The sequence below is a fragment of the Aplysia californica genome, unplaced genomic scaffold, assembly GCF_000002075.1.
Source record: "Aplysia californica isolate F4 #8 unplaced genomic scaffold, AplCal3.0 scaffold00024, whole genome shotgun sequence".
Lineage (NCBI taxonomy): Eukaryota > Metazoa > Mollusca > Gastropoda > Aplysiida > Aplysiidae > Aplysia > Aplysia californica.
In genome coordinates, this window is record NW_004797294.1 from 83,682 (window position 1) to 143,349 (window position 59,668).

A 59,668-nucleotide genomic window follows, 5' to 3' on the forward strand; every position below is an offset into this window, starting at 1 on the left:
TGCTTCAACTACCAAGGCACCCCGAAAATAGCCGGTCACAAGAGTGTGACAAACATACAAAAGAAGCAGAGGAAAAATGACGATAGTAAGGATGAGGAAAGAAAAAGCAGCAGTTCCCCTTATGTTGTTTAGTTTTAGTTTTAGTAGAGGTTTTACAGCGCTCGCAACCGCATAAGGTCATATGAGCGCCAGAAGATTAGAGGTGTTACAAGAGAGTAACAAACAAAAAAAAGAAGAAGGGGAGATAAGGACGATAGATGTTTGATAGGAAAGAAGAAGCAAACCACACCAGAGCACCCGCCAACCACCCACCCCCCTAGGTTGTTCCGGCGTTGTATGAGCATGACATTGATAAATCAGCCCATTTACAACACATAGGTAAAACAAGAAGGCATCTCATTCTATAGACTCAGAGAATGAAAAATTTCCCACAGTGAGAGAGTCAAGAGGAAGGAGGAGCACCAGGCAACACACTACTGTCAACATAATTCGTCCTGACTCAATTCTAATCTATACGTTAACACCAGCATGGCTGGGGGTTGTTTTTTTTTGGTTATTTTTTTCAAACACTCGCGGGACAGGAATCGAACCTGTACACTGATCACGCACCATAGAAAGTGCCCCTTCGGTCTATGAAACTATCTTTCCATCTTAAAATCATACATTTCAAAAACTGACATATTGCTTAAAGCCAACTAAATATGCCCCTACAAAATTTCAAAAGCAATTTTTAAGTTCCCTGAGTCTTTATAAAGAGGAACCTGAAACATCCTAATATCCAGTAACATGATCAGATGACAGCGCAGATGCAGACAACATTCAACATACATATTTTAACTTCCAGGTGTAATGATGCAACGCTCACCATAAAAGCTGTTCATGAAAAGGAAGCCACTCATTAAAGAGACACTACACAACCAGTATGTAGGCCTATGGCAACACATAAAAGTACACCGTCAGTGCCAGTGTAACTGTATCCGCCAAATTAGGTAAGTAAAACACAGATGTGAGCGGAGGAGAGGATGTGTGAGAGAGTATGTGTATGGGAGTGGGTGTGTGCACGCTCGTGCGTTTGCATGTGTGTGTGTGTGTGTGTGTGTAAGTGTATGTATGTATCTGTGTCTGAATGTGCAAGTGGTGAAATGCCAAACCAATGTGCCAGGATCTGGACAATAAAGATTTATCTTATCTTATCTTGTCTGAAATGAACATTTTTTTTCGGAACCATAACTACAGTTGATGAGACTAAAATGAGTAAAACCATCACTTAACACAAAACTTTTGATCAGTTCTGGAAGAAGATAAAGAAAGAAAGGAGGCCTACCCCCCAATCAAAGTGTATAACATAATTTGGCAAATATACCGTTAGAGTCGGACAATGGACACTGACGGTAATGACACGTTTGAAGCTCAATCAACTTGTTGCAAGCAACAACACTGGAAAACATAACTAATGGCACAATCAAATGAAAAAAAAAATTTAAAAAAAAATATATATATATGAATAAAAATCATGTTTTTTTAAATGAAGACAGCCATATTCAGATCATCATTACTACAGCTATCACATGAAGAAAATGACTTGTAGCAAATCTATGAAGTTTAGTGCGGCTGACCCTGGAGTAAATCTCTGAGTCTCGTCAGAAGAAAATCCCCAGCCAGTTACAGAGCAACAATGGAACACTTGGCCTTGTTTTTGTTTTAAATAGCAACATTTTTATGAAAAAGGGCTTTCGCTTAAAATTTTCCAACTTCACATATCAAATCACGAAGTGAAAATATCGCCTCAGAAAAGTCATACGGTACTTATACAGTCAGAATTTCTATTGAGACAGTGGTAGGAAAAACTGACCATTTAAAAACCATTTTACATAAAAATTCTCAGAAAAGTGACAGGACTCTGAACTTTCAATAAGCCCTGAAGTACTACTGGCACTGGCAAAGAAAACAAAACTCAGCAAACAACAACAAACATCACCATTTCTTCGTACCGTATTTCAGCATCTCCTCCATAATAAAAAAGTAACAACACAACAAGAAAATGCAAAAATTAGAAATCTTCATAAAAAATCCCACCCCCCAATGAAACAAAGGAAGACGTGCATGTATATAGTGACCAGGCCTCATCACCAGGGTATGTTCAACAAAAACAGAGAATGAACACTTGCAGCGAAAAACACAGGGAATAATGACTCCTACCACAAAACCTGCCCCTAACAATTTGTATTGTGACTCAAAAACCACTCACAGTCCTGTTAGAAATAAGAAAAAATTCTTTTTTAATAAAAAAAAAAACCCCCAACAAAACCCCACCCCTCCCAGCTTTAAAAAGAAAACAAGGCGCGTTATTAGCTCGGTTGGTATCATGCTGGACTGTGGAGTTACTGGCCCTGGTTCGAATCTGTAACACAGTGTACTGAATTTAGGTGGGTTAGGGGGAGTTTTTAAGGCTATCAGCATCCCTCCATTTGTTTCAGTCCTATCAGAGAGAGGAGATAGGTCCCGCTTCTTACAGTGTTGAAAGGGGAAGTTGAATCTGTACAATTTTGTAAAAAAAGAAAAAAACAAAGTTGTAAGAGAAAGTATGAGATCAAGAACAAATGAACACAATGATGATACTCGTCCATAACCATTGTAAAATGAAAGAAATCGTCAATGTCACAAGAAACGCAGTCCAGCATGCACATAGCAAAATCGGTGGGACGAGGAAACCTTTTTGATTTGTACACATTTCGCAGGGTTAGTGTTTAAAATTCAAAGAATATACGGGTACAAGCATAGCAAAAAAGTCTAAGTGCATGCTAGACTGTAGTAACTCTATTTTCTTGTGACAGTGGCAAAATATTTTCTATGCCCTAGTCAAAACAATTTACATATTATAATTCATGGGGTGAGCTGCTTTTGTTTGCAGGGCAAACCTAAGAGTGGATTGGATACCTTTCAGTAAAAAGATAGGGAGACTTGATACAACTTCCAAAACGGCAAGTAAACTTACGATTTCAGCAAATGGCAGCGAAGGGCTTTAACATTGCCCCAGACATGATCGATAGACGGTAAAAATTTTACATTCTTATTATAGAAACAAAGTAGATCATCTAGGGGGTGAGAGGCCTCCATCCAGCCTGTCAGGGCCACTGGGGCTAAGTGGGGAAACAGCATACAGAGAAAGAAACTCGATAAATAAAGCAAACTTTCCCGCACCAGAATTTAGCTCCAACTTCTGCATGCAACAGCGAAGAGCGTAACTATTATACCACAGACAGCAGTTCCCCACAGACATCTACGGTACTCATTCTGTGCCGAGGAAAAAGTTATAAATACTGGTGTTCTACTTCTCCTCCTCTGACACAATTTAGATAATTTACGAGGTGGGCTTTGTTGACCCAACCTGGACTGAGAGGGATACAACAGCCTAGCAGAAAGACCCCCCCAAAGATACTCAATAAAAAAATTCTCCCCAGTTGGGAAGGAATCCAAGTTGGGTCTCCCGCTTGCGACAGCAAAGTGTCTAACCTCTACACCACAGACACCAACCAGTCTAGGTAAAGTGACATAAAACTCTGACATATCAAATCCATAACGAGGAGCGATGTACATACAGCCCTATTCATCATTCAGCTTGTTTCTCAACAGGATACAACGCTATATAAAAGCTACTTATCATTTATCATTATGCACAAACTTTATATTTAACCAAAAACAGAAATGTCTTATCTCTAAACCAGGTACATATAAATATGACACAAAAGGGCCTCATTACCTCTTTGCTAAAAAGATCACAGGCATTACAAAATGATATAAAAATGCAAAATGTAAAGACAATTTTGGCTACAGACATTACTAATACACCACTATCACGGCTGGAGAAATGAAGAACCATAAACATGGACCCAAACGCTTCTCCCACCCTCCCATCTGACAAAAAACTTGACAGGAACCAAAGGTCGGGCAAGTCAGAGAATAAGCTGTTCGACCGCTTACTTTGGCTCTTTTCAACTGGCTTCCGGTGGTATCACAAGTCGATATCTATCAACAAAGGGATGTCACGAGTCACTCACGTAAACCCTGGCAACACCCAGGGGTTAATGTACACTGGGAACACACACACACACAAAAACTTACATATATATATCACTACCTCAAAATTAAAAAGTTTTTCTAACGGAAATTTTTGACCATTTCGAATTACAAAGACCATGAGATAAAAAAAATCAAATGCTCTATCCGCTCTATCAAAATGGTCATATTTTTCGGAGTCGTTATCAAGATATTCAAAAAATTGCATTAGAAAAAGCTTGACATGTTGAGAAACTCAAACTCTTTGACTGACTCCAAATTTCTCACTGAGCAGATGGAACTTTGTAATTCTAGGGTAGCGATATGCCGCCAATTTTAACGTCGTCAAAAGTGAAACAAACTAAAAGAGCAAAAGCAAAGGCCAAACAGGTGTTTGGGACTAAGCAACAACTGCATAGAAATATAGAACAGTCAATCATACAAAAGAATGTTTAGGAAAAACAACAACAATGTAGTCTTACAGGTATATTTACATCAACCTTCCACAACAATCATTTAAAAAAACAGTAAAAAATATGCGGTGAATAAATGTCAATAAAAGGAAGGCTAATCGGCAGATATATTTGCTCAGTTTATAAAGTAAGACACTGGAATCAGAGTGAGCAATGAGCGTTCAAATCAACCTCTGGAATTTGGTAACAGGTAGTTTTTTTTTATTGGATGCTAAGCATAAGGTCATCCCTTTAAAAAACTACATTATTTTTGAAGCATTCAGAAACTGAAATATAAACAGAGCTGAATCAATAGAGCAAACACTATATAGTATATATAGTATATAAAGGTTATATCAAAATTCGAAAACATGTAATGCTTTCAAAAAATTCATAAGCCTATCTGAAACAGCCAAGTTTCACACCATCTCAAGACAGACAAAACTGCCCATGTATGAATATGTAGGAAGTAGGCCTGCCCATTAGAATAACTTACCCTTTCATCTTTGGTATAGCATGGCAAGCATTTTATTTTATGCCACTTTAAACACAGTAATGGTCATGAAAGTGCCAGAAAAACTCTTTATCTTCTTAGCTTCTTAAAAACTCACTGAGAGTCCTAACACTTGCCAAAGACAAAGACTCATCTGTAAGGCCTCACAAAAGACACAAACTCAAAGCTACATTCCCATACCCAGTGGGTCATCACTACACTTCATACTTACACGAAATAATCTGACTTGAGAAAAGCATTTTCTCTGACTTCACTGGTAAATAGGGAGCACGTTTAAATCAACAACCACAAGACTATGCTGCAAAAAGATAAACAGTCATACATACAGTCGGAATTGTCCAAGACAGCCACTCATAGTTGGGAAGAAAAGTGGTTGACTTAGATATGTGCACATGCTGGACAGTTTCATTCTAATGAGAGAAAAAAGAAACAACCCTGCAAGTGGGGAAGAGGGAAGTGGTTATTTGTTGTACAGGTAGTTGTCTTGGACAGGCGGCTGTTTGGGCAGGTTCCACTGTATTTCAATTCAATTTTATGCAGCAGAGCGTCAAAGTATTAGACAACACAGTTACGATTTAATTTTAGTCCTAATGTAAGCTTATCATTTAACTCAATTTTATCATAACCTTTGTTTTAAGAGATCTACTTCACAGCTGGTAAAAAATACAGTCCTTTCTCTAATAGAACTTCCACAGTGGCGAAGAGGGAGTATACTCACATGATTAACATTGAAAAAATTGTATCATTTAAAAAAACAAAACAAAAAAAAACTTTCAAAGCCAACAGAGTCCAGCAAATATTGTTCTCATTACGAAAAAAAAATGTTGCCAGTTTCAAGCAAAACATACAAAAAGAACTCATAAATATATATTTTAAAAACATAGCCTACATAAAATGTGAAAAAAGACTTTTAAGGTGAATCAATTAAATAGTAGAAATCAATTTATTTTCAAAGACCCATAGCCCTGAGCAGCTGTAGTGTGGTTAAATGTTCAATTCTAGCAATAAGGGTGCACAGTGCTTCAGATAAAAAATGATATAAACTATACAATTAATAAATACCAAGATCCTCAATCAATGAAACGCTCTTTCAATCAATACCTATGATAAACTGGTGGATTTCTACAAATAATACCAATGGAGACATTCCCTGATGTATTAAGAATTTTAAACAAAATAGCAACCTCTAGAAAAAACACTCTTTGATACATTGATGAGAAACAAAGTCTTAGGATTTAATGGAATGGGTGGGTGGGGTTGGGGGTTAGGGGGGGGGGGGACGCTAATACTGAGTTTCCCTTAAAACAATTAAAAATATACAAATAAATGCAATTTACCAGGTCTCTCAACAAATAGCTGTCTGAAAAGAGAGTTCATTTAACACTTCTAGCAAAAAGAAAATGCTCATAACAGCAACTCGAACATAGAAGAAAAAAAAGAGGTAGCCTACAACGCATTTTCAGGTAAGAGCTGCTTTCGAGATCAATAATCTATCAAAAAAAAAAAAAGGACAAAAAAAAAAAAGGAAGACCCAAAACTTGTCCTCCTTCTTCTTCGTTCTCCAAACCAGTAAGACAGTCAATCTAGTAGCGTGCACAGACTGTGCAGTCAACTCCAGATCCTCGAGGCAACCCAAATCTAAAGAGAGGCAAAAAGACGCTTTGGAACTCATTGCTTCCTCGTGAAGATGACGTCTTTCACCAGCATGCTCTCGACGACTGGAACGGCCTTCTTCTCGTGCATGCTGGGTCTGCTTGGGTTCTGGGACTGAAAGTTGTGCGCCACCAGCCCGCACACCCGAGACAGGAGGTTCACCAGAGACATGCGATGAACCATGCCGCTGTTTAGAACCGTGCACAGAGACTGGACGAACCAAGCTCCGGTGCTTCTCCTCCAAGCGAAATATCCTGGAGGAAACGTCAATAAATGAATCGGTGAGTGAAACAGTTGAATAATAACAGGATAAAGAAAGGATGGAATGAAGGAAGGAACGAATGAAAGTAAGAAGGAAGGGAGGAAGAACGAATAAAGAAAAGAACAAACAACATTAAGAAGGATGGAAGTAAAGAAAAAAAGGAGGATCAAATGAAAGTAAGGAGGGAAAAAAAGAAGGTAAGGAGGATGGCAAGAAAGAAGCAAACAAGGAAGGAAAGAAAAAAAGGAAGGAAGGAAGGAAGGAAGGAAGGGTTGGAATATTCCTATTTTACTTAAAGCAATTCATCTAAATAATAAGAAAATGTGGCAAAACAACTAGATATGGTTATCATGTAGGTAGCGTAAACACAGCCTCGCGGGCACTCGCGGCCTTCCGACCGCGTGGAATCGGTGAAATCAGGGTGATTCCTATCGCTGTTTCTTTGCTCTTTCGCAATAAAACACCAAGTGCCGTACTTCTTGTAAAAGTTCAGCTTTTCTTCGTTACAATGGTGTAAGTTGTTTTTATGTCCAATTAGTAGGAGCTGGAGAATCACCGACGAAAGCGAAGCCCCTCGTGGTCGGAATGCGTAGTCGGCCGGTTGAAAAATTGACACGGGTGCATTCAAATGCTTCGCGGAACGAGGAATGATTAAATACTGTCTTTTCATTGGCGGAGAACTGTAGAGCTTTGAACGGGCTTTCCCATGGTATGTGTTTTGCCTTTAGCGTCTAAATAGAAAGCTTTTAAAAATACTGTCAAAATGTTTAAAGATCACTTTTTACCCATAATATGTAAAATACCGATTTAAAAAATATATCTAGTTAAAGATCAGTTTATTTCCTATTAGAATAAAGTAATTAATTTGGAATAATTTTTTATCAATCCTTCCGTGAGACTCAGAAAACATGTGACCCCGCACGCGGGGTACACTACAGTATAGAGCCGACTCGCTCGCCGCAGGGGCCGGTGCGGCGCCGGCCGGGTCAACGCTCGGTGTTTTTGTCGAAATAACGACAGATCATCATGTTTGAGGCGATAAAGTACTGATTTGTAATGATCTCACAGTCTTGAAAAAAATTAGGCTCCATATATTTGTTATAGTTATAGTACTCTGTTAATGTGAAGATGTTTAGTGCTCTTGGTACTCTTTTATTGTCTGTCAAACATGGGGTTGCAGCCAGTGACTGACTTTAACAAATTTGATCAAATTCTAAACAACTACCATTTTCTTAAAAATTGACTGAGAGGTTAAAGAATAGTACCAAAATGCTCAGTGGATATAGGCCTTTCAAATGGAACTGATAAATTTGGCATACAACTACTTTGAAAATTTAGTTTCTGGTACCTATATCATGGCAATACAATGAAGAGTCAAAATAGTCCAAGATGGCCACTCATAGTCGAAGAGAAAGATGAATGTCTTAAACAGATGGACATCTTAGACACTGCCATTACAATATTTTTAAAAGCACACAGGGGAGAGTGAACAGTAGTCAAAAGTAAAATAAATACGTCTTTGTCATCTTTTAAAGACTATACAAGAAACACATAGGGGGAAGTGAAAAGTAGTAAAATGTAAAATAAATACGTCTTTGTCATCTTTTAAAGACCATGTCTTGCATTGTATCATCTTTTAAAGACCATGTCTTGCATTGTATCATCTTTTAAAGACCATGTCTTGCATTGTATCATCTTTTAAAGACCATGTCTTGCATTGTATCATCTTTTATCCTTTAAAGACCATGTCTTGCATTGTATCATCTTTTAAAGACCATTTCTTGCATTGTATCATCTTTTAAAGACTGTTCTTTGTATAATATAAAGATTTAAAAATATTGAAAAAGGGAACTTACCTGGAGGTGTAGCATACATGACAAGACAGTCCTTGTACAAAGGGGTGGGAGATACTGGCACCTCGCGGGTGAAGCCCCACCCAGCATCTACATCATCAGCGACTGAAACCATGCGGGAAAAGACAAAGAAAAGAATTCACTGAAAAGAGAATCGCAATAAAAGAACGGAAAATCAAAAGTAAAAAAAACTTAATGTCTTCCCAACATGTTTCCAGTCATGCTGGGCATGCGGTTTGATGTAGTTCTGATGCCGGGGTTCACCTGTGTATGACCCTCCGGGAAGTAAAAAAATATAACTTGTTTACAGCTGTAATGAATATCTTTGAACAGAGGTGAACATAGATATAAGAATGGGTGTGTGTATGTGTGTATGTGTGTGTGTGTGTGTGGAAGTGTGTAGGTGTGTGTGTGTGTGTTTGTGGAAGTGTGTAGGAGTATGTGTGTGTGTGGGTGTGTCTGTGGAAGTGTGTAGGAGTGCGTGTGTGTATGTGTGTGTGTGTGTGTGTGTGTGTGTGTGTGTTTGTAGGAGTGGGGGGGGGGGAGGGAGGGGGCAAACATTGAATGAACCGGTCTTAAAAACAGCAGCAACATCAATACAGTTCAAATGGTCCTAAACAGCCAGCCACTGTTGAAGAGAAAAGCGGCCGTCTTACACACAGTGTCATTATAATTTTTAAAAGACACAAGGGGAGGGGGGGGGGGGGGGATGGGAAGCTACCGTATACACACAGGTGATTGCTAAAGCAGGTTTTACTGTATCAGCACAGGTGCAAAAGCTCTGAATCAACAAAACAATTAATCTGAAAAGCAAGTTCAGGGTTAGGTGTCAGGTTTCGGGTAAAAACGAGCAACACAGAAGGGGTTAGAGCCAGGGTTAAGGATGGGTAGTCAGTCAGCCTTCAGAGGTAAGGATACAGAAGATTAGGATTCCACAGATCACTCATCTTTTATTGATTAAAAAAATTCCTTTGTGAAGATGTGGCAAAACCTTATATAAACTCACCTGTCCGTTCGGCAGTGTTTCCCAACTGCCCTGAGTCTTCAGAAGGACCAGCATCACCATCAGATGAAGCATCTGTGTAGTCCACTAACTGATGGTTAACATGGGAAGAAGAGAAAGAAAATATTTACACATAACACAGTGAAAAAGACAGCTGGTTGGTAACAAAAGTGAGAACTTAAAATAGTTAACATACCACAGTCTTTAGAGGGTGCGGTGGCGGAACTGTTAGTGCGCTCGTACCCGAAGCGGAAAGTCTGGGTTCGAGCCTCGGTTCGGACACAAATTTTTTTTGCCCCTTCCTGCCCACCCAGCAGTAATGGGTACCTGACTTCGAGTTGGGGAAGTAAAGGCGGCGTGGAAAGGAAGTGGCCATCTTACCACAATACGCCGAAGGCCTCGGAAGTTGTCTCACTAAGAAGGCAATCCCCTATGTCCTGATCAGATGTGGAAACAACTTTTAGTCTTTAAAAAAGGCACACCGTTTCAAATCAGGAATAGAGAAGAATTTCAAGTTTACGTCTCTCCCTGTTATCCTGTTAATAAAATATATTTAACCGTTTCGCACTTACAGCGCCCGTATGCGCCCGCGCCGGTGACCCCCGCTCATCCCTATAGCGCCCGCCACGGGGGTGTTTGTTTCGTTGCTGCGGGAGGCTTCTACTTTTACTATCATCAAAAGTTTAACTTAGCTATCTTTATAGAGGAAGAGTTCCGGTTTACTATGGTGTTTTTCTCGTTTCGCTAGCACAAAGAGTCACTTTTTGAGCGGGAACAAAAGTCGGAGGAGATTTTAGTTGTAAACACGCCATCATGTCTCTAGGATGCATGGGCGCAAAGCTGCCCGATATGAGTACGGCAAAAACAAAATAAAAACAACCAAAGAAAAGTCTTTTACGTGCTTTCAAGTTTCCACCAGAGGCTTCAATCTCTGTGAATGTGTTGTATTTCTTTTGTGTGGATTACCTCTTTGTCAGTGGCAGAAACTTCGTGAGTTGAAGAAATGTAGTATACGAGGTCTAGATCCAGATCTAGATCTAGATCTAGATATCTAGACTCGGAATCCAAGACACGCATCTCAGAAAGACCTCTCATATCATTTCATACTCTTCTATTCCACTTATAATTTTGTACTAGTAATTTAGCTCATTCATTTTCCTTTCAGAAAAAACTATTTTCATAATTTTTGGTTGTGTTTGTGATTTTATACAATTTTTTTAGTAAGGTACCCCTTCAATTTTCGTGGAGTTGTTGCCCTTGTCTTAAGGATGGGGGCCCACAGCTGGCCAAGCCTTCTAAGTGCGAAAGGGTTAAAGTCTCAGCAACCATTTCTCAGCTGGTCGATAGTTTGAAAGAGAAGGCCAGAGTTTTCCATTGTGCATTGTTTCAGTTTGTGGCTGAACGATAACGATTTCAAAGTTCAACTGATTGCATAAAAATGGCTATAACTTTGTGGTGAACTATTTTTTTACAATGACAAGTGACATCCACATTCAGAATTGAGTGTTGATTGAATAAACCACACATCATAAACAGTTTCTTAGCATCCGACATATTACTGTGTTAGTGAATCTCAAATTTGACACGTTTTATACTGTTTTCATCACATCCAAAACCAAAGAAATGGTTCGGACATCTAATACGATTACCAACACACCATCCAGCACAACACGTCAACACCCAAAAATTCGATGGCAACAAAGCTAGAGGGCGACCGAGAACGACCTGGATAGAATAGACCGAGTCAGGGAAACACAAACCACCCAAGGCATCCCCCTGGAGACAGAGAGACGTCTCTTTCTTCCCGCAACACCCAAAAGGGTACAAGCGGTGGATAAAAGTTTTTAAAAAAAGTGAAACTGTTTTCCTTCCCATCTGTATGATCAGTGGCGTCGGTGGCCTAGTGGTCAGGCTACCGGACTCGTAATTGTGAGGTTGCGGGTTCAGGGGTTCAAGCCGTGGGCCCGACATTGTGTCCTTGGGAAAGACACTTTCCAGTAATTTTCCCCACTTCACCCAAGTGGGAATGGGTACCCAGCTGTAGACAGAGAAAGATGTTGTTAGTTTGTTAGTGTCTGAGCGCTTAACCAGCTGCTTGCACCGCATGCTTCCCGGGAAGCTGAGAATGTTTCTGAAAGTTCTATGGTCTGCTGGGGTAATAATATAGTGTAGAGCGCATAGAGCTTGCTTTCGAGTGGGGACATGCGCTATACAAATGCTATTTATTATTATTATTATTATCAGCCTTGAATTTCAATTTGATTGACATTTTGACCTGTCAGTTTCATAATCATATTCTACATTCATATCCCTTTCTAATGAGATATAAAACAGTGTAGTAGCTTTATTTGAGGAGAAATTATACCCAACTATGTAAGTGGCCCTCCCCTTCATACTGACTGACCAAAATTAAATTCTGTCAGAGAGCAGAAAGAACTTTCGGAGACAAACGTTTAAAACATGTGGCACAAGAGCATTTTGAAAAAGTCTGCTCCTTTTAACGCTTTGCGTTGATATTGATCTTATCTGCTTCTGGAGAAATGTGACAGATTCCTTGCTACTTCACTATAAACCACTAATCGAACTATATCTTGGGTCTGGTGAAATGGTATATGTCTACCTCCCCTATCAACACTAGTTGGGTTTTTTTAGAAGTGGGACCTCCTAATTTAATGTCCATCTATCTACAAAAGGACAGGGTCAAATCGGAATCTTCTATAAAGTGCCTTTCCCAAAGACACAAAGTAGGACCCAGCTGAGGCTTGAACCCCCGAACCCGCAATGTCATGATTCTGGGACCGGTTGTTAGGCTACCGACACCACCATCTTGGGTCTGAACTCCAAAATAATCTAAAATAACCTTTCAAATTCTGCTATCTGAGACATTCAGCAGAAAGATCTTACCTTTCTTTGAAATTCAGGAGGATCAACACTGCTGGACGTTGGGCTGTTAATCTCACTTATATCGGGAAGATCAATACCTCCGCTGGCTCGATCGGGACCATCTCCCATTTCTCGCACTCTTGGACGGATGCCTGGGGTGTACCTGGGTCTTATTACCGGAAGTTCTTGACCGTGGTCAAGTTTGCTGCCTCTGCAAGCCTGTGGATCGGATACGCAGTGACTATTTTAAGTTTAAATTTCACTGACATGCCAACAAAATAGAAGTTATTCAACCGACAGTCTCAACATTTACGTCAGATTATTTCAGAATGAAAGAGCTAAGTCCATTTTACTTAAGAGCTGAGAACACCTTGAGTCTTGGTGGAATCATTTTTTATCTTATTTCTTACAGATCATTGCCAAAATTAACATGAAATGAACCTAATCTAATACCCATTGTAACACTGTGCAAGTCTACATAATTTTATTTGTAAGATTTGGTCGCTTTTAAGGACAAGTGGGCTATCCCGAAAAATGCTGTTTTGAGAAAATCGAAGGTAAAGTTTTTGCCCCTTGTTCAGTTTCATTAAAAAACAAGGAGAGTTTTCTCTATAACCAAACAAACACCAATGAAACCAAACTTCTCCTATAGGTAAGGCAATGCCCACTTTTGGTGTTGGTCAAGATTTCTGGAAACCCCCGAAATCTGAGTTAGCCCACTTGTCCTGAAAAGCGACCGTTTTCAAGAAACAAATCCTCCCATTGTGGCTGGATGAAGACACATTGTACAAGCAGCTGACACACACTATGATGCATAACTTGGGCAAGCTGTTCTACAAATCTAAGCTCAGAAAGTACAATTTTTTACAAGAGAGAAAACATTAGTTCATTCTTTTACCAATTGCATCTAAATTTTATGAATCTCTACTTGCTTTATTTAACATTCAAAAACTTGAATTTCGGCAAAATATTTTTCAAGCGCCTGCAACTGATACCACAGATTAACTCACTTCAGACGGGTCACACAACAGTTGCGTGACCCCCGCCGCGACGCTCGCGACGGGTCTCACAAGCCCTGCGTGACCAACTTTGAAATTTTTTTTTCGCTCTACAAATCACGCACGGATCGCAAGAACCGCCTCGTACCCTTGTTTGGCCAAGCCTGAGCTACTTAGACTTCGTTTCGTATCTCTGGGGCCGGTAGTTTTTAAGTTATTGAAGGTGAAGGACAGTGACCCCAACTGGGGTTGAACAGACCGGAACTCGCGCTTTGTTTTTTTCTATACAGCTGATAGTAATCCGACAGTCGCGTCGTAGTAACGGTCGAAGAAGTCGCATGAACAAGAATCACATAATTTCGCCGTTTTCTATACTTCTGTGCGTTTTACTAGTTCTAGTGTCTCAGAATATGATGTGTCTAATAGTTAGGATCCTGGATATGTACCCGAACACGGCCCGAGTCGTAGTTCTAGGGCTAGATCTAGCACAAGTACCAGTACCAGTGTTGTTTTTCGCGCAACAAAATCACAACGTCGTGCCGTACATCTGTCTCATGTAATTCAGTGTATGGGTCTGAATCAATGCACAGACCAGCTCTAATATTTTCACCAAACACTCGCACATGTATACAAATCAAACCAGAACACTTTGAACTTTTATTTTTGTTGTTGCAGTGAATTTCCTTCTACTTGTCACGTCTCTGGAAATTTTTTGGAAAATCAAATTCATGCCAATTTTTAAAAAATCATACAAATTAAAGTATTAGACTTAGACAACTTTAATTTTTTGTATTAGATTAAGCTTGAATGTTACTTTACTGTGCCAAAAAATGATTACAATAGGGTAATTCTGAGAGTTGTGGTGATTTTTTGAAATACCCCCAAAAACGCCAGTCTTCAACGCTTGTGACTGGTGAAAGGGCCCAGTCGCAAGTGAGTTAACCCTATCCGTACATCGTGTTTTACTATCGTATCCATACGATGTGGGGAACTCCGTGCCACTACTTTCCAAAGAGGAAATTTACTTGTTAATCTTATCCGTACGCTTTGCATAGCAGTCTGTCAAAATGATTTTTTGAGAAATATTAAAAGTTTCAAAGAGATCTTCGTACTAGAAGTATTCTAAAAATTGAAGAATACAACCCCGGGGGTACAAAATGACCCCAGGGCGTACGGAGAGGGTTAAGAAACATCAGTAAAAAAATTTTAATAAAAATTTTGGGCTCAGAACATTGAAACAGCTGATCAGCAAGGCACTGGTCTTTAGGGGGAAAAGGTCAACAAAACATGAAATTAACGGCAGCTACAAAAAGAACATCAAACAATACCTGAAGAAAGAAAAGCCGCGGCTTCCCCTCCAGACCGGGACAATAGTTGTCGCTGAACAGCTCCACGATAAACTTGGTGGCCACCGCACGCCCATCCACGCCAAACAGCAGGTCTAGTCGCGTTTTGGTGCCGAGTCGGTCCCACTCCCTCTCAGTCCACGTCTGGTCACCGTGTGAGAGGATTGCGCAGGCAAAACAGTCGGCATTTCTGTGGTCGTAACTTGAGGCAGCTGGAATAAACAAATTATTGTTCAGTTGACTAGGTGCTTAGCAAAAAGAAATGGTAAAATGCCCGTTTCTTCTATTTCATTATTTTGACGAGTGTCTGATCTCACCACGTTGCCTCACATTTACTTATGCAGGCCTTTCAGATTCAAGAACAACAAAATTTCAACAAAACTAAAAACACAACAAAGCCATCTTGACAGAACAAGATTGCATACAGTAGTCTGCTCATATTTCAAACGACGTTATATAATATAAAGACTGTTTATGATAACCTCTCTCAGACGTTAAAATATAATCCAAATATTACTCGATATCCTTTTCCTTCTCTCATTTGAAAAAAAGTCAGAGATTGAAAGCCGTTAAAAAAATTTTTTAAAAACCAACAAAAAAACCCAACAAACCCAAAACAATAGGGCTGGGTCGCAAGCGCGAGATCGGAACTAAATCGCCACTCTTGCCTGCGGAACGCGATTCACGATTCACTTCAGCGGAACAGTAACGCCAAACGATTCCTGATTCCCTCCCCGGTCGCTGTCACCACCTTGTGGCTTGTTTAACCTACTGCTGGGTCGAGTCACGAGCACAAGAACGGAACGGAACACTTAGCACGGCTCCCCTTATTTTACAAAAGATGAATAAGTCCAACCCCCCTATTAAAACAAAATGAACGGGGTCCAACCAATAGACAAGGAATTTTATGGAGCCATTGTTTTAGCAAATCATGGGGTTGGGGGGGGGGGGGGGGTGAATTAATGGGGGTTACTAATTGAGGTCAGTAGATAGAGCAGCGCAACAAAGGGTGGGGGGGGGGGCGGAGAGGATGGCGGGACAACAAGAGTGGGACTCGCGCTCGACAACTGGCGTTGATACGACACTGTTCCGTTTCAGTCAGTATTCCGCCACAGTTCCACGAGCGCTCGCGTACTCGCGATTCTTTGAAGCCGACTGAATCGCGAATCGCCACTCTCAAAATTTGGCGAGCAAGATCCAGCCCTACAAAATAAACAAACAACCCATCAGCAACAAGAACAATACTCAATATGTGACCCACCAGCTTTCAGCACTTCAACCATTTTCCATCCCGGCAAATCTCTGTGAAGAAGGACATTAAATCCCAAACGCTGGAATGAATGGTACAAGGAAGATTCATCATACGTTGAACCAGGACGATCGTCAAAGTCTTGACACTGACTGAAATCCTCGTTGTTGATGATCACGGCGAGGCCTCGTTTCTCACAGGTAAAATCGTAGACATCGGCTTTCGGATCCACAGGCACAGCAGGAGTCTTCAGCTCAGCAGTCACAAACGCAGTTCTGTTCTCCGCAAAGTCTCTGGATGAGGAGGAGGAGGAGGACTGCGATGATCTGACAGAGTACCGGTTCTCATCGTCTTCTTTATTGCTGTGGATACATAAAACAAATGAAGATAGTCAAGCTCAGGTTGATTAAGAGGTTTTTGTCAGTTTTTAGTTTATGCAAAGAGTTTTACGGCACTTGCAACACAAATCGGTTATATAAGTGCCGAAGATTAGAGGTGTTACTAGAGAGTAACAAAGAATGTTTGATAGGACAGAAGAAGCAGACCACACCAGAGCACCCGCCACCCACCCACAGGTTTATCTCAGGTCGAATGTAAAGGTTCAATGCCCTTCTAAACACAGATAGACAGGTCATTCTGAACGTTGGCTCCACTCAAAGTTTTCGCAGCTCATTCTTCATACTACAGCAACCTCAGTCAAAACTAGTATGTAAAAGAGCTTGACAGGAGACCAAGAAAGAGCAGAAAGAAGCACCACACTTAAAAGCCAGGGAAAGTGAAAAGTTTGAGAGGTGCCACATTGGTGGGGTAGTCGCACCTCATGTTGATGAATCAGCACACTCTCTATAGTCTACAGATACTTTCAAAGACACATCTTTCAAACACTTACGAATACACAAACTATACTGTTAATGTTTACTTTCCTGACCATTTATTGTCACACTAACGGTCAAATTTCACAAGAAAACAGAATAAAAAGCAACGATGAAAAGGAGAAACACACTTATAAGGATTTATTGTTAATAAGAACTCAGACAGGACATTTTTGTTCCTGCGATTCATTAAATGAGTGAAAGACTTTGAACAGTATTTTTTTAAAAAATTTACAGTACAAGATGAATAATTGAAAAACAAACAATTATTTGCTCTGTCAAGCAAAAACACACCAAACGAAACGAAAGTTACAGCTGGATTAAAACAGGTTTAAAGAACAATTTTGATGGGAAAGGGAATACAGTTTTGTTATCAATATATATATTATATGGGATCACAGACACGGTAAAAGCAAAATCCTGAACACAGAATAAGAACTACAACCTTCCGGAACAAAGACCACCTGTATTGACCTCCTGTGCAAAACAAACAAAAAATGAGGAAATGATTTGTCTCAACCAAACGAAGCCTATACAATCATACATCATATTAACCACAAAAATGCATCTGATCTTCAGAATGTCACACTAAATGTCTCCAAAGCTTCTTCTTCTTTGTGATCCCACAAATGAAAAAAAACCAGGAACTTCTAGTAGCTTTGCCTTTCCCACAAGAATTTTTTTCAAGCTTCTCCTGCACGCTGCATGCTCAATCCACTCAACTTCCCACGTGTGTGATTAGCCATGACGGCTTCGTACAACACACTGCCTCGAGGTGCACTCTGCACTAAGACTACACGCCACTCCCTCACCCACCACAAGACTCCCCACCCTCATGCCGACATCTGGTCTTTCTAAATCACCACTGCCTGAGGTACCTTACATAATTTAACTACTTGTAGTGAAAAGAAAAGTTCCTGAACTGCCACACTCACCCACCACAAGACTCCCCACCCTCATGTAGACATCTGGTGGTCCTTCTAAACCACAGCCTGAGGCACCTCACATAATTTAACTACTTGTAGCAGAAAGAAGTACCTCCCCTCGACATCATATAAGGATACCAGAGGAAGGAAAAAGTGAAAAAGTAAAAGTAAAAGTAGTGGAAAGAAAAGTTCCTGAACTGCCACACTCACCCACCACAAGACTCCCCCCACCCTCACGTCGACATCTGGTGGTCCTTCTAAACCACTGCCTGAGGCACCTTACATAATTTAACTACTTGTAGAGGAAAGAAAAGTTCCTGAACGGCCCTAAACAGTTTTACAATTCCTCATTCATGAAAGAAGAACACACACAATACGTCAGGAAAATATTTGACCCATTGGTGATTGAACGCTGCGGCAACCACAAGGGTGTCATAGTTAAAAATCCATGAAGGGTTCAAATCCTTCTCTGAATCCTTCCAGGGATATTTCCCCTCTCTCAGTCTAGTCTAATCCTCTGCACACGGGAACTGGAAGTGCTTCTTAAGTGACCAGCCTCGTGTCTAGAGAGGTGTTCATTGCCAACAATATTCACTGAACACACTTTTTATGTAGAGGCTACAGACAAGAAGCAAAAAAAATACATTTTTATTTTTTAAAAGTTTGTTACATCTCACATAGAATCTAGACCTTGCTATTGTGCTGAAACGTGCACTCTATACAAATGCTTTATTTTTAAATTAAACTATAATAATAATCATCATTATTATTACTATTATTATCATCATCTTCATCTCTGTGTACATTTTTAACTCCTCCAAAAAGTCAATATTCACACTGATGATGTTCTTTCTAAACAGGCGAAGTGGAGAACACTTAAACGAAACTTCGTGCAACCAGAATTTATGGAGAAGGATAAGTCTAACTTCCGCCATTCAAAGGAGAAAGATTTACATATAAATCCGTAGAGACGCAAGAGCTGAACTGAATCAAATTCTTTTTAAAAGCTCCAAGCTTGTATAGAAAGCTTATTACAAGCTACACGAGTAGTACTTACCCCAAGCCACAGGCAAACTGTGAAATCTTTTTCTTGAGGGATTTCCTGAAACCTTCCACAGCTAGGAAAAGAGAACAAAGAAAAGGTCCCAATTTGGACTACACTTTTTACAGCAGGTTTTATTTAGGAAAAATATCTTACCTCTAAACCACACCATAAAAAAAAAAGAAAGAATATAAATGTCAACTCCCATTGATCAAAGCCAAAATTCATCTCTAGAAAAGATTAACTTAACTTTTTTTACTCTTCTTGTCCGCTGAAACCCTTTCAACAGTTCTCCGGAAAGTGTATCATTTCTCAAAATGGACTTTTGAAATATGTTAATCAAGTAAACAGCCTTTCTGGAAACACTGGGTAGTAAATGTCTCCATTTTATAGTCCATGCGGCAAAACTCTATAATTCACAGGCCGAAACAGTTGAAATATCTTTTACACTGAACTGAATGAGGTATAGGGAACTTGCAGACAAGAACTACTGGTTGAGAGATAATGTAGAGAAATTGGTATAGAAAAGTACATAATTCAGTGCAGCTGAGTGAACCTACCCGACTAGCTTCCTTTGTCTCAAATTCGCTTTCCCTTAAATAGAGAAAAAAAGGTTAGAAAGATCAAATGCCTAAAATAGAAAGCTAGCAAGCTTTAATTAGGAAGTGACAACTTAACTTGAATCAACAGTAACAACTTTAAAATATCTTCCTATCACTGGAAAAACAGAAGGAAAACAAGGCAGGGGTGGACCAAGAGCAATTTATTTGGAAAACCTGAACAGATGAGTGTCGGGGAAATACCAGGACAGTATGGGCTTTTTGAGGGCATCGGAACAGATAAATGAATGGAAAACCTGAACAGATGAGTGTCGAGGAAATACCAGGACAGTATAGGCTTTTTGAGAGCATCGGAACAGATAAATGAATGGAAAACCTGAACAGATGAGTGTTGGGGAAATACCAGGACAGTATAGGCTTTTTGAGAGCATCAGAACAGATAAATGAATGGAAAACCTGAACAGATGAGTGTCGGGGAAATACCAGGACAGTATGGGCTTTTTGAGAGCATCGGAACAGATAAATGAATGGAAAACCATGATCTCCAATGTTGTTTCAGAGCTGGTACTTTTTGATGATGACGAGAAGGCTTCGGTGAATTCAGGCGTACTTTTAGGTCCCCAACGTATCATTCATTTCAAAGGGCACACAATGTATCTAAGACTTACAATCAAGGTCAAGGTCGCTTTCATCTTTGACTGTCAGGGCTTGTGTACCACTAACCAATTCCTCCATATTGGCAGCCATTGTAGACTTCTTGAAATTCTACAACAGAAACAAGACAAATATTACAGTTCAGCTATAGCACCAAGCCTACATGAAGGAAAATTCTAAAAAGTTCTTTTCAGCCCCCTGTAGTGTAATCCTGTTAATACTGGTGAAATTGTACTCTTCCCATTTCCTGATTCACAGACTTCAGTAACCTCTAACCTGAAAACTTTACCCCCCCCCCCCCCGGGCGGTGCTACTGACTGAAGTGTCTTTAGGCCATTCCCAAAGGGGGGACATTAACATCTCGAGTTCTTATGCACAGTACAATTATAAATGTAAATGGGCTGACTCATCAATGTCATGCTCACAACTGTGCTTGAACTGCAACAGGGAACTGCTGCTTTTTCTTTCCTAATCCGTACTATCGTCATTTTTACCTCTACTCCGTTTGTATGTTTGTCACACTCTTGTGACCCACTATTTCCGGGGTGCCTTGATAGTTGAAGCAGACTTTGTGCTGTTGAAGCTAGAGAGGTGTGCAGAGTAATTCTAATTCCTTGTAAGGATTTCTCTGTTGACATCCACCCCTTGGCACTGACATGACCTTATGCAGTTGCGAGCGCCGTGAAACCTCTACTAAAACTAAACTTACCCGAAGACTTGCAATTAAGCCTTTAATTAAGCCATCCACCCCCCCCCCCCAAAAAAAAAAATATAAAAAAAATAAAACAGAACCATCTTTTAATTAACAATACGCGAGACAAGACTTCAATAAAGTCAATATACTAATATAGGTAAGAAATAGTAGCATGAACAGTAAACACTTTGCCAACAATATTACCCTTGGGAGGGGGGGGGGGGCAAGGTGGTGTTTTTCTTTGTTTCTGTTTTGTTTTTTGTTGTTCTTGTTTTCGTTTGGAAGAGGGCCTTGTTTCTTTGGACAAGGACAGAAGCTATTATGTTTTAGCAACAGTTGAAAATACTAGAGGAAAATGAATTTTGTGCCCTTTTATTGTAAAAGTGAAAAGAATATTCTGAGTTATTATTCCCACTTTGGTAGGCTACTTAATTAGAACAATATTTCTTATGCCACTTTTACTCACAGCAAGGACTCATAAATTACGAAAAATTACGTTTAAGTTACAAAAAGATTTCCTAACTACCACCGCTGTATTTCTTTTCCCAGTATCTTTATAATAACAATAGTTGGTAAGAAAACAATCCTTGGGTCAGACACCTATCGTTCAAAGACCTATGACCACTAACTATATAATGCACTGTATTTGACCAAGAGCACAGCTATAGAACCCTAGCAGAGTTACGTTCCGTCACACCAGAGGGAGGGGAGCACACACACTTGATTACGGTCTGAGCTGTGTGAAGTGCTGGATTAACAATCACAAGGGCCCTAGGAAGAACTTATTAGTAAAGCCCCACTTGACCTTAAAACATTTGTGTGTGTGTGTGTGTGTGTGTGTGTGTGTGTGTGTGTGTGTGTGTGTGTGTGTGTGTGTGTGTGTGAACCAAACTACAGTCCAACCTGCTCTGAGGGCTATCTCTATTTTTACAGACAATCACCTGTACAAACAGCCACTTCCCATTTCCTCCCTTGCATATTCTGAGTCTTTCTAGCATTACCATTCCTGTACAGCCAAGGAAAATTTCCCACAGGGACAATTCAATAAAGAATCATCCTACTTTATCTTATCTTCTTTACATTATAATGACACTGTGAAGTAAAGCCACCAGTCTAATACGGTCTCTTTTCCCCTCGAAAATGGTGGCCATTTTAGACAGGTTTGACTGTATTTATCTCTGCTCTATAAAGCTATCGATCTTTCTATTACAGACTATTGAGTTAGGACACAGTTAAATAAAGCCTACTCAGCCTAATCCTTTTTCCCCTCCCTGACCCCTGTCCCCAACTTTTCTCTTGCGAGATTTGGATTTTGGGGTCGGCATGGGAGGAGGAGGAATTCTCGATTCTACAAAAGAGAAAGATTGTTTACACTGTGATTTTCCCCTCCCTATCAGGGAACTTGATTCCGAAAGTTTTAAATACCGGTACATGCATGCTCTTTGCACCTCTCAGCTTGGAACAACACAGTGTACACAAGCATAGAAAAAGCCAGATACCCTCACTCATTCCAACCTCTTTTTTTCCCATTTAGGTAATTTTGGTGAGCAGAGGGGATCACACGTGTAGTGACTATTATCAAATATATACAATGCCCCGCTTGGAAATACATGTTGGTGGGAGGCACAAAAATTTTCACCTCTTAAAAGTTGAAGGTGGAAAAAAGTGGGCTAGGGTTATAAAAAGGTAGACACGCTGGACCAGAGCTACCACATTTTACAAACACTTATTAAGTGTCATCTGCCACATATATTGCCCTTGAGGAAGAATCAAACAAGTACGAACAAAAACATTAAGAGACACAGTATAATATATCAAGATTTAATAAATTAAATTATCAAACAAGGGTGGGAAAATGAGGAATATCCTGGTTTCAAAGAAAGTTTCAAAATACAACCACTGTGTGTTCCTTTTGTATAAAAGGCAGGTTCCTAATCATAATATATATATTTAATTCAGCTACGGCACTAAAGTTTCTTGTCACAGCACACAGTGAGGTAGAGGATAAAATAATGTCAGCTTTCAATAGTTATAGACAGACAGCAGTTAGTACCTGTTAGCAACTTAATTAGGCCTACTATTTAAACATGATAATAACAACACCTGCAGGTCTCCTATATATTATTGCATGCACGGAGGAATAGATTGGAGGAGGCAGGGGGGTATATTCTGACTACTCCACTAAATGCTATTGATTTTTCAACAAATATAATTGTGTAAACTGTCACAACTTGTTTGACGATCAATGTGTTAGCTATCAGCTCTTTTTTTTTAGTAGAAGTTTTTCGGCGCTCGCAACTGCGTAAGGTCATATATGAGCGCCAGAAGATTAGAGGTGTTACAAGCGAGTACCGTAACAAACATAAAAAAGAAGGAGGGTAGATAAGGATGATAGGTGTGTTTGATAGGAAAGAAGGAGCAGACCACATCAGAGCACCCGCCAACCACCCGCTACAAGAGAGTAAGGAACATAAAAAAGAAGAAGGGGAGATAAGGATGATAGATGTTTGATAGGAAAGAAGAAGCAGCGCTAAAATAATGCACAGGGTGTTGCCCATGGCAATCAGAAACAGTGGGTTGTGCTGTCTGTATTTTGTGGTTGTGAAGCCAAGAAACAAAATATTGGCCCATGACCAGAAATGAGGAAATGACAGAAAGTGTAGTCAAAAAGTTTTTTCAAGCATTCACCACATGACATAGAGTCAAACAAAAATCACCAAGCGTGTAACATTATAAGCTTTATAACCCTTTTCAACTTAAAGTATGGCAATTTTATTTGTCTCTTAATTAATTATTTTTTAAAATCATTAAGTACCATAGGCTAAAAATAGAAAACGGAAAATGACTAAATATATCATGTCCATTCAACAGAGTAGTTATAAATCAAGTCTAGGGCTTCCTGCCCTACACCTACAGGCTACAGTTTACCACCAATACACATGATTTTCCTAAACACAAGAACCTCTACCACTGAAACAAAATAAGAAATACAGCAATTTCTTTTGCTGCATTAAGTTTAGTGTTCCTTTGCTATGAAATTATAAGGTATTAACATCAGATGAGCGTCCATATCCCTATTGTTGAAATTGCCCTTAGCGGAAGTTATAAACGTGTAGGACTGAATAACTGACCTAGATATCATCATAATCTAATTCCTCCTCCTTCAGGCAAGTGTCAGGCGTGGAGCAGGCACCAATGATCACAAGTCTCACAAACCATCAAAAACCAATAGGACGCCACATTTGATCTTCCTGGTCGGTTTTATATGATGGATCCACAAAAAGATCTGCGCGATCCACTGATCTACAGCATTTATCATGTTTCAATTTCAAGCATCAGCATTAAGGTTCTTACTGTTATGAGCATCAACGATCTAAGCAATCTTCCATCATATGAAAACCTATCGTCTGTATCAATGGAAGTGGCACGAAGAGGTGAAATTATGGGAATTTTTTTCCAAAACAAACAGATGAGAGAGAGATATTTGCAAATCTGCGCCGACAAATAATTCATTAGTAATAGACCGGCGGCGTGACGCCGGAGAATAGCTTCCATTCTATTGACTTGACCGGCGCGACGCCGGAGAATAGCCACCTGCATTCCGAAATGTTAAATTACGTTACTCAAAGCGGTACTTCCATGGCCTTCTTAAAATAGTCTGTGGGTATCCCAGGAAGTGATGACATCAATTACTAAAATTAGCAGCCAATCAGGAAAAAGCGTCATGCTACTCTTAATCGCATGTTAGTCCTCGCTTCATGCCCACACCATGGTGGGAGCTCTTTTCTCGCCGGGCGGGGGGGGGGGGGGGGGGGGGGGATAACGAGACATGGGTTATTCTGATAATTCTCACCCGGGGTAAGAATTTAAAAGGTGGCCGTGGTAAAAACATGGCCAGGCCTAGACTAGGCTGTCTTCGGGAGAAGTGGTCCCGGACTGACTCAATAGACATTTTTACCCAAAAAATCGGAAACAAAAACGGAAGTCGAGTCCAAAAACTGAACCGAGTTGCCTGCCAGACCTTTTGAGATTAGATTCTAGATTATATCTAGGTCTAGAATCTAGGGCGTTTTTTCGGTAGTTCCCACCCCCTTTATTTGAGCCTAGATCTAGATCTAGATCTACATCCTAAGATCTAGAAATCTAGATCTCTATACACGTTTGATCCTTGGCGAGCTAAGATATGAAAGCTAACAACTGCAAAAAATCAAATTATGGTACAATTCAGGGGGGCATGTCCCACTGAAACCCCCCCCCCCCCCCCCATCATATTTTTATTAGGTCAGGGGGCCCCCTGAAACCCTCCTTCTCTTGGAGCCAAAACCGGTGGATAACAATTGCGGGGTGGGAACTACCGAAAAGGTGCTGAGTAAATCTAGATATCTTTTTTCCGCACTATTCTGAATTCTAACAGTTTTTTTGTGTGCTGAGAACAATTTTGGTACTAAAACTCCCACAAACCATATTTTGTGAATTTAGCAGGGGGGTGCCCCCCTGCATCCCCCCCCCCCCCCCCCTTTTTTTTTTGGTGGGGAGGCAGGTGGAGTCCCCCCTTTATTTTCTAGGCAACTTTCACTACTTTCACTTTCAGTTTAGTTTCCAATCGAGTAGCCTACATTAAGTATAAAAATGTCTAGATCTAGAAATCTAGATCTAATCTAGATCTAGATCTAGATCTAGATTATAGATCTAGATTTCTAGATCTAGATCTCTAGATTCTATATGATGGAGTGCTAGTGAGGCCGGGACCACTTTCTCCCGAAGAGTCCCCTAGAATAGATCTAGGGGGATCTAGATCTAGACTAGATTTAGATCTAGATACATAAACTCTAGATCTAAAGTCTAGATCTAGATCTACAATATAGTCTAGTTTAGAGGTAAAAATAAAAATAAAATCAACAACTCAAACCAACAACTTCAAACCTCTTACTCACAAAAATGATGAAAATGACAGTTAGTGTGTAGATCTAGAGAGATTTCGTACTCCTTCCTTGTGCGCGCAACAGCTGGAATTTAGGCCCACAACAGATCTAGAATCTAGATCTAGATCTTTATCTAGTAACACTTAGATTTGGATCTCTTGGATAGATATAGATTCTAGATCAAGATTCTATGTCTTTTTGTACGTTATTATAATCTCGGCCTAAACTTCGGATGGGCATAGGTGCCAGGCCTCTAGCCTACTATAATGTGTAATGACCGTGCCAAGCTAGGCCTAAATCGAGATTTGCATCCTGAAGAGTTCCTGAGAAAAAACACGAAACAAATTACCAAGCAAGAGGTCTACACTGTTTGGGATTTCCCGAAGCTCATTCCCGGAATTCTAAGCTAGAAGACTCTCTGAACCAATAAATAATATAATATTGCCGGAAAACAAAATTCAGCGTATTGTTACAATAAAGTCAAACTCACTTACCGAACTAAAAGCCTGTATTTGTCTCTCCTAGCAAAAATCACAGAGATCTATACTTAAAGTAAAAAGAAAAAAATCAAGTCCCGTTAGAGACGAGTGATAAATTAGGCCCTGTCTAGGCTTCCTTTAGACGGTGCTTCCCGGTGCTTCCTTATCTGGACACACTTCCGTAAACAAAGAAGTTATTTTTATTGTGTTGAAGACATGGGTTGCAATGACTGGACTTAGTGGGGCTGTCACATGATCATCACACATCTTGTTCGCTGCTGGAATTGTGGCAGATTTCTGTACACAATAAGGACTTTTGTGTATGTGTAACAGGAATGGATATTCCAAATAATATTGACGTTCAGAGATCATCTAGAAAATCTAGATCTAGAATCTAGATCTAGACTCTTGATTTGAAGCTCTACTTTTACTTATCTAGGCTACAGGCTACATGAATTCTACTTGCTCAGTGACTCACTGCTGACTTGAAAAGGTTTTGTCGACTTTGCATATAGATCTAGAATCTAGATCTAGATCTAGAAATCTAGATCTAGATCTATATTTAAGTTATTAGATTAATAAGTCCTAATAACTTATTAAATAAGTCAAGGTTTAATTTGTCGATTGGACTCCTCAAACTTTAGCCTAGATCTCTAGAATCTTGATCTAGATCTAGATCTAGATCTAGATCTAGATCTAGATCTAGATCTAGAATCTAGACTAGTCTAGATCTAGATATCTAGATTAGATATTTGTTGGTGGTGGCTACTTTTGAAAAAATCAGTAGCTGCCTTTTTTGTTCATCAGTTCATCGGTTTATAAATCTTCAGTCTTCATCAGTCAGTGGCACAGCAACACGATGTCAAATTCTGGATTGTCTGGAAGTGGAATTTTTCTTTAAATTATATGTTCCCCTGCACAGTGCTAAGTCCTAAGTCAGACTAAGTGTGGTGTCTGCTGACTACAACAACTGTCGTGCAACTAGCCAGTTGAGTGTAGAGACGAACTGTTCTAATACATTTTTTCGAGCAAGATGAATGCTATAATCTCTCTGTGTCACTTTTGTGAGTTTCATGGACCAAGGATTCTGTACTGCACTCAGCCTTTTCGGCCTCAGGAATCGAAGCAAGTAGAAGGAGATGAGGCAGAAGTCAGCATCTCCCACAGACTGAAGTCAACTTCCATTGGTCCAAGCTCCATCTCAGATTCACATGTTGCTTCATCTTTAATTTTGAGTGCAAAGGATCATTGTGAAGTGAGTTTTTTTTATCTAGTCAAGGCTTTTATAAAGTAGGCTACTGTTCAGCCTATTTTATTTTTCATTCCATTCCGTTGCTGGTATTAAATTATAATTGTAAATTGGGCATAAGTGTCATTCGATTTCAGTTGCCACCATGAACAGATAGCCAGTCTGACTCACTGAACGCTCAATTGAAAGACCGAAGCAGAACGAAGTGGCTAGCCGTACTTAAGTACGGCTAGACTGAGAGTGAGAGTCTAACCGTACACGTAGATCTAGGTTTGGCCCTATCGACTCAAGCCTGTTAAGTACACAGGTCTCAGATCTAGATCTAGTAATTATTCAGGTTCAAATACATGCAAGTCAGTAAGGCACCTTTTGGTTTTGTCTGAAATACAAATACTTTAGGCATTGCAAACTAAAAATTTCATTTACAATTCAGCCATCAATATTAAGTACGGCTAGACTGACAGTCTAGCCGTCCTTAAGTACGGCTAGCCTGGCTGTCTACCCGTACTTATCTTAGGCCCTATTAACATTAGAAAACAGGAGGTTTAAAATACATGCACTGTCATTAAGGCACCTGGTTTCGTCTCAAATACAAATACTTTAGGACTAAAAATATGTATATTTACAATTCAGTAGGCCTATTTTTTGTAAATGGTGAGTCTAGCCATCATATTAAGAAAAAGTACGGCTAGACTGCCAGTCTAGCCGTCATTAAGTACGGCTAGCCTCTTCCGAAGCAGAATGTTTATACATTTAGTGGGTATTTTTTTACTCATGCACCCGTCTCAAGTAAACTCAATATTTTTTTAGTACAGTATTTTGCATGCTGAACACGAATATATGGCCTTCATTTTTGCAGCAAATCAATAGTTACTGAGTTATAATGATGTTTGAAAACAGAACTAGGACCAGAGTGGCATAGATATTTGACTTGTTGTTTAGTTTAACAACATCGAGGGTTTCCCGAATTTCTCAATGATTTGATGTTTTGGCAGTTAGGATTGATATTTACTTGAAAACAAATGATTTGCAAGGGTTTTAGTGGCCGTACGTGTGTTCTGCCACAAAAATTATGGCAGTTTAAATTTAGTGTGATACTACCTTATTATTTTTACGGGCGTTACTTTTATGAGATTCGGGACAAGCCAGAGTGTGGGCTGATTCTTTATTTTCCTGTGGACGTGGAGCAATGATGTAAACCTAGCGGACAATCCAAGTAAGCTCTCTGTACTAAATTTTATATTAGACTTGTATGATAAGACGTAAAAAGGTTGTGAAAGAACTCTTCCAGGAAAAAAAAACACCTTGTGATACGGTCTATTCAATTTTGTTTTTTTTAAGGCTGTGTAGGCCTATGACAGAACTAATTATATATAAAAATGGTAACTCGGTCATTTTAAAAAAATCACTATACCTGATCAGAGTAGTTATTGTTAATTCCAACAGTCTGGGATCATGAGTCTTCAGTGTAACGGCTGTATCCATATGGTTTATATTATTATTATTCTCTAACGGGGCTAACATAATTACGTATTCTTTACCAGAGCTTGCAGCCTCTAATAGCATCTGAAGATTAGTTCTTGCTTTCTTACCTTTGAATGGGTGTTACTGTTTCAAAATGTTGTATGAAATACACTCATAAAATTTTTCTCATAAATATATTCCCAACTAAGCTTTTGTTCAGTTTCATATACTTTTGTTGTCCTTTCCATCAGGGATGTAAGTCTGTCCACACTGGATATGTGAGCCATGACGAAGATGCACAAGTGAGCTACGTCAGCACCCAGCAGCCATACAACCCTGAGGTGTTCACTCGGATCAGACAAGCATGCATTCGTAGTTTAAGTGTTGAGGTAAAGTAAAGTTTAATCATTGAGGTGAAGTGAATAGCAGTTTAAATGTTAAAGTAACATGCGGTAATAATTTAAGTGTTAATGTAGAGCAAAATAATATTTTAAAAGTTGATGTAAAATACACAATTTGCCGTTTAAAATGAAGTTTTAGATATGATAAGTGGTTTCCAGGTAAAAGAGCAACTAGCTAAACAAAATTATGGTGTGGTGATCAGAAAGGGTGCAGGTAGTTCATGTTGTGTAGTCTTATTTCCTGATGCCTCTTAAAACTGGTGTGTTTACCATCTATTCACCCAGGAAAGAAGAAAGTTTTGTTTGAGGTTCATAGAACTAAAAATAGATTCAGCAGAGGGTCAATGTACTTTTTTAAAATTTGTAAATTAAACAAAAGTAAATACACTGTCAATCTTGCTTCAGAAACCACTTGTCCAAGACAATAACCCAAGCACAAGCAACTTCCCACCCCCACCCTTATTTGACAGTTCACAGTTAACAAATTTTATCCTCATGGCTGGATAGATAGACCATTGTAATTTTTTAATGGAATTTGTTTACTGTAGCTGCTATAAAATGTATTTTTTCTTGCGGTCACAAATACAGTCAAACCTGTGTAAGACAGCCATCCATTGTCAAGGAGAAAAGTGGCCGTATAAGACAGGTGGCCGTCTTAGGCAGGACTGATCAAGATAAAGAAAACAAACCATTCCCATCTGAGGCCCCAATCGAAAGAAGCCCCATTATGTTGTCTTTGTTGGTGTTGTTGTTGTTGGTTTGTATTTCGTTTGTAATTTTTATTTTTTCGCTGATTTTGTACAAGGGTGACAATAAAACGAAATGTATCAGAAAAGGAAGACCGAGTGCCATGCTAAAGCTAACACACGGGTCGCCACCACTCGGAGAACGAGCGACGCTTCTTTCACAAGTTCATGTTGACGTCCTTTGTTACTTTGTTACAGACTGGGTAAACAGTGACCACTCATCTCACTTACGATTTGTGTATGAGTTCTGGGCGGGGCTTATGGGTTATGAGGGATCACACGCTTACCTCACCAGCAGCTGAAAATTGGTAGCTATTGGTCAACAGTGGGAGGGGCCTACACAACATGATCGGTTGGAGGGACTACCTAACAACAACGACAGGTGATTGAATTATGACGGCTCGCCCACAACGCCAGGGGCCAATGCACAATTTATGACAAAACGTAATGGAGTCACTAAGGTGACCGTCTTAGACAGGTATTACTGCTTAGTATTATAGGGGTTGTGTGTTAAATTATTGTGGCCGCGGCCGCGTTGGACAAGTGCCCGTTTTACACAGTTAAATTATATAGAAAAAACGCAAGGGGGGAAATGGAAAGTGGCCGTTTGTACAGGTGGCTGTCTTATAGAGGTGACCGTCAGGGCAGGTTCGACTGTATATCCCATCAAAGAAGACATTTGTAAATTTGTTTGTAATTTGTTCTTCCAGGTTTGTCCTGGTCGTGTTGGTCCCATATTCTATGGAGACAAGCAGTATGGCTATGTCCTCAGCTACACTTTCTCCATCCCGGACAACCAAGCCCGAGGGATGCACCGATCATTTTCCATTTTAGTGGTTATGATGGACAAAATTTATCTCCTCAACTCGTGGCCTTTCTTAGTGCCCCACCTTAGGATTGTAATTGAAAACCTTCAGAATAAGGTCAGTTTAACACTTTTATATTTTTGAATCATCAAAAAACTGTTGCTGTTTTTTTTTTATAGCTGTGGCTTTTAGTCTCTTAGCAATGCATGTTATTTATATTTTTTATTACCAAGTTTTCATCATGAGAAAATGCTCAATGTGTCATTGACAATCTTTCATTATGCTGTAAATTCATATATTTGGTTGACAGGGTCTTTTAAAATGAAACATAGTTCATTTATTCCTCTTTGCACCTGACGACAATATGTTTGGTCATTCTTTGAGTTTTCTTTTCCATACACATTACATCTTATGTCAAATTAATGTTTATGATTGATTGTATTGAACAGGAAAATAGAATTGGTGAATTGGGAATCATCATCATCTGCATTATTTCTCACCCCGTGCTAGAGTATAGGCTACTAACAAGAGCTCTCTATGTACTTCTGTCCTGAGCTATTGTCTCCACCTCTGTCCAGCTGCATCCCATCTCCTTTACGTCTGAATCTAAGTGTCCCTCCTTCAAATATTTTTAGGCCTTCCTTTCTTTCTCTTTCTCTTTCTTCGCCAATTCAATCTTAAGGTTTGGTGGGTAATGGTCCATTCTCGGTAGAGTGGGAATAATAGTGAAATCTACATATTTTGTATCGTTTTTTCAAAGGCTCAAAAGATTTATGATCAAGAAGAAGCCAAGTGCCCACAGCGGCCCTACAGACTCGGAGCAAGAGTTGATCCTTCTAACTTCATCAAGCAGCGTGGGGGGAACAAGCCAGCTAGATCCTTACAGGAACTTACTGGTGACAAGAACGTTTTCCGCATGTTGCACGTTGCTTTCTTGTGGATCCTGAAGGCCTGTGGAAACCGCATCTCGGAGACACTGCTTGAAGGCCCTCCCACAGAGGACACAATTATTGACATGGAAAAACAAGAAGGTCAGAGAAATTAAGAAATGTCAAACTGGAATCTTGATTTTGGTGATATTGCTAATCATTCATTAAAAAAAAAATTTCTTTTATGTACTAGTAGATAATTTTACGACTCATTGACACAAGTTAGATATTCTTGGAGGCGAGATTGGACCCAGCCTCTCTGGGCCAACCTGGGCTCAGAGGGATACAAAGTCCCCGCCAAAAGACCGAGATACTCAATAAAGATTCTCTCCACATGGGAATTGAGCTCGAGTCTTCTGTATGTGATGGCGAAGCGCCTAACCACAACTCCACAGACCCTGGTAATTATTTATTTGATATGACTGGTATACCATGTACAAACTGCTGAGAACATATATTTTCCCAGGTCTGTATGGACAGCATCCTATTTCTGCTTTGTTAATGTTTAATGCATTTAATTTGTTTGTGGGTGTTTGGCGGGTGCTCTGGTGTTGTTTGCTTCTTCTTTCCTATCAAACATCTATCGTCCTTATCTCCCCCTTCTTCTTTTTTATGTTTGTTACCCTCTTGTAACAGCTCTAATCTTCTGGCGCTCTTATGACCTTTTATGCAGTTGCAAGCGCTGTAAAACCTTTACTAAAACTAATTTGTTCTACTCCCAAGGGGTGTTTTATGTTCTTCATATACCATAGTATTAAGTGTGAAGAAAGACTGTGAAGTCTAGTTTATGTGATGGTGTTGGGTTTTGAATGTCTTTTGTTTTATTTGCTCAGAAACGGAGGAGGGATTTATAAAAATCTACACCCGGAAAGTGGATGAAAGCCCTGAAAACTCGCCTGTTGGAGCAGAGGCTTCTGTAGATAGTTCTACTGAAGCTCAAAATAATGGAGATGAAGAGAATGAAGATCTCTTTGCACCTGTCATTAAAAATCTCCGCCACTTGAAAAAGGTAAGCGGGTGGTTGGCAGTTGTTCTGATGTGGTTTGCTCCTTCTTTTCTATTGAACGTCTGTGGCCCTTTTCTCTCCTCCTTCTTTTTTGTGTTTGTCACTTTATTGTAACACCTCCACTCTTCAGCACATATACTACAACCTTATTATGTTGCAAATGCTGTAAAACACTTACTAAAACAAAATGAACTTCTTCTTCTTCCTCGTTCTCAACAAAACGAACAAAAAACTTGCTTGTGACATGGAACTTGTGTGCTTTTTTAAATTTGTGTATGCATATTTGGATTCTGATATTCTCCAAGCTGTCCCCGTCGTTTTATGCATGAAAAATTCTTAAATTATGCAAACTGAGCCCAAAAATGTGAAATTATGCAATTCTGTTAATTTTAACAAAGAATGATAAAGGAACATAATAAGAAATTATGCAAAAAATAATCAAATTTTGCTAAATTTGCAGGGTGCATAATACCATGTGGACGGTCCAAGTTTATGATGAATTAGATCAGAGAATGTCACTCTTTCTTCTTTACAATGGTTATACTATCAGTGTAATGTGAATATAATCATCGACTGTGCTGTGATAGTATAAAAAATGTCTGCTTATGTGTTTGTGTTAATAATCTAAAGAAGGTATGTATGCATGTTCATGCACACATATGTTTTGTGTTAAGATAAATGTATTGTAGAGCGCTGAGAGCTGTATTGTATGTAAGTGGGCACTATAGAAATTAAATGCTTAATTATCATTACTTTTACCCCTCAAAAAAGATATTAATAGTAAAGCCTCTTTTTATAGATGACCGTCTGCATGTGATATCAGTCTCTGTAAACCCCATAGGTAACACGACTGACTGAAGTGTCCTTAGGCCATTCTCAAAGGGGGGATATTTCTCGTTCATGCACAGTAGAATTGTAAATGGGCTGATTCATCAATGTCATGCTCACAACTGTGCCTGAACTACAACAGGGAACGGCTGCTTTTTGTTTCCTAATCCTTACTATTGTCATTTTTCCTTTACTTCTTTTGTATGTTTGTCACACTCTTGTGAACCACTATTTCCGGGGTGCCTTGATAGTTGAAGCAGACTTTAGTGCTGTTAAAGCTAGAGAGGTGAGCAGAGTAAGTCTGATTCTGTGTAAGGACTTCTCTGTTGACATCCACCCCTCGGCGCTCTTATGACCTTATGCAGTTGCGAGCGCCGTTAAACCTCTACTAAAACTAAAATAGGTAACACGCTCCACACATTCCACTCACTGCTCCCTGACTTGGATGGCACATTCTGTGTTTACTCTTCGATTCCCAGAATTAAAACATGTAATATTCTTTGGATGCTTGCAACTTTTATCACTACAATATCTTAGTTTAGTTTTAGTAAGGTTTTACGACGCTCGCAAATGCATTCGGTCATATGAGCACCAAGGGGTGGATATCTACAGTGAAGTCTAAACGAGGAATCAGGCTTATTCTTCTCACCTCTCCAGCCTCAACAGTACAAAGTCTGCTTTGACATATCAAGGCACCCCGGAAATAGAAGTTCACAAGAGAGTGACAAATAATATACAAAAGAAGTAGAGGAAAAATTACGATTGTAAGGATGAGGAAAGTAAAAGCAGCATTTCCCCCTATGTTGTTACAGCACAGTATGAGCATGCCATTGATAAATCAACCCATTTACAATTCTACCATGCTTAAGAACATGTTAATATCCCCCCTTTGGGAATGGCCTAAAGACATCTTCAGTCAGTGTGTACTGCCCTGGCGGGGGGGCTACAATATCTGGAGTTTGAATCAGATGTATGACTGTTTTAGGGACCACCCTGAGACTTTTGATCACTTGTGTCTGCTACAGGTGGTGGGCAGCTCTAAGTTCCTGGAACTGGCTCATCATGTCGTGGTTGGGAATCAGGTCATCGTCAGCGGCAGACAGCGACCTCTAGTCAAGTCGTTCCTCACCGCGCTGAAGGTACAGTTCTTGTAGGACACGCATTATGCTACGCATGATGTGATTTTTTTATTGAACTTGCAAAATGTTCGTCCTTCATTTCAGAGCACTGTTATAATATGGGACATTGCTCTGGAAGACACTTTCTGTAGAGGGATTTTGAAGTGAAGCAGCAGCAGCTTAGTTTGAAATTTGGCTTCTATTGTTTGCATTTTATGAATGCCATGTTACTCCACAGTGCTCTACTCTCTATTTTGATTGCATACTCAGATTTGAATCTTTTTCTTTTTTTTCTTTTTTTTTTCTTTAAAGGGAGATGGAGATTTGCAAGACATATAATATTGTGAAACTTTACTCTCACCCAGATTGTCACAGACTGTTTTTGCTCCTTTTTCAAAATTAGTCATGAATGTCAGTTGAAGGTACATACCTTCCTTTTTTTTTTTATCGTTTGTTTGTTTTTTAAATTACCATCCATTATCTAGCCTTTTCCGGAAATAGCCTTTTGTCAACATGATATGATAATGCAGTAAGTGAGGCTTAAGCCAAAATCAAACTGATCCAACATGTCATTCCAATGGCATATCAGTATGGTATAAAATGGTCTAAATATGCCAAAATATATTCTCAGCCTTCAGAAAAAGCCTTGACATTCAGACAATATTTTCGGTGGCCTATGTGAACATATTGTTGTTTTGATCTAATTTTCTAAATAGAAAAAAGAACAGACAAATCAGTATTGGGTGTTTGTCGTGTTTCCAGTCAAGTGTATGGAAAAGAAATTTGTAGTTTTATCAATTGTCTAATGTGGACATTATTCTTGTACTTGAACTGCTTGAGCTTTCTTAGAATGAACCATCTCTCATGAACCTATTTCGTACATCTTAGATCACTTACAGGAGAAAGTAATCAAAAAATTTAATTATGTCTAAATAGTAGTGTATAATGTATAGACCTTATGGAGCTAACATGTATACATACATGCATGCACACACACACACACACACACACACCACTCATCCAAGTACGTCTGTGAAGAAATTTGCATAAAAGTTTAATGTTTGACTATGCAGTGAACTTGCTCTAACAGCCTCCTGTACAAGACAATCAAGCACTTGTCAAAATAATGAAATCAAAGAAACTGGTATTTTCTGGCCGTTGGGCAACTTTTGTTTGAATTTTCTTTTTTTGGCTCAACACCTTTTATGTCCATTAAAAAACACATTTCTGTGTGGATTATACTGAAAAACGTTGATTAAAGGCACAAAAATAATGTGAGTTTTCAGTTTCCAAGGACTCTCAAGTTATGGAATTCACTTAACTATGGTGGCCATTTTCTTGCTGATTTTACCTTTGAAACCAGGTGACCCCCACCTCCTTACATCGCAAATATCTCGAATTCTATTCAAGATAAATGGATATTTTTTTCACCAAAAGCAAGGCAAATAAACAGGCTTTAAGAGAATACCAATGACTCCATATGCTAAAAATTGACAAGCGCCTGATTCCATTGCACCACGACACATATTGCATGTCTCTTTTTTCCATTTCAGAGCTTACTTCCAAAAGGCTGTTGTCGAGTCACCCCTTACAGCAAAGAGTACGAAGAGTCCTGGAAGTGCAATTTTCTGGGCTTGAGCCCGGACGTGTCGCTGTCCCAGCATGTGACCTCATCAGAAATGTTCTACTTGGTGGAGATTATCAAGCGCTCTCCTGCGCCGGAGGAAGAGGGACCGATTTCCATGGACCCCAGCAGCCTGAGCGGCCCTGAGTCGGACGCTAGTGAAGCTTCATCGGAGGATTGCTTGCTCAGAAATTACGAGTTTAGAATGAGCAGCCCAGTATCCTTGCCTGCTAAAGGTGAGTTTGAATGTGATTGTATTTTTTAAAAAAAATATTCCTGCGTGTTCTAGCTGGACAATATGATGTCGGAACAGAATTTTCTCTTCAAATGGAAAAGTATATATTCTTGTGTTTGATATGTACGGACCAAGTATGACTCGGAGAAATCAAATGGTTGCAATAGAAGTGAGATGTACCAGTGTCTGTAGCGTAGCTTTGAGGTGCTTTTTTGCAGCCAGGAGACAGGAATTTGATTCCGGAGTGTTTAAAATTTTTTATTGAGTATCTTGGTCTTTCTGCTGGGACGTTGTATCCCTCTCAGCCCAGGTTGGCCCCAACAGGCGAGGTGGAAGCCTGCTTTCTTAATTAACTAAACTTTTTTTTTTTTAAAGAAATGAGACATGGGATGCATTGGGTAATTTTTTTCTATAGTTCCTTTTGTTTGATGTCTTGAGCAAACTTAAGTAGGCACAGTTATGTCAAAAGCATAAAAGTCTCTTCTGTCTCATGAAAAATGTTGCTTTCTGGGCTTAATACATTTGACCAATGTTCTACAAGAGTACTGCAAAAAAAATGTTTCAGAATTATTCTAAAGTTTGATGGATGTATTAAAATGTAGCTCTATTTTTTCCCCCATAATTTCACTCTTCAGTTCCAACAGTTCTTGAGAAGATGATGATGGCTTTGCAAAATGAGAACTTGTGTCCTGAAGTTGTGGAAACAGCCATTACGTGCCTGAAGGAAGAATGGATGAAGTAAGTTCTTTACATGTGACTGGGGATTTGATATTGTGATGAAACAGGTGGGGGTTTTAGAGGTGTTGTTTTTTTTTAAACTTAAAAAATGAAGGATATTTAACTGAAAGCAGCCTCCTGTTTTTTTATATTTTAAAATTTTTTTAATTAAAAAAAAAATTGGTTTGGCGGGGGGATTGTTTTTTGGGTTGTTTTTTTAAAAGGTGGGTTATTTTGCTCATTGTTTCAGATGGGCATAAGAAATCAAATTACTGCATTTCCAGAGAAAACTTTAAGGCAAGCATGGAGTAACTAGGGTCCTTGGGCGAGATCCGACCTGTAAGCAGTTTTAGTCTGGCCCGTGAGTCGACCCAATAGCTAATAATGAACGTGTCCTGCTGTGAGTTGATAAGTAATGAAAACAAAACTGTCCGTCGTGAAAAGTAAAGTTATTAATTTCCAACCCGCATGGAAGCGATAGATCAAATATTTTACCTCACAAAATGCCCTTGAGGGACTCAATCTTGTATTAGTATTAGTGTCAGTTTTAGTCTCACTTTTGAAAGGTTTGGTTCAACCAATTTCAAACCGTTTTCTCTTGCTTTGTTTGCAAGATATTTGGAATTACTTCATACGCCCCTTGACTTGGACCTGCTTGTCCATGCCTGCTATTAAGAGAGCTTTCTGGTAATAAGATTAAATACAGATGTTATTTTTCCATTGAAGAGTTATTCTGTAGCTGCATGTGTTTTTCTCTATCGCCAGCAAAGTCAAAGTGCTCTTCAAGTTCACGAAAGCAGGGGGAAACAGATCTGAGGAAGATACTAGGAAATTGCTGCAGGTATGTAGGTCTTGTAAGCCCCTATTGTTTTACTCTGAAAATATTTCTGAAGGTGTGCAACAGTAATCTCATGACATGGAAGAACCTAGTTTCTCACAGCAATCATAGAGGGCAGCAAATCACTTGAAGTCTAATGAATGAGAAGTGGAGAAGCTAAGAGAAAAACCTGAATGCTGTTCACATCTCTGTAAGTGAAAGTGAAGCTTTTTAAATGCTCAAAATTTGGCAAACTCTTCTCTGCCAAAAGTAGTCATGACACAGGTAATTTACAACATGGGCAACCTATTTAAGTCTGAGGTTCTAATTTCGTTTTTCTCTCCTTTGTTGGAACACTTCCTCGCAGTCTAAGAATGAAAAGTTTCAAGATGGTAATTAAATTTCAACGGAAATGTGAAGGAAAAGAAGAAAAAAAAATGAAATTAAAGCAAGATTGTGGTTTCTTATCTTTTCTTTCTGTTTCCTCCAGATTGTCGGTGCTCGGGATGAGGACAAACAGCTGCTCAAGTTTTGGATGACGGGCCTCAGTGTGCAGTACAGAACACACATCTTGGCTTCTTCTGCTCATAGATGATAGATGAGAGTAAAGAATGTTGGGGGGGGGTTTGTTGCTTCTTTTCAGATACCACCTGAGACAGATAAGGTTAATTTGTTTCGTCCAGACTCTGGTGCACTGCTGGTCTACTCACTATTGCTATTGCTAAGTCATGAGGCCAACAATACGCATTACCATAAGATGTAACTTTGTAACAAAAAATTGAATATCTGATTCTGGATGTGTATCTTTCATATTTATTTTTCAATGGGCATAGTTCTGTCTTTGTATTGACATGTTCCATGCTTTGTCTTTTGAAAAATATACTGTGCACCAGAAAATAAATATTCAAGTGTCTTTGGAAATCGGGAAAGTGAATGAATATTTCCTTGCCATAACTGGTTTACACCCAGAGGTGCAGCTGGGTAATAAGTTTGGGAATAACATATCCTTGTGAGCGACAAATTATTTTATGGTTCTCTGGTGTGTGATGTTTGTGTATGTGAGAACCTATTCGAAACACTGCCTGATTTCACGCTTATGTTTGAAAGCGATGGTGTAATGTATACTGGTGAAGAAGAAGAATGAGTTGCAAGGATGCCAGTGTATAAATTTATATATGTATGGTCAGACACAGATAAGATGAACATGGAAAACCTGAAATCACGGGTAGCTCGTACAATTTTCCATTCCCCGTCTGATATCTGTTTAATTTTTCGTTATCAAGTAATTCGAATTATTAACGTGTCAAACACATTTATTAATCCTTAACGTGTTTGAGTTATCAGTGCCTGACTGTATAAGCAGGGCACATAAGAAATGTTCCCGTGGGATGTGTTAAGCATAATGGCGTGGATGTTATTTATTTGTGAAAATGTTGCCTTGGGACTGTGCCCCCCACTTCTCTCCCAACACTTGGACTGTGTCATACTTCAAGTCTGTTCCCAACAACTGTGTTTATTCCAGGTACAACTTGATGTTGTTATTATCGATCCAGGATGGTGCAACTGGATAAATGTGTTCTATTACTCCCAGCGATTTTATGTGATTCTTGCATAACTCAAAGTGGACATCGTTGCTGCCGCAAACAATCCGCCTAAGTCCAAATTTAGAGAAATTTTGATTTTTATGCTTTCCCTACGCTCTATCAAAGGTGCACCTTTCAACATCACCAAAATGCAGTTTAATGCTATGGTCAAGGCTTATAACGGTCTTTCTTTTAAGTATTCCTGATAGGAACAACACAACAAAAACTAGAAATCTAGTTCTTTTGTCTCTCTGGTTTAAAAAGTACCAAAATGATCTTCTTAGTTGGATTGCTTGCTGCACAGAAGACATGAATGTTACGCCATTATTAAGCCAAAGATTGTGGACTGTGCGATGGGTCAATCTTGTAAAAAAAAAATGTTCTCCGCAATAGGCAATAATATAGCCAGTTGAGGAAGATATTTTGTTTGGTTTCTCAAATAAGGGCCCTTTTAGTACAGTCTTTGCCCTTACTCTTACAATAAAATAGCGAATCTGTTGAGAACTGATGTCCTGTCATATCTCTCTCAGACAGTTGACTAACCAAGTAACTCATCTTATAGTATACTATCTTTGGTTAAACTTAGCTACATGTCGTGACCTCCGTGCTTTCTTGTCGTATCTCCTTTTTTGAATAACAGTGAAAACAGTTCATAAAAAAGAGTGAGCTTAAGAAGATGTCACGTTTTCCTTGTTAAAAAAATGGAGATATGACAAGAAAGCCCTGAGGTCACGATGTATAGACTCGGCAGTGTCGTACTCTGGAAACCCAACATTTACATGATACATTTGTCTGTTGTCGTGGGTGGTTGGCGGGTGCTCTGGTGTGGGTTGCTTCTTCTTTCCTATCAAACATTTATCGTCCTTATCTCCCCTTAACCTCTTCTTTTTTATGTTTGTTACTCTTTTGTAACACCTCTAATCTTCTGGCGCTCATATGACCTTATGCAGTTGCGCTGTAACACCTCTAATCTTCTGGCGCTTATATGACCTTATGCACTTGCGAGCGCCGTAAAACCTCTACTAAAACTAACTGTCAGTTGTCTCTGCAAGTACAGTGCTGTGTTTCATGTTATCACAATGATTGTATTGTTGTACCATTACGTCTTTCTTGCCCAACATGGATCTCATCGCTGTGCCACTGCTGATCACACTTTTGACCCAGTTGTGAGCTACATGTCGTGACCTCTGTGCTTTCTTGTCATATCTCCATTTTTAATAACAGTGAAAACATTTCATAACTAAGAGTGAGCTTTAGAAGATGTCACATTTTCCTTGTCAAAAAAAAATGGAGATATGACAAGAAAGCACTGAGGTCGTGATGTATAGACTCGGCAGTGTCGTACTCTGGAAACTAAATATTTACATGGTATGTGAGGCATGCTGACAAAATGAGTCACTTCTCGCAGTCCAAGAATGGATCAGCCCAAAATCAACACTGGAGTCAGATTAGTAATAGATGTATTTCAATTGATGCCAATTTCTTCAGGTTTACCGTGTCTTTTAGTATTCCATACGTACCAATTGTACAAACTTCACCAAAAAAGTTGATGCATCAATTTCCATTAGGCAGAATTCCGAGAAGTAACTCATCTTGTCAGCACGCCTCACATATATTTGTCAGTTGTCCTTCCAGCACAGTGCTGTGTTTTTCTCTTTACCACAATGATTGTATTGTCTTTTTTTATGAAGTGTCTTTAGGCCATTCCCAAAGGGGGACATTTCTCGTTTAAGCACAGTAGAATTGTAAATGGGCTGATTCTTCATGCCACGCTCATAATAACTGTGCCTGGTCTACAACTACAACAGGGAACTGCTGCTTTTTCTTTCCTAATCCTTACTATTGTCATTTTTTTCCTCTACTTCTTTTGTATGTTTGTCACTCCCTTGTGACCTGCTATTTTGGGGTGCCTTGATAGTCGAAGCAGACCTTGTGTGTTGAAGCTAGAGAGGTGAGCAGTCTAAGTCTGATTCCCTGTAAAGACTTCTCTGTTGACACCCACCCCTTGGCGCTCATATGACCTTATGCAGTTGCGAGGGCCGTAAAACCCTCTACTATAAAAAAAAATTTTTTAAATAAAATTTCGTGTCCAACTTGGATCTCACCGCTGTGCCACTGTTGATTACACTTTTGACCCAGTTGTGAGAGAAGAATGATTGAGGTTTGAGTTCTCATGGTGTGTGAATTTTGCTCGTGCTTCCTGGGGCACAGTTCATTTTGAGACGAGTGACCTGTTGCACGTGTGTCAATTTGATGTTACTGCAAAGTTTAATTTCATATACTACTGACTTTTGTTCTTTTAGTTTTGTTGTTGACTTTGCTAGCAGGAGATTATGACCAAGTATAGACTTCTGTCAGTGTCAGCATATATGATGTGGCAAATCTCAAAAGTTCATTTTATGCGCTTCAAATAGTTTTAAGTTTCAAAGAGACACTTCTTATGAAGTGTGATCGTTTTTCTTCTTAACACTTTGACATCATACTTTGGGGAAAATCCTAAGAAACTGGGTGGTAATCATCGCCAATCGGCGGGATGAGGAAGCAAAGTGTTAAATGTTGTGGTTGTTTTCCCAGCAGCCATTGGTTCAAACCCTTGTTGCTGATAATGCTAGCATAGCTGCCCACTTGCCAAAATAAAAAATTTAAAAAAAGACTCTACTCCTGTGTGGGGTCAAGATAGTGGGCACTGGCCAAGAAACCCCCTTCCAAACCCTTCACACACGCTTCTCTGCATTCAATAAATCAATCTTTTCAAAGTAGACCAGCGCCAAAAGATCTCCATAATTGACTTATATGGGTGGTTGGCGGGTGCTCTGGTGTGGTTTGCTTCTTCTTTCCTATCAAATGTCTATCGTGTTTGTCTCCCCTCCTTCTTTTTTAAGTTTGTTACTCTCTTGCAACACCTCTGGTCTTAGGCACTTATGTGACCTTATTGTGTTGCAAGTGCCGTAAAACTCTAAGACCAAAAACTAAATAATTGACTTATGAGCTTCATTAACAGTATATTATTCACTAATCAGCTCTTGAAAGTTCATAATTTTTCTTCAGCATGGGCAGGTCAGTAAGGAGCAATGTTAGAAATCGAAAGACATATTTTCCGGACATATTTTCCGATACGAAAACGGACTTCCATACCCGCACCCTCAAAAGCATATTCAATACGTTGTTTTTACGCCCTGGTTGGCAGCTTTATGTATGAGTTATTCCTCTTGTGAAGTTTTGCTTATTTATAGATTAGGTTTCTCGTAGGCTCAGAGAATTGGCAGAGGTCGTGCCATAAAAGGTTTTAGGTTTGGCAAAGTCTGACCTCTGGATTATTTTTTTGTATTATTTAGTAGAGGTTTTACTGTGCTCGCAACTGCATAAGGTCATATGAGCGCCAAGGGGTGGATGTCAACAGAGAAGTCTTTACAGGGAATCGGGCTTACTCTGCTCACCTCTCTAGCTTTAACACCAGAAAGTCTGTTTTGACTTTCAAGGCACCCCAGAAATATCGAGTCGCAAGAGTGTGACAAACATACAAAAGAAGAAGAGGAAAATGGTGATAGTAAGGATTAGGAAAGAAAAAGCAGCAGTTCCCTGTAGTTCAGGCACAGTTATGAGCGTGATATTGTTGGATCAGCCCATTTAGTTCATTTACAATTTTACTATGCATAAGAACGAGAAATGTTCCCCCTTTGGGAATGGCCTAAAGACACTTCAGTCTGTGGCACCGCCCGGGGGGGGCTTTATGTATGTGTTATTCCATTCCCTTTGTGAAGTTTTGTTATAAAAGTAAAAGGTTTTAGGATTGGCAAAGTCTGATCTCTGGGGTGAAATTGCTCCACAAGTCTTTTATGTAATTCTTTTAAAGTGTTGCTTGTATTGTGCTTTTCTTAAGATCAGAGTAGTTTTTGTTTTCCCACCTGATTATAAAGGCCCCAATGAATTGTTCTTTTATAATATTTTGCCTAGCTTCTTGCTATGTAGATGTTATTTAAATTGAATTTTATATATATATAATTATATTATGACAGAGATTGTTTTACTGACGTTAATGTGTAATGTGATTGTAACACAGATTTGTTATATTATAATGATGATGTGCTAATTGAATGAAACGTATCTGTTGGAAAAAAAGTTACTTTCATGATGATTAAAAAGGCTTAAAAAACTCAGGATGTATTTGACATTCAGTGTTTCTGCATATATATATATCACAGATGTAGTGTCCCTTGCCCTCAAGCAGCAACTTTCTGATTTCAAATGTACTCTCTGTTTTTATATTGACAAGAGTATTTTCAGTTTTCATGGGAATTCGTTTTGAATTTTGCTCATGTGGTGGCCATAGCCTATTCTTATTGATTTTAGGACCATCAAGGGATCTTACACAAGATGTGTGCAACTTGCACCAGAGACCTCCAAGATTTTTTGCCCTTATCCGAGAAGGCTAGATGTTTGATCTTACTTACCCTAAGATCAGGGGTGTGGCTGAAAGACAGCAGTAAGAAGAAGCCAGGAGTAGCAGTAGAAAGAGTTAGCAGTAACAGAGAGAGGAGCTCAGAGGCCCGGGGTGGGTGACAAAGTGAAGATGAAAGCAGAAGAAAGAGACTAGAGAACAGGAAAGCGGGTGAAAGGAGAAAATTTTAGAGAAGAAAATGTTTGTCACTGTCAGGTTTTGAACCTGGACCTTTTGAATGAGAGGTGGGTATTGTAACTCCAGACCATGAGAGCCCCATATCAGCCAGAATGAATTTTCTGGCTTTTCCGGAACAGCCAGAATTAAATCTGAGCTGTTCATCAGAATTTGCTAAGAGTTTTATGTCACCGACAATAATATTTGGGATCTACTACAACTATTGCAGTAATGGGTACCTGACTTTGAGTTGGGGAAGTAAGGGCGGCGTGGAAAGGAACTGGCCACCCTACCACAATATATCTGTCCCCGTCATTTTATGCAAGAAAAATTCTGAAATTATGCAAACTGAGCCCAAAAAAGTGAAATTTTGCGATTCTGTTAATTTTAACAAAGAATGATAAATTTAAAGGAAAATAATCAGAAATTATGCAAAAAATGATCAAATTTTGCTAAATTATGCAGGGTGCATAAAACCACGCGGACAGATATATGCCAAAGGCCCAGGAAGTTGTCTCACTAACAAGGCAATCCCTAATGTCCGGATTGGATGCAGGAACAACTTTACTTTTACTTCTTCTATCTGACTCGCCATGCCAAAAAAGCAGAAACAGCAGATCAACTGTAGCGGGATCTGATTAAGAATCTTGATTTGGAAATAATGGACTCAGGTTCTAGATCCAATATCGTCAGTGATGATACAAAGCATAGCCACTTGAAAAATACGCCTTCAAGCTTCAAATTCTCGCATAGAAAGTATCATAACTTTTTAAAACTTGATCTAAAATAATTATATTATAAACACTGATTCAGAAGACTGTTTGAAAAGTAACCGCAGGAAGTGAATATTTAAATGAAAGACTAATCTTTTATTTCTTGTAAATCAAGTCTTGAACTCATATCAAAGATCAGTCTGTACTGTAGTTCATATATTATTTTATATTGAAAACAACCCCATTGCAGACACTGTGACTACCACGAGAAGAATGTTGAACATCTTCTCCTTCACTGCCCACACCTGGCAGTTCTTCGACGCAGACTCCTACACACACCTACAGACTTACAAAGCCTGCTCTACTCTGGCGTGGACCAGATGACAAGGACATGTGGTTACTTGAGGGAGGCATTGCGCTGCCAAGAGCGAAATGCGCGCAGCTAAAGGGATTTGAAAACAACAACATATAGAAAACTAAATTACCCGCAATCTTAAAAAAATTCCCAAACTATTGAACAACAAAGTCAATGTATGAACAAAAGGATTTGTTTTATTATGGTAAGCAAATGACACAGCCCAAAACAATTAGCACAGTATCACTGGAATCCCAATTAAAAGTGATTCCTACACACGCATCACCAAGACAAATAAGTCTAGTAAATGAGCTACATGAAATGATAAATTGGAAATGGAAATGAAAGACGTCTGAAATGAAATAGCAAAAACAAAAAGTGCCAACATTTTAATTTATAAGACTGCTTCCCAAAACGTGAGACGAACAAATTTACCAAGGCAAATTTTGTGACTACAAGTTACAGTACTGTTGTGTTTGCTAAGTCAGTATTCAACATGAAGTCTTTAAGTAATTTTCCTGTACTTTTGATGAATGTAGCGTGTTAATGTGTTGACAAATACCGATAGTAAATATCTTCAACAAACTATTCATCAGTTCTAAGCCCAGAAAGCAAAATTTTATAGAAGAGAGGAAAAACTGTGTCATTCTTTTAACATGCGTACCTACATACATTATGTTGGTTTTTTCCCCCTTTCTAAAACATTTAGAATTTGGATTTTAACAAAACATTTCTTATCAGTGCCCAAGCCTTGTAAAAGACGCCCATGCTACCACGAGTGAGTACTACAAAAACAGCCCTTTCCAAAGCCACCGATATTTACAGTGGCATCCGCTTAAACTGAACACGGTTAATCTGTAAAGAGCGATAAACCGAAAGAAAACAGAACCCCCTAATTGTTTTCTTCGCTATTTGAGCAATGTCTCTTAACTGAAAACTGGGCTAAACTGAAGAAAATCCTGCGGAACTGCAGATTTCGGTTTAAGCAGAGTCCACTGCACTTTCCAAAAATATCAGCTTACTCCAATTTCCTTCCAAGTCATTACTGAATTGAACAAAAAAGGCTGTTTTCAAATAGACTCTTCACTTCTGTTGTTTGTGACGGAAGAAACATTCTTTTTTTTTTTTTAATAAAAAAGAGGCACTCCTATGCTCATCGTGCTTAACTTTTTATAATGATTTTTATACAAAACATCAAACTCAAGTAAGTGCTATGCTGTTTTACAGTTGACTTGGGTTATTTCCCATCCAAAATACTGTCAGTGTCACTGACTTGAATATGATGAGAGAACGATATAACACAGGTTAAATAAGTTACTTGTATTTATTGCAACTTCAGCAATCTTTTCTCACATTGCACATACGTTCTTTTTAACTTACCTTAAAGCAGTTTTTACAGAGAGTGATGCATGTTTCGATTTTAAAAGCAAACTGGGAATTTTTACAGTTACGAAAAACAACCCAACTCGCAATTCAGTGAGAGTTATAAAAGCAAAATAGTCTACAAGAAGTACAAGAGTACAAGTGAGTCAATTTTACTTTTCAATGTACTTTTTCTTTTCCGTCTTTTTTTAAATATTAAAATGGATTATATAACATTAGAGCTAGGGTACGCACCTTTCTATTGTAAGACTTCACAATGGTACCAAACACACAGATACATATATGATGTATCTCCCCCCCCCCCCCCCTCTTTAACTTAAGATACATAAGGCAGAGCACTCTAAAGCAGCCCTAGTTGGTACAACTGAGTGAATTTTAGTTTTAAAATCCAAACTGGACCCCGTCGACACTGATATTCTTTAGCTCTTGTTCTGCGGTCAGAAAATTTCCAAAACGCCATATCAAATCTAGACCAAAAAAAATTTGTAATTAAGAAAACGGCAAAGAATGCAGGGTGTAAATGTCCATAAAATGTTATGACAAGTGATAATCTAGAGAGAACAGTTGTTAATAATTGGTCTTTCACACAGCGATGATATAAACGTATTTGTGGACATACTTGTATCTGTCATTCCATTCCAGACTTTTAACATCACACTGGTATAAGGAAGAAAATACAATTTAAAAAAACAACAAAAACCAACAACAGACAAAACAAAAGTTCATCATGTTCACTTGAGCCATGCAGTATGTCTGATCTTTTTTTTTCTCAACTGGGAAAATATACTTTCATATCACTACCACCAGTTAATGATGACTTTCACCACTACTCAACATCACAATGACTTGGGAGTAAAAGATTTACATAATACAGCTTATGTACCATTTTTTTTTTTTAAACCGTGGCAGGTTAAAGGTACAGGTACCATTGAACTAGTAGTAGCTCAATAATCACAGCTCACTTTTCATCAAAGTATATCAGCCAAAGTATGACACAAAAAACAAAAAAAAAAAAATTCCCACATGAATCCTTTTAACACAAAATCACCGTGAGTTCTTGATTAGCATAAAACGATGATAAAATCTCTTTAACAAACACAGCCATATTTACTCAAGTATAAAGCAACAGGTGGAACAATGCTGCGTTCAGACATCAAAGTGACTGAAGTTTGCAAATATGAGATACACTTGCTCAGTTTGTACAATGACAAACATTCTGATAAGATGCTAGAAAGAATAGAAACAATGGCACTGTAAAGATGGACTCGACATTCAAAAAATGAAAAAAACACATTCTGAGTACAATGGTTTCTAAAATACAGGAAGCAACAAGAGGTTAAGAAAAACGGCAGAAAACAAGTACTCAAATAGAATACAATATCGTCAGCATGAAGAAAGAAAGTGTCACGAATTACAGTATTTTTTTCCTTCAGATGCATGTATTTCAAAAGCTACAGAGTGCATCAAAAGTAGGAACAAAAAGTAAATTATAAAGCCCGGCTCTAAAACTTTGCAAATTACATAAAAGCTATTTCACAAAACTTGCAGCAAAAGAGAACTTGTTCTTTCACAAGATGTTGTCATCCCCCAAAAATAAAGAGACCCGATTTCGTTAGTTATAGCATAACTCATTATAACATGGTGGTGTTTGTTAAAGTTAAAGGTTTAATTTATTTGAATAAAACAATCCCAGTCTTTTAAACAAAACCCAGCAGAATTTTATGACAATTATGAGTAAAAGTGTCTTTCAGATGAGAGAAAAAATTCTGACATGAGTGACAGATTATAATAATGAATATATTAACAAATGATGATGGATGTGCAATGTACGAACTGGGTGGTGATTGGACCTCGCTCAACTGAATCATGAGGACAGAACCTAATGCTGCCTATAGTATAAATACATGTACGTACGTATCTCTTTAACAAACCGGGAAACTACACAGATGCCATTGATAACGATAAGAGCAGTGGTGGTGATAAAAAAATCACTTATATGTTAACATTCTCCTACAACAGTACTTATTACACGGAGGGGTGTGTGAAAACACCACTTCAGGTACACACACAGAAAACTATTGGTCTGATTTTCAAGCCTGAACACACACCTTCTTTTAAAGCAAAAACACAGCTCTAATAAAAAAATATATATATAAAAAAAACTACACAAGAAAGAATTTTTAACAACATAAACAATACAGATAACACAAAAGTATCCACAGAGTCATGTTTGACAGGTCATTTGAAAAAAAAAGAAGAAACGAGAAGGAAAAAAAACAACAACCCTAGTTACCTCAAGCCACTAGTGAGACAACTAAGGTATTAATAGCAGCATCCACACAAGCCAGGCTCTCAGGCTCAGATATTTAGCAGTTACTTCAGCAAATTTCCTGGTACACTCACAAAACCAAAGAACACTCAAAAGTAGACAACAGCAAATGCAGAACTCTACACCAGTTTCTCAGATCACACCAGATGACCCCACTGTAACACAGCGAAGTCATACTTCCACAGCCACGCCCCATAAACTGGACCGTTATTCGTATCACAGTTAAAACAGCTAAAACCTTTTGTACTACTATGTTTACTCTTCATTACTACGAAGCAGCAAGCAGATTCTGCTGGAATATCCTAAATTTATTTTCCTTTTTGTCTGTTACTTTTCCCAAAAAGTAACCTTTATAATTTTTTACCTAAGCACTGTACAACAAAAATTGTGCAAAAGGTCTTCTCTTTTACTTGGCTATATCAAATGCCTTCCGCAAGTTTGAATGCATACAAGACTTAGAATGAGAGAAGGAAACTTACAAAAAAAACTCTTCCTTTCATTCATCGCAACCCAAAATTAACTCACTTGAACCTGGACAATTTCCGCATAATGCGATAATTATCACAAGGAATGAGAAAAAACAAAAGTCTTAAAGTACTCAGAGGAGGAGCGACTTACATTCCGACATAAATGAGGTGAGAATACAGAGCAGCTGACCAAAAATGGAGACTTATAGCCCAGGACAGAAGTAGACGGAGAAAGCTCTCGTTGGTGGCCAATGCTCCAGCACGTAGTGAGAAAAGCTGATGACCAGCATGGTTATTATCAATTTTGATCGAATTTTGTTTGTTTTTTTGGCTAAGAACCTTTCATGCTCACATGAAAACACATTTCCACGTAAATTTTACTAAAAAATGTTGTTTTGGGAAAAAAATTTGTAATATTCAGTTTTCAAAGACTCTTAAGCTATTGAAGTTACCAAACTTTGGCAGCCATTTTCTAATTAATTTTACCACTGAAACCAAGCTACCCAGCTCCTTCAAGCACAAATATAATCTCGACTTCTATTCAAGCTAGAAGGATATTTCTTTCATTGAAAACAACGCAAATGAATAAGCTTTCAGATGATATCAATAACTCCACATTCCCAAAAATTGACGAGTGCCTGATTCCACCTCGTTGTGACACATACAGAGCTCAAATACATTTGCTGCAACTCCGTGACGGTCAAAGCCACCAATGCTGTAGGCCCAGTAAAGCAAAATGGTTTAATCATGCTCTGCAGATAGGCTCTTGCATAGATACTTTAAGTAAGGGGAGAGATCCGCAATCTGAAAACAACTCAAACATTTGTTAGCGCTTCCTCTTTGCAGCCAACTCAACAAGCCAAGCTGGACAAAATCTGTCTGAAGTTTCCGACTTTGCGTTGACTTTTTTTTCTTTCAACAAGAACTGATTTAGGAATTCATCTGAAAAAGAACCGCCACCAGAAATCTCTCTGCAAGACCATACGACATTCCTCATTCCATCATATATTCAATAACAAGAACTAAAAAAACACAAGCGCTAAAAACAAAATCAACAAAAAAGACCCAAAAAATAAAATATACAAACAGAGAAAGGACATGCAAAGCAATAAAAGCTATAGAGTGTGTCAGGGTTACGTACTACTCATATCATTTTTTTTTTTTAAGTTTTAAAAATCACCAATAGTTCTTACCCTCATAAAATTACAAAAGAAACATGCAAACGTCTTACACAAAACTACTACAGATCATTTGTAATTCATATACTCCAATATCAAAACCACTTTAGGGGGATCGACGTTCTAAAACTAAAATGAAGTGGGGGGTGGGGGGGGGGGGCGGGGATTGGACTGTAGGTCACACAGGTACCCATTTGGTGAAGAAATAAGGAGTTGTATGGAAACAACAGACACAAAAATGATACAGAAAACTGGATAATCAAAAAAACCAACAAGAACTGATGTCCCTCAGTCTAAGCTTCATGGTTTTATTTTCATCCATCCAGGCGGGCGAGTTCTGTGGTGTAGACATTGACACTCTCAGCATCGTAGAGGACAAAGAAGATCTGCTTCAGGGAGCTGGTCTTTGCATTGGAGAAGTAGTCGCGGATGGAGGCGAGGATGATCTGGGCTGCAGTTTGCTTGGGGAAGCCGGCACTGTGAACGTGGGGGACAAGACCAGACGAAAACAATTAAATTACTTAAAAGCGAGATAAAATAAGATAATACCTTTTATTATTCTCGTCGAAAAGAAATTTGAGAAGGCATTGTAAATACATATTTGCACGCGCGCGTGGGCACACACACACACAGACATTATAATAAAGCACAATGGTTCAAACACATCATTTACATTCTCACTTGTATACAAGTTACTCTGCCTACATTCACCACAGGCTTTCAACTTGCATTTCATATTTTTAGAAAAAAAGGCGAAAAAAATTTCTGAGGCATCCACAGAACTGCAAAAGTAACTCAGTAAGCAAATGCAGATTCAGAGACAGCCAAGCAGTGCTGGTTTATCGGCTTTTAGACAGATTGCCATTGCATATGTCATCATAGAATAAGAGTAAGACAAGTTCATCCAAGCCAAACACAGGGTGCTGCACTGTGGTAACCAACAAAGGCATCATAGCATTTGAACTCATCAGTTTGTTTTGTATTGTGAATAATGGTGTGACAGTACGGGCTTAGAAAGAGTGAGTGCATCACTTCAACCCAAATTTCCCCAAAGATGAATAATAATGCCTTCACCTTGGTACATTAACTTTTAAATATAATAATTGAAAACAACAAAAATAGTAACAATAATAATGATTATAATAACAATAATAATTATTATTATAATAATAATAATATAACAACAGTGATGAGAACAGTTTGGCCATCAATGTCTGACAATGATCAATGTATCTGCAGTGGAGAATATTTCTTAAAGAGAAATAGAAGAAAAGAGTATCAAGATGATTTGTGGCCTCTGCTAGGGCCAATGAGACTACTTCTGGCAAAGAAGAGTTTGCAACATTTTGAGCATTTAAAAGCTTCACTTCCACTTGTGGTTGAGTGCATGTGGGCAGACTGAAGGCTTCTCTCTTTGCTTAAGCATTAACAATTCAGTAAGCCTTTTACACATGATTTGCTGCCCTCTGACTGACGCTCTCCCACTGGATCTCAATAAAGCATAATAGCGCGCTCATACAGACCTTATACAGTTGCGAGCGCTGTAAAACTCTTACTAAAACTAAACTAAAAGCCTAATAGAATTTTAATTGTTTGTTTGTTTGAATAAAGAGAAGCACACTGACGCAATAATGGTCATTTAGTGCTGAGAAAAAAGTAAGACAGACAGACAGAAATAACAGAGAGAAAGAAAAGATGTAGGACCTACCAGTGGTGTCCTCCAACCACCCGCATAGTATTCTAATGAAAACAGAGAGCAGAGATATACAACCAGCTTACCGACCGCTTCCCAAAGAAGGTATAGCCACGCTTTTCAGAGCCTTCGTATCGGCCAGTTTTAAACAATTTTTGATGGAAGTGTCCAGCAACTGCTGTGCGTTATCAAGCTTCCATGTTGGTCCATTGCAGTTGATGACAAACTTGGCTGCTATGTTGTGAGCTGGGCAGATGGTGGCTGTCCATTTGTCAGTCAGAGAATAGTGGGGCACAGAGGAGGGGGGGGGGGGGGGGGGGAATGTTGGACGGGCAGCAAGGGTGGTAAAGTTTTGTGGTTGGTTCCAAAGGAGGAATGGGGGGGTTGAAATAGGGATATATTTTTGGATTTAATTTTTCGGTTCGGCCAAAAAAAAAAGGGGCCACAAGGGGTGGGGGTGTCAAAGTAGGGACAAGTTTTTGGTTTGTTGGAAAAGGGGGGGGGGGGGGGGGTGAAAGTCAGGGAAAAAGAGATGGATGGGGCAGGTAAGGAAACATTTTAAAGCTAATACTTCAAAAACAAAAGGTAATGGCCGAAGACTTCTTCTGTGACTGCTTGTGACGATTTTCTGCCTGTGACTTACTTTTAACATTATTCCAATAAGCATTATAGTTCTGAAAAAACGTAGAAAAGTTCCACTTGAATAACATTAGGGAAAAAGGCATTCAACAGTCACATGCAACAGACAGATTCACTCTGGGTCATTTCCTTGTCTAAAGGTTATAACAAACAGGTGAGTAACTTACTTCCCACTACTGATGGAAGGCAAGGCAACAGATTTCAGCTGCTTGTCATCTGCTACCTTCAGCACATTTTTCACTGCCTTGTCCAAATTTTGCTGCGCATTCGATTCACTCCAGGTTGGACTGTTAACGTGGATCACAAACTTTGCTGTGAACTTGTGCCCAGGGCAGATAACAGCTGAAAAAATGTTGCCAACACCTTTCAGTTCCTGTCATTGTTAGTAGACAAAGAGACCACACAACTGTCTCAACCAACGAACACAAAACTTTCTGAAGAACATCCTCTCTCTTCTCTTGCAACCCTAAGTAGCATCTAAGGGGGAGCCCATGGATGACTTTTCATCTCTCAATACAGCAGGAGGTTTTTTTTATAAGACTATAGACTAAGAATGAGCACTGATAAACATTTTCTACCAGTGTCTGCAGTATAGCGACTAGGCTTTTCCTTGTCGCCCACAGGAGACTGGAGTTTGATTCCCGAGTTGGGAGAATTTTTATCTTGGTCTTTCTGCAAGGATGTCGTATGCCTCTCAGACAGAGTTGGCCTTGACAGGCAGGGTAAAAGCCACCTCTAAAATGATCCAAACTGTGTTGATGGGGGCTATAAAAAAGTCATTTAAAAATGCTTAACATACTTAGTGCCCATGACAGAAAATGTGGGAACAATAATTCTAAACTGTTATTTAAGAACTAGTATGAGAAAGTAAAATTGTTTGCTCAAATATTACAACTAACCAATTCGTTCCAATATAATTACATGGGGGAAAAGCTTTAAATACTCAAATATCATTCATGAAATAAAATCATAAACATGTAACAAAACTTCCCCTACTCCCTTCCCTCAAGCAAAAGACAGCAAGTTTATCGAACAGACAAAACATAAATATTTTGTATACCACGCTTTATTTTGTTTTGCATTCATCCGTGGAACAAGGCCAGGAATTTTCTGAGCTTTGGGGCCTTACATTTCATATTTCTCTTTCTCCCACACCACAGAAAAAATCAAAAGAACTGCCTACCATAGAGTAGTTAGCAGTAAAGAAATTAAAGTCACAATAATCTTTTTAAACAAAACAAAGAGAAAGACACAACAAGTATTTCTCACGAGTGCGTTAAAATAATCCCAAGGACTGAAGCTGTGCACATACAGTCAAAACCTGCTCTCACGGCCACCTGTCCAAGACAACCGCCTGTACAAACAGTTACTTCCCGTCTTGCGCTTCTTAAAAGTATTAGGACACTGTCCAAGATGTCCAACTGTCTAATACAAACGCTTTTCTCCTCGACAGCGGGTTGCCATCTTCCATAATTTCAACTGTACAAGTTAGTCAGAAGTATGCATCAGGAACTGATCACCTCATAGTACTTTCTTCCTTCTATCTCTCCCCCTACTGTGAGTAATTTACCAGAACAAGACATCTCTGGACAGAAACTCTACTCTAGGGTCCTACCTTCTGCTGTGTTGATGGAACCTTGTGTTTTGAGCAGACTGTCAACTTCCTGCTGAAACTCTTTGCCACCCGCGCGTTGAATAGCTTGGCCTACGACATGAGATGAAAAAATACATGTGTCTTTTAACATTTCATTCTGATATTCAAATCAAAACAAACCAAAAAAAAGCAAAATATTCACGTAACTACAATAATTAATGGGAAACCCAGAGAATAAACTCAAATATCTTGAAAAAACAAAACTTAGTAAAAATTACGCTGACCTGGCATGACGGAAATGTGTCTAAACTTTCTAGGTCAAGCTAATAATTATGCGGACATTCAGGTAGATGAACTTCATCATCATTGAGAGGCAGATCTGAACACTGCATGACATAGCTTACATAACAAAAAAGGCTTTTGTACAAACTGCCATATCTACATAGAGCAGGAAAAAAAAGCTGTACTCACCCACTTCCGTACCTATATAATAACATGTTAGTGCTTGATAAGTTAACAAAGTTCACAATAGCTGTTACCTTTTTCCCCATCGATACAGTAGACCCTCTCTGCATTATAAAGTTAAATCATTGCAAGGCATATATCAAAGTGAAATGTTTTCTTACTTCATTTACACTTTGCAAAGAATTATATCACAATACTTACCAACTTCCCCACCCATGTGATAAGTAGAATTTGTAGGGTGGACAATGGCATCTGCCACAGTTTTCACCAGGTCGCCTTGCATAACTGTCAACTAAGAAGGAAAAATATACTACTTTGAAACTCCACAGTATAATGAAGGCAAACATTTAAATAAACTCAAATGAATAAAACCTTCACCAAAGCAAACGACTAGCAACAAAAATTTCTTTTTTTTATTTTTTGTTTTAGTAAGTGTTTTACGGCACTTGCAACACAATTAGGTCATAAAAGGTCATAAAAGTGGCGAAGATTAGAGGGGTTACAAGAGGTAACAAACACAAAAAAGGAGGAGAGATAAGGAGACAGATGTTTGATAGGAGAAAAGAAGCAAACCACACCTGAACACCCGCCAACCACCCACAAAAGAAATTTCTTCTCCACTAGTCCTACATAACATCTACAATAGCATAGATACACTGAAAAAATGAGACAGAGTTGATGAATCTCTGAGAATTGAACTCAATAAATAAAAACATCACAAACACACAAACTTGAAACAGACTGTCCAAAAGATAAAAAAAGTCCTCATTAAAAAAAAAAATCTTAAATATTAACTTTTGGGGACTTTTAGAGAATGTTCCAAGAAAGAGAGTGGGAATTTGAGAACTCACCTTCTGGCCCAAAAACAATTTTTTTTCAGACAGAGTTAAGAAGCCTCCACTTCCATCCGGTATTGAGTCGGCCTGTAAACAAAATGTTGAGACACACACATTCACTACAAACAACAATGACAACCGAAACATTACACAACTCTGTGACTGACTTGGACATAGCAACTTGGACATAGCAAACACAGAACTCATGAAAACTGTACGCCAGCAATATGTTATTACATTTTCACTTGTGCACAAAAAGATCATGATGATGTTACATGTAAATTTAATATAGCTTTCGTAAAATTTATTGAAATAGGATTGCACTGAATACGTTATGTTATGTCATATTCGAAGCTCTCAAAGAGTATCAATATACAATGTGTTAAGAGAATTATAAAGGTGCAGAAATTGAACATTTTATCATCTATGTAGATATTCCTGCCTGACGGCGGCCCCACATTATGACCAGTCATTAATAATACCAAAATTTAGCAATGTATTAATAACTTGTATATCACAGCTTCTGACCAAATTGATCATGATGTAACATTGTTGACCTCAAGAGCATTACACATTACATTGAAAAGTGTTTTTAATTTTAAGTTAAAAAAGCAGAATTTCTTCTCATGTCCCGAACGATTGGAAGTGTAATTGTATTTATAATGACCCACGAACAGAACCGAAAATTAATATAAGCCTGCAAAAACTATGCCAGACTCCTGAAACAGTAACCCCGACTATAAGGAAGAGCTTTATGGGAAATCCAAGCCCCCCTTATTAAATTCCACACGCACAATGCCACGAAATATTCACCTTTTTGGGTTTTCCTTTAAATGGTAAAGGCGCAGGTAACTTTGAAGAACTAGCAGGAGTGGCATTTGGCATCACTTTCCCTGTCTTCTTAGCTGCTGTCTTACGAGCTGACATCAGCTTGGACGGAGATGAAATGGACGATGAAGCTGTTGCATTGGAAGAAGGTGCTGCAGACCCTGCGACTCCCTTCTTTCCTCTCTGTCCTATGAGAATGGCATGAATCTTTGGTACCACTCCGCCTTGTGCTATTGTGACATTCTTTAAAAGCTGTTTGCCAGGAGAAAAAAAAGCACATAATGATTATGGTCTTAAAATCAAAATAACATACTCTTTAATCTGCAAGTCACACAAATTTTCATCAGGACTTTTTGTTATAGCTGAATGTATCATGTATCAAAATGCAACTTTCAAAATAAAATATTTCTGGATCACAATAACAAAGAAAATATTTTGACTGCAGAAGTGTTTCGAGTCTTACCAATACTTAAACAAAGACATGACATTGTAACTTTTCCTTCTCAGATCAGTGGTTTGCATGACCAGTTTCATTAATTATGCTGCAAATAAAAACTTCTTTTATACTCGATCATTACTTGCTGCCAACACGTCAAGGTGATTGTCGAGGACACTAGGCCGAAGGACTGGGCCTAAATAAGTTAGTTCTAACCATTGACAGATTCCAACTGTGACTATAAAGGCTACATCTATACAAAACTACTTAAAAGTGGATTTGATTACAATACTACGAACCTGGTGCAGTTCTTCATCATTAGCGACAGCAAGGAGGATATGTCTTGGAGTGATTCTACCTCTTTTGAACTCATGAGCTGCATTACCAGCCAGCTCCAAAATCTCAGCTGCAAGAAAATTTTAAAGGTTACATGAAGTTGGATATCAACATAATTGACATAACGACAAGTTGAATTTAGGCTATCCAATAATTCCTAGGCGTCAAAGAGCAGACTTACCACAAGCATTCCTCAATATTCATTCTACAGACTTGAATGTGAATAAGTATGAAGTCAGGTCCAAAAGGCAACATTCTATGTCAACCTGTTTGATTTGTTAGATTTAGTCCTTTGAAAGATTTTAAGTTTACAACTTCTCCACTGCACAAGATCAATAAAATATAAAACACACAGTATCAGAGGGAAGTCTAAATAAAAATTACTAGATCTAGATCTAGATCTAGGTATCGCTGGCCTGGGTCAACCAAACAGAAAATCAGTCTGCATTTTCAGTGCCTTTTCAGTTTGCTTTGCATGAATCTAGATTAGTAGGAAGGTTATGGTGACATATCTGCGAGCATGTCAAAAATGGACATTTCGAGTCCACCATGTAGGCCTAGATCAGGGCTTGTTTTGACTTGTGCCCCCAGATACCCAGACTGACCTCATGCTTCCCCAAAACATTGCACTGATTACAAGCTCTAATTAAGGAATATCTCTCAAATGGACATTGCACAAATATCATTTACAGAAAAAGAATGCAAAACTGCAAATTATGTTAATGGGATAAGGGGCATTTTCGTCACGCATCCTCAAACACACAACGAACCGACTAGGTATTCGATGACTGCGGCCATATACACTGGAGAACCGGCTCCAATCCGAAGGTGGTGTGTGTCTCTTTTCAGGTAACGCAACATTCGGGCAACTGGAAATAAAACTCCAGCTCTGGCCGAACGGGAGAGCACCTTCTGCTTTTTCTTTCCTCCTCGTCCAGACATTTTTGCTCTTTGTTTTGTTCAACAAGGCTACGTGGAAGTTCCCTAACGATCACTCTAATAACTAACTCGCAAAGCACACGATCATCTGTTGCAGAGAGAGACGGGGGAGAGCACACGACCCAACCCACTTTTCTGGTATCGGTGCAATCAATTCAACGTAGCCATTAGTTGTTTACTGTGCGACCTGCGAAAATATTCCGCGAAGTAGTTGCAGGTATTTATAGTAACTTAATGTGGGCCTAAGAATGACAATAATTCTCGTCAACACACATTCTCAACTAGAAACGTTTCTATAATACCAATTATTCTTAACAACAACAACAAAATAGTCCTAAACATTAAAAATTCGAATATAAAAAGGGCTATCCAAAGTAACAAACCATTAGGCCTATTTTTAAACCACTTCAACAAAACCGAAAGTAGAGCAGAACGATCTCAACTTCGCGGAAAAAGAGTCAGTGACCAGTGAAGCAACGATCAACTAATGTGGCCTCTTGCCTCTTACACATAACAAGGCTTGTCTTACTCTTGCTCAAAGGCCTTACAAATTATTATAAATACTTGTTATTTACGATCGAGGGCCGTAACTGCTGCAAAAATCCCCATTTACCAAAAATAACATTCAATACATGAATAAACATCTTCTCAGTGTACGAAGCCGCATGTCACATTTATCGAGCTGGAAAAAAAGCGCGTGAACGCATAGAAAACAATGAGATACTGACCTAATCAACTTAATTCATTAATTGAATGGGTGTCTTTTGTGTTCAGCGACGTTAAGCTAATAACCATTTACACCACGTACACTGCCCTGATTTCGCTTAAAAAAAAATTAGACTATAATATTTTATATTAAATAGGTGCATGTTGCACTGAGCGGTTGAACAGGAAATGGATAGTAAATCCTCAAATTCTCTT

At 38.9% G+C, this 59,668-nt stretch overlaps 3 protein-coding genes across 10 annotated transcripts; 1 reads left to right on the forward strand and 2 right to left on the reverse strand.

Annotated features, from left to right (window-relative positions):
* Positions 1–6,284: 6,284 nt before the first annotated feature.
* Positions 6,285–26,275, reverse strand: LOC101850058 (caspase-7). Its single transcript, XM_013088575.2, has 9 exons — positions 25,952–26,275; positions 20,338–20,434; positions 19,125–19,185; positions 16,282–16,631; positions 15,003–15,232; positions 12,698–12,895; positions 9,797–9,884; positions 8,794–8,895; positions 6,285–6,929 (listed from the first exon to the last, which is right to left on the reverse strand). Exons 2-9 carry the CDS (start codon positions 20,414–20,416, stop codon positions 6,691–6,693), a joined length of 1,347 nt encoding a protein of 448 aa, XP_012944029.1. The 5' UTR covers positions 20,417–20,434; positions 25,952–26,275; the 3' UTR covers positions 6,285–6,690.
* A 327-nt stretch (positions 26,276–26,602) lies between these two features.
* Positions 26,603–39,490, forward strand: LOC101850300 (folliculin). 7 transcript variants are annotated; one of them, XM_035972642.1, is made up of 12 exons: positions 26,603–26,738; positions 26,858–26,911; positions 27,249–27,673; positions 29,383–29,520; positions 30,989–31,201; positions 31,845–32,115; positions 32,847–33,022; positions 34,873–34,986; positions 36,519–36,825; positions 37,460–37,562; positions 38,307–38,382; positions 38,849–39,490. In XM_035972642.1, exons 3-12 carry the CDS (start codon positions 27,452–27,454, stop codon positions 38,951–38,953), a joined length of 1,725 nt encoding a protein of 574 aa, XP_035828535.1. In that variant the 5' UTR covers positions 26,603–26,738; positions 26,858–26,911; positions 27,249–27,451; the 3' UTR covers positions 38,954–39,490. The 7 variants fall into 7 exon arrangements, with proteins under 7 accessions (XP_035828535.1, XP_005091001.1, XP_005091002.1 ...); XM_005090944.3 differs by having other exon boundaries at positions 26,603–26,911; XM_005090945.3 differs by having other exon boundaries at positions 26,603–26,911; positions 27,341–27,673.
* A 6,309-nt stretch (positions 39,491–45,799) lies between these two features.
* Positions 45,800–58,839, reverse strand: LOC101851320 (core histone macro-H2A.1-like). Of its 2 annotated transcripts, none has more exons than XM_013088561.2 (8): positions 58,579–58,839; positions 57,772–57,878; positions 57,022–57,288; positions 56,224–56,295; positions 55,574–55,664; positions 54,929–55,018; positions 52,761–52,935; positions 45,800–51,458 (listed from the first exon to the last, which is right to left on the reverse strand). In XM_013088561.2, the coding sequence occupies exons 1-8, from the start codon at positions 58,748–58,750 to the stop codon at positions 51,296–51,298; spliced, it is 1,137 nt and encodes a 378-aa protein (XP_012944015.1). In that variant the 5' UTR covers positions 58,751–58,839; the 3' UTR covers positions 45,800–51,295. The 2 variants fall into 2 exon arrangements, with proteins under 2 accessions (XP_012944015.1, NP_001267770.1); NM_001280841.1 differs by lacking the exon at positions 52,761–52,935 and adding an exon at positions 53,481–53,655 and having other exon boundaries at positions 51,265–51,458; positions 58,579–58,798.
* Positions 58,840–59,668: the final 829 nt, after the last annotated feature.

What these genes read in the sequence shown, in the direction of transcription:
- LOC101850058 (XM_013088575.2), bottom strand. Translation starts at nt 20,416, where the DNA reads ATGGCTGCCAATATGGAGGAATTGGTTAGTGGTACACAAGCCCTGACA. An exon ending in AAGCGACCTTGACCTTGATT is followed by an intron (nt 19,186 to 20,337) that starts GTAAGTCTTAGA and finishes CTCTTTTCCTAG; the next exon opens with CTGTGGAAGGTTTCAGGAAA. An exon ending in GGTTGAAGTGCTGAAAGCTG is followed by an intron (nt 15,233 to 16,281) that starts GTGGGTCACATA and finishes TGTTTATTCCAG; the next exon opens with CTGCCTCAAGTTACGACCAC.
- LOC101850300 (XM_005090944.3), top strand. Translation starts at nt 27,452, where the DNA reads ATGAATGCTATAATCTCTCTGTGTCACTTTTGTGAGTTTCATGGACCA. An exon ending in ATCTCCGCCACTTGAAAAAG is followed by an intron (nt 33,023 to 34,872) that starts GTAAGCGGGTGG and finishes TGTCTGCTACAG; the next exon opens with GTGGTGGGCAGCTCTAAGTT. An exon ending in ATACTAGGAAATTGCTGCAG is followed by an intron (nt 38,383 to 38,848) that starts GTATGTAGGTCT and finishes TGTTTCCTCCAG; the next exon opens with ATTGTCGGTGCTCGGGATGA.
- LOC101851320 (XM_013088561.2), bottom strand. Translation starts at nt 58,750, where the DNA reads ATGTCTGGACGAGGAGGAAAGAAAAAGCAGAAGGTGCTCTCCCGTTCG. An exon ending in AATTGTTTTTGGGCCAGAAG is followed by an intron (nt 55,665 to 56,223) that starts GTGAGTTCTCAA and finishes TTTCCTTCTTAG; the next exon opens with TTGACAGTTATGCAAGGCGA. An exon ending in TCACATGGGTGGGGAAGTTG is followed by an intron (nt 55,019 to 55,573) that starts GTAAGTATTGTG and finishes CTCATGTCGTAG; the next exon opens with GCCAAGCTATTCAACGCGCG.